General features: G+C 37.6%; 1 long non-coding RNA gene across 8 annotated transcripts; it reads right to left on the reverse strand.

The window, feature by feature from the left end:
- Positions 1 to 5778: 5778 nt before the first annotated feature.
- On the reverse strand, positions 5779 to 51817 carry LOC146763489 (uncharacterized). 8 transcript variants are annotated; one of them, XR_014952300.1, is made up of 5 exons: positions 51281 to 51817; positions 46632 to 46741; positions 41226 to 41369; positions 25122 to 25218; positions 5779 to 10589 (listed from the first exon to the last, which is right to left on the reverse strand). It is a non-coding gene; the product is annotated as an uncharacterized LOC146763489 (long non-coding RNA). The 8 variants fall into 8 exon arrangements; XR_014952299.1 differs by lacking the exon at positions 5779 to 10589 and adding an exon at positions 14120 to 23049 and having other exon boundaries at positions 51281 to 51815; XR_014952305.1 differs by lacking the exon at positions 25122 to 25218 and having other exon boundaries at positions 5779 to 10585; positions 51281 to 51804.
- Positions 51818 to 72089: the final 20272 nt, after the last annotated feature.

Consider the following 72089-nt stretch of genomic DNA (forward strand, 5'->3'; position numbering starts at 1 on the left):
TCCCTTGTCATCTGCTCACCTCAGAGAGAGCTAGGTCAATTTACAAGACCTATGTATCCTCTTTTATGCTCCCTCACAGAACTGATGCAGTGAGTTATCACTAATGAGAATACAGTTTATATTCCTGGCACTTGGGGGACTTTTCTTCACAGTTGTGAAACAGGAGTCAGCTATGAGCAAAAGTAAAGAGAAGTAACAAGAGTAAAAATTATTTGGAAGGGTGCTACTGCAGATGTAACTGAAACAACTGTGAACATCTGTACAGCTGCTATCAAACAGTATTTTAATCTGGTGGCACTGGCAAGAAGGTGGCAGATAGTGTTTGTCCTAGAAACACCTCAAAAACTACTAATTTCCTTTTCCTGAAACTCACTTTTAACTAAAAAACTCTGCAGAAATTTAATAAAATGCAAAATCAGCACATGGTGACTTCCTGTTGAAGCACAAAATTTGAGTTAGGGTAGGTTCTACAGGCTTCAACTTTACCTTGATGCTTTTGGAGAGGCTAGAAGTAAGACAATAAATACTAGTTTTAGCCTCAGAGATTTCTCCATGTAAAAGGTAATGCAATCCTTTAGAGACAGACCATTTCATATGTCATTTATAAATTATCCTACAATATCCAAATATTCTGATAATAACCTGCCATTTACCACCTTGTAGGGTATCCAGGGCATTAAAACTTCATGGTTCTTCTGGTTTATTTACTTCAGGGGAGAGCAAGGGTGACATCCAGTGGTGTATTCAGCATTCTGTGCAGATTAAGCCTTCAGTAAAGGAGATCTCTTTGAGGCCTTAGAGACAAAAGAATGTTACCTATTATAGCTTAGATCAACATGATACTGCATGGTTTTCCACATGGGTCCCAGACTACATCTTTTATAAATAATTTCCATTTTTCCATACATCTTATTTGGGAATTAGGAAGCAAAGAGCACTAGTAAACAATAGGACACCAAAGGATATTCTGTAAACTCTTTTGCTCAGAATATATGAACTTATGAAATAATAATAAAAAAATTCCTCTCCAAATTCAGCAGCTTGTATGGGGTAGATAGTCAACCCAGAAATGTCACTAATCAATGTTATCTGTGTATGTGCCAGTAATATTTGCATGGCTTCCCCTCCCCAGATTTACAAAGGGAAACAGTGAGAACAGCTCACTATTTTTTTGTTTCTTCACTTTTCTGCTGTTTTCAAGGATATCAGTATCAAGACAGGTATTATGTAGAGTATGAAGAAAGCAGTATTATTTCAGCTTAAATCACTTAAATCACAAACCATGTATTATAGAAAGCTACAGGCTCAGTCACTCCACATTCACAGAGCTACTAGAACTCAGGCCACTGTACTGACCAGAGGTAGGCAGTCAATATACTTCTGAAACTCACAGCAGTACTTATTCAGCATTTAATTTTGGGAACATAAGTAAGCACAATACTTCTCATCCACGTGCCTCTGAGCACTGTATGTGTCTCAGGGACAGCCTGCAGCAGGCCCCGGGCTGTTCAGATATAGATTACAGAACAGACAAATGCCACATGTGTGGTGCCTCATGTGCTCTCTAGCGCAACTCCTGCCTGTATGGCAGCTTGGCTTTGGGAATGTGCTCACTGAAGGTTGTGATGTACCACAAAAAAGACTGGATATCATACAAGGGAGGTAAGTTCCTCAGTGTTAGTTAACTTCCAAAAAATGAGGCCTTGGCATAAAATTTTAGGGTTATATAGTCCTGCCCACATTCCAACTCCTTAATGCGTTCTTGTTACCCCCTTGTTACCCCCTTGTTACCCCTTTGTTACCCGCTTGTTACCCTCTTGTTTGTTTCTTGTGAAAAAAAAAAAAAGTGGTTTTAAATATTAAACTGGTTTTGAAGAACTTACAGTGATGTGGCATTAGGGAGAGTTTTTAAAAAAGAAGTACATAGCTTTGCAAATAAATTAATTACTGGAGAAAAAAAGACAGAAATTTATCTGCCCATTCTAACATTTCTGTTTATTTCCTCAGTTCAGTTATGTCAGAATAAGAATTTCTATGACAAGTGGACAGACACCATCTATCTTTAATATACTTAGAAGTTAATTAATTGCTATAGATTTGACAGATGGCACATTCATTCACTAATCATCTGGACTGCAATCACTTTATCAAAATGTCTTTTCTGGTCATATGATATTGTGATAAAATTTCTGATGTCAGGGTTAACAAAACAAAATCTTAGTAGCATCTGTAAAATCAAACTTCTAATTAAAAAAGTAATTATGCATGCATCTTTGGGTACCATCTCTGCATGACAAAAAAGTATTATGATTCAGATCAACAAAACTACTTCTGTGTCCAAAAAAATCCCTGATTTGAGCAGGTAAAGTGAGGAGGGCCCAGGGAATGAAGTAACATTTTTATTAAATCAGCTGTTGAATTGATTGATGCTGTTAGAAGTAGATGAACCCATGAACTTTAGACTAAACTCAGTGTAAAGACTGAGGCACCCTATAAACAGTACCAGAAAACACCATGGGCTGAGTGGGGATGTGCCTGCACTATATATGCTCTATTGTATTATTTGAGTTTCTTCTGTGTGAGAAGGTATTACCTGGGGCTGACAGGATGTGCTGGCCTCAAGATGATGAGTTTGAGCATTGACCTTGATCTATGTCTGTCACACAAAGCCAAAGTGGAGGCAAGAGTGTGTCTCCTCCTTTGCACAATGAATCTATGGTTAGTGCTCTTGTCCAGCAGGAGGGATACCTGACCTATGCTTCTTTTTGGTGCCTGTGGACACCTGAAGGTCCATCTCAAAGGCCCCAAGTGGCTAATCCAGCAAAAATTATACTCTGAGTTACAAAAGAGAGACAAGGCTCCTGCTCTCACATATGTCTGAGTATTTCACATTTAGTGTTCAATAGGCCTTGTGCAGGAGTCAAGCCATCCCCATCCTTGTCCCCAGGCCATAGACACATGCTTTCTCTGCCCTAATAATTATTTAATTACTGCCGCATGAAAAAGTTTCAACAGATGGTCTGGAGCTGAAAAAATTCTATTCCTGCAGGCCACGGATTCAACAAAATTTGGACCCACACTCCAGTGAGCCCTCTAGCAGCTGAGCCTGTAGAGCTGGCAGTAAGCCCTGAACCTTTTACCAAATTATGTACTTTGTGGGTGTTTTCTTTCAGTGCCCAATGAGACTGTAGATAAAGGAGCACAGGGACATGGCAGCAGAGGAGAAAGGACTTTAAGGATATAAGTTTTAGAAACATATGACTGAGGCAGATCAGAGGTACCTTTATTGATCTACATGGAAACAGTTAAGGACTGGGCATATTTGTAGGGTGAGTCCAATTGGTAATGTTTAGGATAACTATTTTTTTTACCGATAAATATATAAAGCTCACACCATATCGAATCCTATTATTTACCTTTATTCTCCCACTTTCCCCTAGCCTTCCACACAGTTTTGCCCCCAGCCACTCACAGTCTTGCAGTCCCTCCTCTGAATCCTGGGTCTACAGCAATATTCTGCACTGGGGAATGATATTGTTCGCTGATCTATTTTTTTCTTTTCCTTTTTCTTTTCCTTTTTGTTTTCCTTTTTTTTATTTTTAACATTAGTATGCGAACAAAGAAGGATGCCAATTAATAGATTCTAAACTGAGAGGCATTATGATCAGCTGCTTCACACAGCTGTATAAAACATGCCAAGGAACCTCACCCAACCCTTTTCTACAAAGAAATGCACAGGCCAGAGATGGGCATATCACATAGTACAGATCAATCTTCAGCAGCAACATGGGAATGAATACCTCAGGACCTGACAGGATAAACAAGGCTGTGGGAGGGCAGCCCAAGCTGCCAGAATAATACTGTATGGTAGATGAAAGAGCAACATTTATTTTAGGACTGGCAGACATCTGAAAGAAACATCTATCACAGATCTCAAAAAAATATTATATTTGTCTTAAATGAAATTATAGTAACCATATCAAGAAAGATCAAGGGCCTATCGAAAGATCAAGCCCCTATTTTAATTGGGCTGTGATCTGGGGAAAGACAAGAGAGAAGGGCTTGATACAAATTCCGCTGGAAACACCTGTCAGCATATTCTGTCTCTGTTGGTGTCATCAAAGTTACACAAGATATAAGTGAATGCAACTCAGTGTCATCTAGAAAGCAGCACATAACTGCTACCCACTGAATTTGTGTAATATGTGCAAGGATAAAGCACATAAAGCTTATATTTGGTTGACCATGTGTAGCAAACAGATCTAGAAAATAAGACTACAATATGATAATACAGCATTACCCTGAAAAGAGAAATGCAGCAACTAAAAACAAGCAAACACTTAGTAAGTAATGAGAAAAAATTTTAGATTGACTACACAGAGCAGGTAACCTTGATGAATTCAAAGCAAGGAAGAGTTAAAAAGAAAATAATTCATAAAAATGAGCTTTGTATGCTGTGCCTGTATTTTTACAGATGATTTAAGAAGCACTTAGAGTGATTTCACACTATATCACCTTGAGAGTTTCACATCAAGTAGGATTGCTTTATGTTTTTTCTTCAAACCATTTTATTTCTGACTCCTTACATATGCTTTCACCATCCAGCCATGGATAAAGGTGAGGCATACTGCAAAACTTGTCCAAAGCTCTGTGCTTGGGCTGACTGAGTTCAATTGCATTTTCGATCAACTTAGAAAGATGTAGAGTTGATTTTTCCCACTGATTTGTTGAAAAAATTTTTCAGTCCACGACATGAAAATGTAGTGTTAAAGTGTCCCACCCGCCTCTATAGTAGGTGTGTACCTGATTCTCCAGTATACTCTGCTACAGCCCTTCCCAGAGCTAAAATACCTGGGTGGGATATTTGGCTCCATCAAAGAGATTTCTGCAAATGCCACTTCCGCAAGAGGTGAGGAGTTTCATAACCAGCAGAGGACAAGCACTTCCCTGCAGTAGGAAGGAGGAGAAGCCCCAGGTTTTTTTTTTCTCATCTGTGTTGCTTCACTAGCTTTTTCCTGGTAGATGTTGCTCAGTGTTTCACTGCATAACATAATTTAAAGTACAATGTCTGGGGCAGGTCTCTGTGCAGAAGCAAAGACATCTACCAAAGCCTGCTTTGTCCTGTGAGGTCTGGCCAGAAGGTGGGCTCCAGATGTAAGGCTGTGCCACCTCTTCCCTGGTCCCCATCACCCCATCCATCTCTAGGCTCCTGCAGAGGCCCACTGGTGACAAGGACATTGGACACAGTAAGGAGGGACTGCACAAAAAACTAACATTGCACTGAAAGGCTCATCTTTAAAAAAAACCAAACTCTTTCCACAGGAGGCAATTAAAAGAAAGAAAGTTTTCAGGGTGTATTATCAGTTAAAACATTTTAATTAATAAGAATCTTGGTTTTAGTTGTTGTTTCTATGCAAAGGACATTTTCCAAATAATCATAATTTAATGAAAGATAAACTATGCTTGTACAACTAAATAAAACAGAACAAACACTTTGGACTCAATAAGCGCTCTAACAATAAAAACAAAAGAAAAAAGTCAGCAGAGGAATTTAAGAATCATTGACAGTTTTTTAAAGAAAGGAAACAAATCTGATAGGGTCAGCCTGAAACATTTAAAATCTAAAGCAATCAACTGAAGTGTGCTTTTACATACTACAGAATTCACATCTTTCCGCATCCTGCTCAGAGCTACCTGCATAAGTAATGAGTGCATTAATTAGTTAGAAATAAATAATCACTGCTTTATATATATATATATATATATATATATATATATATATATAAATTTTATGTAAATTGTCTGTGGCATATAGCTTGACTCTTGTGCCTTTTATCTGCTGATAATCTTCAAGTGTGGATTCCGGCAGGCCAAATATTTTTTATCTCTGCTGGGACTATTTTTGGCAAGTTTTCCATCAGTAGGAAATGAGCTGGAAAACCCTGGTGAAACATCAAAGCAACAGCTTAAGGTGATCTTTCATTTCATGAATTTCAGACTGTCTGCTGTTTAACAATATACTGAGTTCTCTCTCACTAACACACTTTTAGATATTGTGAATAAGATGACTTTATAAAAATCATACATGAGAATCATGTGAGAGATCCTGTCACTTTGGAATACAGGGCATTTTTAAAATTATAGTTAATATGAGATATTGAAGCCTCAAGTGCTATCTTTTATTAGTGCATTCATTTGTACAAACAAATGGATTTAAATCCTTTTATGCCTGAGTAAAATTTGCTAGGATGAGAGATGTATTATTCATTTGTTTGACTAATTTCTACTTTGCCTCCCAATTTTATTATAAATATCTATTCTTCTCTATCCCACGTTTTACAATACAGAATTTATGAGCTCAAGTTTTGCCCTCAGGTATGTATCACATGTATTCAATAAATTAGGGACAAAGTGAAGCCTGCTGTAACTCATACTAGCAAGAGGGGCAATCTAGATAAAAAATCCAAAGGGCAAAAAAAGCAATCTTTTCCAGGGGCTAAATTCTAAGGTAAGGAAAGACACAAGTGGATATAATTAGATGGAGAATTAAAAGAAATCTCAGTAGTCATGTCTTCAAAAATATCATAATAGGTCATCTGGACTCAGAGGTAAATTATGTGCAAAGAGCATTTAATTGTGCCTGTTCTTGAAGCAACTGATCCAGTTATTAATTGTCCAGTCATTAACTAGGGCTGTGCAAATGGCTTAACAAGCCAAGCAAGGTCAGAATATATTTGACTTCTTGAACAGTATTCACAATTACATTTCTTCCACTTTTAGTGTAATCATTATTCTTAAAACAGTCTGCTTCCTTCTCAGAAGGCACTTCACAGCAAAAATTCTATCAAAAGTCACTGAAAAGAAGAAGGAAAAAAAAAAAAAACAACCACACCCACAACATTTATATAATTACTGCTCCAAGTCTGGGCCAAATACCTACAAAGAAACATGACAGGGTTTGAACCATTTGGTCGCCATATTGTATGCTTCTATGGTAAGAGAAAATAGAAACAAAAAAGCTTTAAAAGTAACCAGTTACAAAAAGAAATTGTATAAATGTGAACTGTTTCAATGTTTGTTCACTTGGTGATGGTTATCTTGAAGGAAAAACAAAGAGATGATGACGCTCTGAGAGGAATTTATTTTTTCAGAGCGCTGGAAGAACATGGGATCTATTGACCTGGAACAGCAGCAAGAACAAAAAAACAAGGCCAATGACAGTGCCTCTGGCAACAGTTAAAAGCTGATGTTTCAGGAAAGGGGGAGACCAGGAGTCAGCACACACAAATAGACTTGCCAGAGCCATAGCACAAACCAGTGACTAGCACAAATTTGGGTTTCATCTCAGATGCTGCCTTGCTTTATAGCCACTTCTGCTGTATCGTACAGCATGCCTTCTCTAGCCTGCATTTAATTGTGAGCCCTGCTTCTGCCTAGAGCCATCTGCAGACAGAGGAAGGATTTGCCCAGAGATGAGTTTACCTTGTTCTCAGTTCATAAAAGGCTGCATCAAAGCAATAAAGAGCAGGGAGGTGAGTAAGGCAGGTTAACTATGCTCTGATTAAAAGAGTTGTTGGCAAAGAAGAAAGAAAGGGCGGAGACAAATCAGGCACAAAGGCAGAATCTGCTTCTGCACCCACCAAATAAAGAATAGAGTGGGTATGTCACAGACACCACATCTGTAGGTATCTGGTTTGGTTTGAAAGCAAATATATGTGACAAAAAATTCTCCACTCAAAACAGGAACAGGTCCAACTGCTATTTGGCTAAAGGACCATTACAGATGGTTCTATTGAATTGTCAGCAGACCCAAAGAAAAGGACCCCAGACACCACTGGATGGAGAAATGGGCCTGGAATGTGACCTCAAGTCTATGACTGTGTATGGTCAGTAACTTAGACTCACTGACTTGGGTGAGAAGTGACACTAAGGGCAGATTAGTCAGCACTGGGACATGAGCAGTGGTTGGAAGTGGATGAAATTAGTACTCATCTTTACATCACTGTCACCACCATAACTGTACCACAAATGCTACTGAACTCACTCCAAGTCCTGAAGGCAGCACACATTGTCACACTCTCACAAACCTGGAGAATAAGCTGACCATCAGCTGATATAGCCAGACCTGTTGGCTCTGTATCAGAGATAGGACTGAATGTGAATGTCTGGATTTCCTTCAAAGAACTGCTTCTCAGCAGCAGCTCAGACATAGCATAGAGGAGAGGAAATTAGCTTCTATTTCTGTTACCAAAATGAATGCTTCCAAAAGATCAACTTCTTCTTTTAATAAATGCTTATCAGTAATGCTTCCATCATTTGAGGCTGCACAGAAGTAGGAACACCCAGAAAAAAAAAAAAATCCTGAAACTTAGTTGAGTGTGGTCAACAGCAAATTCAAATACCAGCCTTCTCTTAAGCCTGCACTAACAACTTCAAAAGAACCCCACACCATATTCCCTCTCCTTCCTATGCCTAGGATACAGCAAAAAGGTCTCATGGCGAGCTGCAGTGGCTCGCAACTAGGAACGACTGGGAGGCACTGCCTAGTCAGTTCACCAGGGGTTCCATTACAATATGTTTGTACAACAAATGTTGTAATTAAGGATAGGACAGGTGTACTCATCTCTTACTGCTCAGCCAGGAACACCAAATAAGTGAGTTTGCCCTCAGATGACTGAAACAAGGCATTTTTGCCTATGAATATAGTTTGCTATGCCTCCATGGCAAAAATAAAACAATCACAGAATGTCACATTAATTTAAAAATTTCATGACACAGTAATGTTTCTCCAAACTTGAAATCCTTCTAAAAGTGGCTTGGAGAAAAAATAAAAACAGCTTCCAGAGTGTTTCACTGGCACATTAAGTTCCACATTCTAAGTCCTGGAGGTGAAATGTTTTTAGCATTTATGAGAGCTCTGTGCTTCCAGTTCTCATGCTGAGACAGCTATTAATACATGACAGAAAGCATCTGTGATCTACTGCTTGCAGGGTTCAAACCCCAAAGCATCCAGAAAGTCTGTGCATAATCCTTCATTCACATGTCTGATTGACTGCACCACACATAAGTCAATGTGATGCATACACTCTGATGTGACAGGCTCAAAATAAAATGTACATTATAAATTATTTGATCTTTATTAGAACAAGAATCTTTTATAAGAATAAGATCCTTTATTAGAAGAATCTTTTACACAAATCAAACATTTGATTTTTTATTAAAACAAGAATCTTTTACACAGAAATTTTCTTTTAGAGAAAGGCATAGGGCACTGAGAGATATTAATGCCAGCATCAGCTCCCATAAAACAGAGACAATATCTATTCTAAGCCTTGCAGATTTAAAGTGTACATTAAAAATGGGATTATGCTACCTTGAATGGGAAAATGATTGCCATTCTAATTTCTCACTAAACCAGACTGGAGCATCCTGATGAACACAGCAGTCCTTTACAGGATTACAGCCCACTCTTCTGTTGGAAAATTCTTGATGCATTTCTTTGACATCCAGGCTTCTGTTAGACTGCGTGTGAGTGCACAGGAAAGTACACTGCAGCAGAACAGCAGAACCAGGGCCAAGCAGCTGCCCTGAAGTAAGGCTTTAACACACCTTTCTGAATCATACAGCCTTCATGACATTAATGTTTCTACCCTGCACTGTTTTTTTTTTAGTTTTGGTTGGTTTTTTTTTTTTGTTTTTGTTTGTTTGTTTGTTTGTTTGTTTGTTTGTTTTTGTTTTTTGTTGGTGGTGGTGGTGGTTTTTTTTTTTTGTTTGTTTTGTTTTTTTTTTACTGGAAGACTGGATCAAAGCTTTTTAACTGGCAAGAGAATTCAGTCACTTCAGTCAGTCTGGAAATATGTCTTGTTTAAACTTGAATTTCAAGGAGGGCATATTTTCACCACTTTAGTCTTCCTCAGTAATGTGATTACTTGTTTTCACCTGATGTGGCATTGGTGTCTGCTATCTAGCAGTTTTTCCCTGTTGGTGTAGTTTCTGCAATTAAGATGTCAAGCTGATCAGCAGGGAAATTATGTAAGTGGTGTCTATGGAAATTCTGACTTGATTAAAATAAAGGGAAAGAAAAAAGTTGCAAAGATAATACCTGGCAAAAGTATGCATCTTATAAGTAGAAAAGCATGCCTCTCTTTGCCAGCTTGTCTCAGAGACGGAAATGCATGGCAGAACAGCCCATGCTCTCCAATGCTCCGCCCAAGGAAAGCTCCAGGAAGATCAGCAGCACAGCCTGTGAAGTGGCTTGTCACACTCCTGCTGCAGGGATGAATTCATGTGGGGCTTCTTGCCCTTCTCAGGCACCTGTTTTCATTGCGGAGAGGGGAGCTTTCTTCTGTAGGTGCTCTGTATTGGGGAGCAGTGACTGCAAGTCTGAGCTGCTGAAAAACTTGTCTTGTTCATCTCTCTGAAGTCACACTATGGAAACATGGTTGTGAGACCTCATGATCTAGAGAATGATTTTCCCAGGGACTGTCTTTCCTTGCACTTCAGGGGTGCTGACTCCAATTTTCCCAAATGCAGGTAACTCAGCTGGCCTGAATTGCAGGAGGAGAGCGGGGAACCCATGCACAATCTTCCTGGAAAAGAGACAGCTCATGCGCACAGTCATCACATGCTCAGTTAAGTGTATTGCACAACTGCAACACCAATGCAGGAGGAGGTGTTTCCATAACCTCAGCTCACCTAGAAAATCTATGCATGTTCTTATGTCCTGGAAACACACAATCTGCAACACATGACAGTAAATCTGGGAACAGATCAGAACAGCAATTTCCCTTACTTGCTAGATTAACAATTATGGATAACAGACATTCATATCCCAGGATCTGTTGAGGATTCACAAGAGAATTGTGGTCAGTTTTGAATTTTGTCATGTTTGAGCTTGAATTCTCTAGTTTGTAGTCTTTTAAAATCACTTCATATGGAAGAGCCCTTGATTTGACTCTTTGCTTCCACAACAACACATCACAATTGTTTATTTTCACCAATTTCAGTTCACTTCAATGCACAGGCAGAACCTTTGGGTTGAGGCTTCATAGAAACTGCCCCACAAAAAGAAAAATTAAAAAATAAATATTACAATTTAAAAACATGCTGGATTCAAAAGGAAATTAGGAAAAAATTATAATTTGGGTTTGGAGGGCTCAGACTGAGAGTTGGGGTGCTACTACCCATATGTTCAGTATGGCCTCTGTGTGAGGCAGAGGCTGTGAGATTTGCAGAGAGAAATGCACATCGATTCCAAATAGTACATTAGATTATTTTAATGTCCACAGCTATAAATTGCAATGGGCTGCAACTTGTCCCTGTGACAATCCACGCATCCAGTACTGTCTGGGTATTTTAGTCTTGCAAATGCCTTTTTTGTCCAAGTGGGTTGCTCAGCAGTAATGATTATTCAGAAAAAAAGTGGCAGACAGGGTCAGACAGCAGTAGAATGAAAAGTGAAAACCTGAAAGATGCTAGATGAATATTTATGCAGAGCAATCTTCACTCTCGAATTATGGCACATAATGGGATCAGCAAAGCTAACGGAATTCACGCTGTGTGAACTTCCTCTGTGAGAACTTAAGTTTAATCTGCACATAAGACTGACAACCCGTGAACACAGAGAAAACATTCAATGGCATGTAAAAACTTCATTGAAATAATGTTTCTGACTATATCAATGTTCTGGTAATGACAGAATAAACAACATTTTTTTTTTTTCTGGCAGATTTTAAATCCACAAGCCACTTTTTTGAAATGGCATTCAAATATTGTCACGGCAGACTTTGTTCTTTTGTTTCATTGCTGATTTGGTATGTCCTACTGGCAACTGAAATGCATCCATGGGGATTGAGTAATGAAGACAAGGATTTCAGAGCAGCCTGGCACTGAACATCTCTTAAAGGCTGGTGATGACGAGGAGCAGCCAGCCAATGTTTAGCTCTGATATTACAAGATTTGTCGGGGAATACTTTCCATTACAAAAACAAATGGCAGTTGGCTGACTTTGAAGAATCCATCTTATTTTGCAAAATTTTGTTCTCAATGTGTCCAAAACTCAGTGCACATAGGCAATGAAATCCATCCCTATGCTCTAGGGTCAGCACAAGAGCTGCAGATCAGTTTACTCCTTTAGGGGGCTGCAGATTTAGTGCACAAATTAGGTCTGTATTTCATACATTCTGTATTTTTTGAGAGCAGGTCACTACAAAGCCCAAGAAGCTCTTATAATCCATCACTATGCGCAAATGCCAAAACAGCTGATCACCTGGGGGCTAAGTAACTCATATATTTAGACAGATAGCTAAACCTTTTATGTTTATTCAAGTGTCTTTAAAAACATGCTCAGCAAGACCAGTTTTTTCCTTGATATTTCTGCAATATGCTGACACTCTTGCTGGTTTAAGTCGTAATTTAAAGTATTAGAAAAATAGTTTTCCTTACAGGCCTTTAGTAATTTCTTTTCTGAACTAGAGGCCCTGCTTCATCCCTGTATCGAATGCTTCAGCACATGTCTAATCCTTCTGAATTCTAGGATATATTAAAAAGCTCTATTGAATCCAGAACTCTGTGAGAAACTGGGAAAGAATGCAGCTCCAGCTATTTGAGATATCTGAACTCTTCAAAATACCCACTATACGTATTATCTAAGTGTTGTCTGATCTTTTTTTCTCCTCGAGCATCTATTATCCAAACGTATCAGAAGCACATCAGTTAGCTGGCTACCTTACGTTTGAATTTAATTAAATGAGAATATACAAAATAAAAGATGCAGAGTTTAGCCCATCCAGTAATCCCACTTTTCCCTTCTGCTGCTAATACGCTCAAGAGGCCAAATCCTGCCTGGATCGGGGTCCGCGGTCCTGAGCGGACACACCAGCCGCTTTGCAAGAGGGCCATACATTTATTTTACTTTTTCTATTGATTTACTTATTTTACATAACACTTTTCACTGGGAATTTTCTGATTTCCCTTAGAACTGCCCGAGGCTGCGGGGCTCCGGGTCTGGTTTTCCCGTCTCCTCCCGGAGGGGAGGCGCACGGCAGCGCGCCCGCGGCGCCGCTTCCCGCGCCCGCGCTCCGGCCGCGGCACGGAGCGCGTCTGTTTGTGCCAGCTAAAAATAGACGGGAGCGCCTGACAACTGCCTCCTGATTGGCTGCCGCTGAGGCGCCGGCAGCCTATGGGCGCGCGGGGCCGGCGGCGCGGGGCATGCGGGCAGGGCTGAGGGAGCGCCGGGCAGGAGCCGGCGATGCCTGCCCGTCCCCGGCCGCGAGCGGAGCCTCTTTCTCTGGAGCCCCCCTCCTCTGGAGCCCCCCTCCTCTGGAGCCTTTCTCTGGAGCCCCCCTCCTCTGGAGCCTTTCTCTGGAGCCCTCCCTGCCTCCGTCCCTCCGTCCCGGGCCCCCCCGGCCTGCGGGGCCTGTGCCCGCCCGCGCCGGCAGGGAGCGCTCCTGGCTGCGGCAGAGCGTTGCCGTGCTCGCTTCTCGACGGAGGCAGTGCCCGGAAGGGTTAACCCCTTCACGGGAGGGTGCTGCCAGTCTGTTTTCCTCTATCTTCGTGCATCCTAAAGACGTTTCGTGCGCTTTCTCGTGTGAAGTAGTACCTGCAGTGGCACAGTAATAAACAGAAATCAAATAGAAACTTAATGGTTTTGTTTGTTTGTTTGTTTGTTTTTTTCCATGGAGGTACCAAAGAACAGTGTTGAACCAATTGCAATGGTGAGTTAGGAGAATGTCCTGAAATCTGTGTAATGAATTCATAAAATCTGTGCAATAAATGGATGAAATCAGTAATTTCACTGGAGAGAGGCATCATCCCATGGTTATACAGACAAAATAAAAACTAAAATTTGCTAATAATTAAAATATTAAGTGCCTTACAGTCCAAAGAGTATGCTGGGGGGACTTGAAAGGCAGAAACAGGAGCTGATTATCAGAGTGATACCTCCAAACTTATTCAAGCACTGGATAACACCTCTGGAACTGTTAAAATATCTCACTTCTTGAGAAGTAGTTTCACTCCTTCATATCTGTTTCTCCAGAGCCTCTTTTCTCATGGGCGCCACACATTCTGAGCATCACAGAGGTGCGAGTCCAAGTGGGGCAAAGGTAAAAACTGTAAAAAAGAAAAGGTGCAAGAAGACTTTCTTCTGAAGAAATTCGCACCTTATGATTTTTCACTGAGTTTGTGCCTTGGCTCACGCTGATAGAAGCAAGTAAACAGTTCTGTGTTCTGGTCCATTTTAAGTTAAATGATTTGAAACATCTAAAAATGATTCTTTTCTGTTGCTTTTACATTATGCACAGGTAGCCTTCCACTATGTGGGGATTATCTTCTCCATGTGAGCTGTTGGTGTCATCTTGTAATTTACATACTAATTGCTCACAATCTTTAGCAGTTGAAAAGTTAAGTGTCCACAATTCAAAGGATTTCTTAATTATGAAAGGAAAGTACTTCATGGCAAAGAGTGTAGCCAATAATTAGCTACTGCCAAGTGTCAAAACACATGTAAAATGAACGTTAACTGCTGGGAACAGAAGGAAGTTGATTTCTTCTGTGGCAGTTTGAGGCTTCTGGCATGAAAAAGAAGATAATGGTTCACATATTCTGTTAGTTTCAAACCTAACGGTATTTTCTGTGTGGTGATGGCACTCAGCACTAAGTACTGTAAAATCTCTGGTGCTGAAAATTCAGAGGTGAGCTAGGTTATACACAGAGATTATACCCCTTGTCCACGCCCATGGGTTCTGAGCACTTCTGAGGACTTGTACCACAGCTTGCAGCCAGTGGGACTTCAGCTTTGTGCACATATTCACCCTTCGTGGTTATGGGCAGCTGCAGAAATTTGGTGGGTTTTAACCAGTCCCACCACCTTATCATAGCCTCTCCTGTGCCATCATCTCACAAAGCCAGAATGAAAGGGTTAAACCTTTTTTAGCAGGGTAAATGTTCGTGTTTCTTTTGGATTTGACTGGAGGATTTTTCATGAAAGTCATAAATGTGAAACTTCTTTAAATTTGTCCTTGTGCTGGATAAGAGAGTCCAGCTGGTTTTGGTTTTACTGTGTGCAGCTGCAGATACTTCCAAAGTTTAGAAAAGCATAATAACTTGGAGATATATGCCTGAAAAAGTTTATACAGACATCTAATATGACATTTGCACACTTTTTATACCACAGCTTGAAGATCTATCAAAACATTAGAAATAAGTTTTTATATTAATCCTTCAATAAGAACATTTTCAGCTTTTGTTATTTTATATCCACTGGCTTAGCACTTTTAACTTTCTGTTTCCAGATTTATCTCACCCGTATTTTTAATTTTCTTCTTAATCTTTGTCATATATTTTATTTTCAGTATTATTTCTTGTAATTTGGTGTAACTTCAGTCTCTTACCTTTTATAACTTCTGAATAGTTATTTTGTGTGACATGTCTTGCTGCATGTGCACTGTTAATGTACATGTGATATTTTGTGTTGATTAAGGTATAAAGTTCTTGAGGGCATCTGTTCAGGTTTGCATATATAATTTCTTTTCCTACAATGTTTGACTTAGGCCTTTTCTGTATTATGTTTTCTTTACCTTTCTGTACAGTGAATCCGTCTGGGCTGCTTTTCTGAGACCTTTAATTATCATGCTGTCTCTAAGACAATTACATAATTAGGTGGTTTTCATTTTCATTTTAAATTTGCTAATTATTACAAAAACACTGAAAAGTGCATCAGCTGCAATTTGAAGAAACTCAATCAGTAAATGTACCTAGATGAGAAACGGTTGAGAAGATTCTACTAATGACAATAAATGAAATGAAAATTAAAAAGAAATGGAAACAATTGATCTTTCTGGACTCTTTGAGACTGTTACTTTAAATTATAAACTTTTTGTACCTTTGATGATTGCAAAAATGATGCAAAAGTGATACTCCTATGAAAATGTATAAATATAATTGCAGCAATTAAACATTCCTCCAAGTATGGTAGAATAAAGTACTGAAGGGACAGATGTTGTTTCATAATTTTCCATATTTAATATTTTAAAGATATATTATTTTCTTCTCTCCCTACTTCTAGCACTGCCTTAATCACGTGTGTGTACTTTTCATGCTTTATTGAAACAGATGGCATATCTCCTCTTTAAAGGCACAGACAAGGGGGGGTGTAGGAAATAGGGGAGGATTAAATTATTTTGAAACAAGAAGACATCTTTCTCATATCCTATTTCTCATACACCTGTTAGTCTTTCAAGCAAGCAGTGGCAGTAAACACTCAGAAAGAGGGAGTTGGTTTTGGTTGTGTTGTTCTGAGAACCCTGCCCTGTTCTTTGGTATTCAATTCCTATAACTACCTGTTTTTCAAAACCAGAAATCTTAAAGTTATCAGCTAAGCTTGACAAAGCTCAACGTAATACTCCTAGCAGGCACAAAGGGAGCAGATTAGGCATTTTTTCCAGCTCTATTAGAAAACCTCTCCGCTAAATCCACCAAAGTCACCCAAGGCTCAGTGCTTTTGAGAACCAGGTCATCTCTTAAAGCATATAAACATGAGTTCAGAAGCCTGATTTTCAGCTTTTCATTGTGAAGATGTTTGACAAGCTGAATTAGTACAGAAATACTACAAAGTCTTCAGTTTTCAGAATTTAATATATATATGCTCTGAGGAATGTCTGGAATGCTGTGAGTAAAATGCATTTTTTCTGGCCTCTGGATTCTATATTTTTCATACATTTATGTGTGAAACATCCAGTGACCGCACAGTGCAAGGCTTGTGAGTGGAACAGTAGTAGCAAGTCTGGAAATCCAGGTGAAAGAATGGCTTAAAGCAGCTAAGAGTTTCTGATTCAGTCCGAAGTTTCACATGCTGCCAACATCAGTGGGTGTTCAGGCAAGTATTTGTGCTGTTTAATGAATTTCCATTGGATCCTGAAGAAATGTCTGCTCAAATGCATGCCTGAGATGTTTCTGTCAGAGTAGTGGCTAGTGGCTATGAGGAGTTTTAATTTTAACATCTACTTTAACACTAACTAAATTAATACAATAGTTGCATAAAATGTGCAAGACATTTATTTGGGGGCTCAGTCCTCACTGACTGCTGGTAAAACAGATTTCCCAGAGCATGGGGAATTCTCTATTTGTGTCAGCATGCTTGTGCAAATAGCACAGAACATGATGACAGAGGAAACCTGGTCAGGCAATAATTTAAAATTACCCTCTTTCGTCATGTGAACATCAGTCATAAAATTGAGACCTTCAGGACATGTTTTGAAATATATATTAAGAATGCCTTGCTTCTAATTCAGTTCCAGATTAATGGCAAAAAAATTAAAAAATCATGTGCCTGCAACTTAGCATTTAAATCAACCTCTGAGTTACAGTGACATTCAGAGTGAAACCTATCCTGGTAGTCATGAGTGTCTAACTTCTTCATGTGACCAGGGGAGGGATTAAATGGGTCAGGGGTCTCAATCAGTAAAACAAATCCTGTTTTCCCAGAGGTTTCCAGAGACCTTCTTAGTGGATACTGGATTATTTTGAGATGCAAAGTATCAGAAATTTGAGCTGGCGTAATGAAATGTGTACAGTTCAGAGCTGTGCATCTCTTAACTCCATGGTTGTCAAATGGCTGTGATCTGTGGCTGTTAGCTAGTTGGTGGTGTTCTGTTTAACAACAAAAGTGGTACTGTTTTCAGTTTCAAGGCAGGTGAGCAATCCACGAGAAACTTGAAAACATTAATGGATACTTGGCTCCAGAACCTGGGAATTTGGTTTGAAGGACTAAGTTCTAGTGTGATTTTTTGGGGGGCCTAAACATGCATGTTCTCTAGTTTTCCCATAGCTACAGTTTATAGTTGTATCATAGTTTTTCTGGTAAAACACACTTCAGATATCAGATTTTTTACTCAACATTCACGAGCCCACATTTGCCACTCAGCTTTCAGTGAGCAGCCGCTGTTGGCAGAGTGTCAAGAAGGTGTCAGTACAAATTCACATTTGAGAAGACAGAAGATTGCATGGGCACGTTAAGATTCATTATTGATCAGAACTTTGTCTCCACAAATTCAGGTTATTATTTTCACTGGAGTCAGGAGTCATACTGCTTTGATGAAGAAGTAACTTGGACCTTATCCAGCTATTGCTATTTCTAAAGTGATGATCTGGCTCTAAATCTGGCCACAATGATGCATTGCCTCACCACACAGATTTTATTACGTGTGCCTGTCATTAGTAATGCTTCTAACTTTGACTTTTGAATGCCTCGAGCAGAGAGCCTAGTAGTTTTTGTTCTAATAGGTTCTGTGTGTAAGGCAATCCTTTTACTCTTGTATAGTGTTTCCACTGGATTGCTTACTACTGACAATCATGCGAAAAATTGCTGGATGTGCAAAATGTGCTGCTTAGGAGAACTTTGTAGTACTGGAATATTTTTATATAAACAGGTAACCTACACTGGTTTTCACCACAAAAGTTCTGAATTTAATATTAAATTCAAAATTATGTATCATTGTCTTAAAAAATCCTAATTTCTCATATTCTTTAATGTTTCTGTATTACTCAATATTATGATGGACTAGTAAAAATTTTTACCGCAGCACAGAAGATTCCAAAGCCAGTGATCCAGAGTTGCTCTTTTCTTTGTTAGAGCTTGTATGAGCTGATGAAAATGTCAGTGAGGTACAAATGGGTTATGTTTGGTTTGGCTGCCACTGAGTGTACCTCCCTCAGTTCACAGTGTGTGACAACACCTGTACCACTGCAGCAATACCTGTGTTCCTGCAGAGCTCTGGCAGAGCAGCCACTGCAAATCCACTCACGCCTCCTGTACTGAGATGCTGAAATACAACCCAAGCAAGGCCAAAGTGATGTTGCTTGGAGAACAGAGGTAGTCTGAAAGCCAAGGTCCCCTTTTTATGCAGTTCAGTGCTTCAGACTGCTTAGCCAGCCTAGATAATCAGAGGCCTGGTGATACTCATTTTGCAGGGCTGAGCAATATTTTAAGTAAACTATTGATGACTGGACTATGTGTGTTTGTCCCTTCAAGTGAAATTTTTCTCACTAAATTCAGATTCTGGGTTTACAGATGCCATCTTATTTTACTGTACATGTCTGTGTGTAGCATACTATTTTATGCTACATTATGCATGTGTACTACTGACAATGTCAGTGTTTACCATTGTAGATACTCATATTGACAGTTTGAATGCTGTATTTAAAGTTAATGTAAAATATGGCTGCATTCCACTTTGTATGTTGCTTGAATATGAGTACCTTTTTTTCTATTCCCATTAATCTATTTGTGGTGAACAAGCCTGTTCAAGAGCTTGATCCTCAAGCTCATTAGTAACAAGAGAAGTACATGGAATTCTAAAACTAATACTGTCTCAACATTTCTCCAGCTTAATTCACTTCCAGGGATGTTGTCAAAGCCTGATTTTGGAAAAAATCTTCTTGATGTCATATTAATTCCATTTGGGATATGTGTGATAATAATAAAAGGACATTTGTTAATATTTCATTACTTAAGGTTATATCCAGGCTTTCTACTGTGTATGTACCTCAAGATGTTTGAGTATTTTTCATTTGTCTATATATTTGTCTATATATTTCAGGCTCTTGCCTTTTGCCATTTGCCATTGTTCATGCATTTTTCATAAGTCAACTACCAGATTCATCACTGCAAATATAATAATTTTTGCTTTTTTATTTTATTTGCAATGACCAACAAAACCCCCAAACATAATTCTAGCTTTATATACCATCCTAAATACATTTTATGCATGGTATAGATTCAGTAAGCCCTGGTTGAAAGGATTTTCTTGTTTGTTTTTCTTTCATTTTTTTAAATAAAGATAAATTAACACAATTTAAAACTTTACACTAAAAATATTTATTAATCATTACTTGGGTGCATAATAACAAGAACACCCCCACTTTGGCTTTATTTTTATTTAAAAGTATTGAAATCTTATTTTGTTGAAACCTCAAGCAAACCAAATTATAGCAGTTCCTTGCCTCCCTGAGTCTTACATTTCACCCACCACAGAAATTAGAATATGGAAAAATAAAAAAATCTAATACCAATGAGATAAAACCAGCACAATGCAAAGGAAGATAATTACATTGCTCAGCTGTCACAAGGGCAGCATAAAAAAATTAAGTGACTCATCTCCCTTCACAGGCACAGCCTGCTCAAACATACATATATAATTATTTATTTGTATGGGTTTGATTCTTTAGCCAAATGTCTCTGCTTTATAATGTGGTTTAACCACGTGGGGATTTTTGTTCAAAGAGTTAATTTATATTTTTATCATTGAGCCACAAAAAACTGTTCTGGGCTCCAATGTAATTAAGTCGCATGCAAGTGCTATATATCATTAAATCTTACTCTGCATAAGTACATGAGTTCAAAGGCAGCTCTCCTGTAAAGATAAGATGCAATAAGCAGTGATCAAGGGTTGCTTTCTAGTGAAGTCATATTCTTTACTAAACAAGTGTGTCAGGCAGGAGTAAGCTCAAGACCTCAACATCAAAACATTTTCATATAGCATTATAATTTTGACTTTGGAGGTAAGTGAAAAATTGATTTAGACAATTTCTTAAAAGAAAGGGACTCATATTTGTAATTCAAAAGTGTATTTTTGAGAGTTTCATCTATGATGTTACAAGCAAAATCTATAAAAATTGCAATATGCAAAAATGTTGTACAGGAAGAACATTAGTATGGAATCTTTGAACAATAAGTGCCATTGAATTAAAAATTTTGACAAAATATGATACTCCCACGAGGTGGAGATTCTGAAATAAGAAAGAAAGATTTTCAGAGTTGTAGATAGACTTTTGTAGAGAACATTTATGCAATCATCAAGCTGAACTAAGTGTAACAGTTTTGCCTTATAAAACTTAATGTAAATTTTAAGGCTGAGCAAATTGTGTAAATGCTAATTTAGTGATTTTCTTTTTGTTTTCATTTCTTTAACCGGAAGTTATGCCTGTTTTTTGGAAAGTGTGTTAGTGGTTCATGTTTGCTGAAGTCACTTGGACAAATCTGAATTTTTGAATTTTCAGTCAGTGGGTTATTTACAAATTGTTTGCTTTGACTGTTCACCCTGTTCTATTGGTTCATTCTACTGAATCTAATTAATCAGTGTAATATTCAATATGTGCAATGCCTACCAGAGTAAATGAGAGGAGCCTTTTTACTTCTGTAACTGGCATCAGGAGGTACTTTGGCAAATGAAACTGCACTGGCATACTCCCGCATTTTGTCAAAACAAAAATTAGGAAAAAAGAGAAATCTAGTAAAACCAGACATTTTTTGTGATATTAGTATGAAACTCAGAAAGATACTGTTAAAATAGGAAACTTCCTCATCTCTGTGAAAGTCAAACCATTGCAGATAGAGAGATTACAGAGTGTAAACAAAAAACTTGCTGACCGCTGCCATTTTTTGTCAATCTCAGCAAATATCTACTCACAGACAAGCATCATATAGTGACCCACTTCCTCAAACTGATTTTCCCTTCTTTCATTTTTTGCAAATCTTCTGAAAAATTAGTTCAAAGGGAATAAAAAGGGTGACACTGGTTGAACTTTCTGTAATCTAATTTGGCTAAGGAAATGTGGCTCTTTGGTACAAGTTTCCTCCTCAGTTAAGGAGAGAAAGCAAGCCCTGTCAGAAATTAGTTCAGCCAGTGTAATAATAGTCTGTGTGATAGGTCCTTTGTGGTTACGAGTTTGTTTCTGCAAACTAGAGATGCAAGATGCGCTTACTTAGATGTAGATCCTCAGTATGGATATGAGATAGTGCCAATGCCAAAAGAGATTGGGAAACTGTCATGGGTTCAGTACAGACCCACTGATGCAGTTGGAGCAGCTGTGGGAAGAGGCTGAGCAGCTGGAGCTGACTCAGCTGGGAACAGAATTGTCTTTTGCGTAGGCATGTGAGGCAGCCTTGGGAAGATGGAATCAGACTCTACACAATGAGGTAACATCCACAGGTTGAAACAAGAGCAACTGAGTTGGAATATAGGGGCAAACTTTTCACAGTCAAGCAGTCCCTTTCAGTTGGAACTGTGATCCTGCTTTACTGGATGATGTTACTATCCAGGCCAAATATACTGTTGGGTGCATTGTTGGATCTCCACTGTTGGCTTCTATCTTATGAAATCATTAAAATTTTAGAAAAGGAAGGCACAATGCTGCTGTCAAAACCATTCACACACTCCACCGATGGAAGATGCTCTATAGCAATCTATCTGGTTGAGAGCTGTTGTAATCTCATTTCACATAATTACAAAGGTGTGACTTTACAACATTCCATTGTTTTTTTTTCTATATTTGGTGTGTTTAAATTAACATTTTAACAATATTCATCCAATTTCACTGTGACTTTTATGAGATTTCTAAGTAAAAATGCTGAGCCTGATCACTTTTTAGTCTTTACACCTATAGTACCATTATTTCTCTCAGGCCAACTGACATAGTGTTTGAACACAGGTATCTCAACATGTCTTGCTCTTTTCTGCTTTTCTGTTTCTCAGAATTCCCCTACTAATCTCTGTTCAGTATTGCTAAGATAATGAGTTTAGCACCAACCCTGAAATTGGTCACAAATAAAGCAAAGCAAAGCTCTTGTGGTCTCTATGAATCATATTCCCTTAACAAAAAATTCTACACCCAGAATTCTTTATTCCTCTCAATACAGAATTTAACCCATCATTGCTAAAAAAAATAAAGTTGATAAGTAAGAAAAGTATCCAGAGACTTAAACCTGTTGATTTTTCCAGCTAGTTAAATATGCCATCTTATTTTTATGGTTTCCCCTGGGTTTCCATGTGAGAAACAACTATGTGCAGTTTAGCATACAAAGATATTAAATCCAGAAGTTACAAATCTCAGACTTCAAAAGAAGGAACAGAAAATGCCCTTTCAAGATGAAAATCAAAGTGACAGCTTAGCCATTATTCCCACTTTTGGAAAGATGAGAAAGGAGAGGTACAGTGCACTCCAAGAGGATCAACTTCACATACTTTCTGACGGGTGTATGGCTGATGCGAGCTGGGGAAAAAGAGAAAAAAAAAAAAAATCTAAAGGTTTAATTCCACCTGTCAAGCAGAATGCAGTTCAAGTCTTCCTTCACCGAAGGAAGAACTTCTTGCATAATTTTTTCAAAGACCTGTGATGCCTGAGTTCTAGTACAACACAGTAGATGATGGATGATCTGTGGAGGTGAGGCTGAGTCCTGTATATTACACAGGGTAATTAGATGTTTTACTTTGCTGATTTTCTGTTGCCCCTCTTATAGTTTCCTTGTATATTTTTATAAGAATGCATGTAGGAAAGAGGTGGAGTCTGGAAGTATGTTTGTTGAGACCCTCAAAGATTCTCTAAAATTTTGAAATTCATATTCTGGCTCTTTAAAAAAACTAACTTCAGTGAGAAGGACAACCTGAATTCTACATGGCTTGTACCAGTTCTTGATTTGATTGTCTAGATTTCTAATCAGTGCAAACATGTTCCTGTCATAAACGATCTGTGCTAATTTCTATAACACTATAAAAAACCGAAACATTATGAAGAAAGACTCCAAAATAGTTAAAATATTTTTTGCATAATGGCTCAGCAGCTGCATTTTGCATAGTCAGTTTTCCATTCAGTCTCCCCTGGGAACTGTTGTGTTCACAGCACTATTTGCATGCTTTTCAGAAAGGCTTTTCAGAAAGCTGCCTGTGTTAAGTCTTTAGTGGTTTGCTTTGCTTTGTGAGGAGGGCACAGAAAACAACATTTGGAATAGAAGGTGAAGATTACTGACTCCATATGCAATACTGAAAGCAAGTACAGACTCAAACTATGCTTTCCCTTATCTTTTGTATCCTCTGTGTGTGTTCCAGTACCACCTGCTTTTTTGACCTATTTCATTCTTTTATTTCTCATTGCTGCTCTTACTGGGAGTGGCTTGCTGCAGCACCAGGGGCAACTGCACTTTCAGGAGAAACTCCTTCAATAAAGCAGCCAATGAAAGGTGGCTTTAAGCTGAAAGGAATATGTCTGGAGACTGAAGTGCTCGGTCCTGCATTAATATTTTGGAGGGCATACTATTGATATTACCAATACCTTTAGGCACAACATCTGCTGCTTTTTTTCCTCATTTGGAGGATTATCATCTGAAGTTACATGCTCTTTAACACATGTGATGAAGGTCAGAAATCTACCTCTGCTACAGCTTTTCTCTGTGATGCAATAGAGGTTTTTCCACAGAGCACCAGTCATGCAAAGTTAGCAGAGGAGAGTTTCTGGATGTCCTCTGGTCTCTGCTCTCCTCCAAAGATCTGTCTGACAGTAACATGGCTGGATGTGCTCTGTCAGACACTCTGGTTCCAGTGCCAGAGCTGTCCTTTGTGGCGGTGCACAGGGCAGCTGGCGTTCCTAAAGCCCTGTGGGGCTGTCAGTGGGCAGAAGTAATCGATGCTGGGGCTTTTTCTCTGAAAATTGATCCATTGCTGAGAGAGTCTAAGCCCTCACTTCTGGCAGAAAAAAAAACAATTTTCTGTCTCACAAAAAGAAAAAAAAAGAAGAAAAAAAGGTAACAAAAACTACTTTGAGCTGAGATAATGGATTGCATTTCTCTCACATCTGTGTAGCTCTTTTCCAGGGAAGGGCAGAGTCCATGACTATGAATCTTGATTTTGAGAAGAAAGAGGAATACCTCATGAATGTACTTATGTGCATGGTGAGGGAGTGATACAGAACACTGAGAGATAAGCTTAGAATTATAAATTATAGCTCTAAGATAAAACTGGAACTCATATTTTTAACTTACAACTTAAAACAAAATAATGGGTTTTTTAATGTTTTCTATTTTACTGAAAGAGAATATTATGTTTAGTTGCACTGGGCATTAGAAGTTAGGGTTTGCAAGAAGAATTATAAGAGAAAATGGAAGTTTTAGAAAAGCAAGTTGACACAAATAATTGCCATTTTCAATACACATTTCTAAAGGCAACCTGTAGCCAATAAAAAAAAAGGCATTTGAATCAAATAGCAAAAAATTTATTTTTTATTAGACTCTCCTCTGGTCTCCTTGTGCCACCTATGATTTTTTATTGTATTCTTAAAATCTCTTCAGTTACCTTTCTGTAATGAAGAATTTGAGGGCATGGTATAGCCTTTACATCTGCCTTGTTCTTTAAATCTGTTCCAAAGTCCAATTTAATGTCTATAGAGTTTCTGAAAAAAAAAGATAAATAGGGAGACAAGAGAAAAAACACCAGCCTTAATTGAAATAAGGTGCAGAATTACTATATGGGGCAACATGAGTGCACAATTCAATCAGGAAACTCCAGAGATCCAGAGAAAGATCACAGAGAATGATCCATGTTTATTGCATACAGAAGGTTTTCCTAGCATAACCAACACTTATTTTTTTAAACAGCCAAGTGCTTGACATTACAAAATGCACTATTCAGCATTTGGAATTTGCCAGGCAAACTGAGTTTTCTTATGCTAGGTGTCTGCCACAGTCTGGGGATTTTCTTTGTCTTCATATGGTTTAGCTGGTTTTGTAAATGTTGTTCTCTTTGCCTACTGTTTAAGAATCTATCCATGCTTGAACATGCTATAAACCAGGTAAAATTGTTTACTTGAGCCCTGCCAGACATTAAGGTACCATGGTGAATAGGGAAAGCGTGGGGAGGGGGGAAGGAGGGGGTGAAATCAGTCTCGTCTTTTTAAAAATTTTTCTTGTACTCTATTATGCATGTGGGAAGAAAGCCATTCAAGTTGAATGCCAATGGCACAGAGATGTGAGCTAAATAAGTGGGGCAAAAAAGATGAGATAGAGAAATTGAGACTAGACATTGCTGTGGCAGCAAAAACAAAAGGCTACTTCTGAATGCTAGCACTTGCTGGGAAGGGAAAAACAGACAAGTAATTTGGAAGGAAAGCGAAGTGATACTGGGAATTGGTGATGACGAGAGATACCATAAAGATGAGTACTTGGTGGAAAACAAACGTGAATACATGTTTAAAATTGGTGAAATAATGCTTGATCATATGGAATTATGGTGTCTCGTTATATTTCTTTAACACTTGTGACTTAAAATCATACAGCTAATTGTCTTTTAAAGGCAGTTAAGTGCAACCTCTCCATACATGGCACTTTAAAAGACTGCCTTTTGTGGGGTTTTACCCATATGTGTATGAATTGTGTCCTGTCTGTCCATTTCCATAATCTGAGTTGTAATATCTTGAGGGATATTCTCTACCTCATCAGAGCTGAGAGTAAAGAAAGTATTCCAAAGTGTTGGCAGTGGTAAGAGCACTACAGAAAAGTCCTTTAACACAACAATTTCTATAGAAAACTGATACTCCCTCCAATATTTTAATATAATAAAAAACCTACAATAAAATAATTAAATAATTAACAGTACATTTTGGAAAGAAACCTAAATTTTTTTAAAGGATGGAAGAAATATCATCTCAAATAAAATACAGTGACTAACAGATAAAAATGTCACAAACTTTTCTGACTACAGAAATTCATAAGAAATGCAGAAACAGTTGATGTAATTTGTTTAATTCGTTCATCTTAATAAAGGCCTCATTTGTTTCACTATTAAGAATTTTTTAATTGGCTCATATATGCCTTTTGTTTTGACTTTGATTCACATGCTTAACTACCAAAGGGTGTCTCAAAGTTCCATTGTTTCAGAGAGAAGAAAAAGCCTTTAGAAATAACTTCTCAGTCCTTTCAATGGCAGTATTTGAAAAATCTGGGTACAACGGGACAGGAAATTTGAAAATCCAAGACCTCATTATGCTTCTTTCACCCAGATTCAGTCATCTTGTCATATCTGAGGAGGAATTCCTGAATTCACCAAATCAAAAAAAAGGTCATTTTAGAAACTCTGGCTTATTGGTGTACTTTCAGATATCTTCTGAAAAATAGCTTTAATCCATTTGTATAGTGCATTATCCTTAAATAAAGAGCTGAAGAATAAGTAATCCATTTCTGTACAAAAAACCTTGATGTATTCACAACTTTTCCTGCAATGCTCAATCAGTTTAAGCTTTTGCTACTGTTTCCTTGTATTTATTTCAGAGTTTAATTCAGATATTGCTGCAGGATACAGAGTTCACCAATAAAACCTTTCTTTGAAGAAGCACATTTTTCTGTGCTGGATACTCACAACACTGAATATCCTCTGTGGTTTCCAGGTGGACTCATTAATGAACTTCTTCCACTGATTTTCCAAAGTTCTTCAGTTGAACTTTGGGCCTTTTCTAGCCCAAACCTTGAACAGCTTCTTACAAAACCACTGGTGACCAAGTGGTTAGCAAACACAGGGCTAGCAAACTCTACCTGGTTTATGGCAACTGCCTTACTAGTGCTTACTTTTCCTGGTGACATCACTGATAAAGAATTTCCACTTGTTCTAAGCCAGGTACAAGAACACTTTTATAAAAGTAATCCACATTCTCCGTTTAAATCTCCTGTGTAGCAGGCAGGAATCATCTTCAGGCCCCACTTCCAGCTCTGCTGTGGGATTCCTGATGCCTCTGAGTTGAGCCCTTTGCATTGTTTAATGCTCACATTTTTGCGTGGACAATGGAAAAGGTAACTCATCTTTCCCCTGTTGTCTTATACTGAGGGCTCATTGTAGAAGGGATCACCTGTAAAAGATGTCTGGGACCACTTCTTGTAAATCACACCGATTTTATCTCTGGTCTCTGTTGTGACTTTAGCTATTCAGGGATAGAAATGTCATCTTTATTTTTTTTTTAATAAAACATGCTTCTGTGCTGAGCTCAGAAGTACTAGATATTATTATTACTAAGAAAATACTTCCATTATTACTAAGAAAATATTTCCAGATATCCAATGGTTCAGTTACTCTGAGGTAAAAGTACTGTGAGGTATTGTACAACATATCCTCTCCTTCTCTTTAAATCAATATGTCTGTACTTCCTTGACCCAATGACATTTTTTTTGTTTTTTCATATTAAGCCTTGAGTATACATACAGAGACAAAAACCATAGCATTCACAGCAGCTATAGCTTGTTATTGTGAGGGGAAAATCTGTATAGTTCCAGCTGCCAACACTAACACAAGAAAATAAGAGAAAAGCAATGTTTTGTATTAATCTTATTAAACTGCAAATTGCTTTCTCAGCAATCAGAGCTGTACACCGATGCAAATCAGATGCTTACGTAATGCTTTATGCAAGGATGGTGACAAGAACTGCAGTGATAAAAATACTCTTGCTGTGTTCAGACTGTTGCCCTTTCACTTCAAAAAAACCCACCAGCAAATAAACTGCTTGAAATTGATAATTCTGAAGTGTCCCAAGAGTCAAACACATCTCTGTACTCGGCTGACTTTTCACCTAATTATTTTTTGTTGGATTTATTGTTTTGTTTTTTTGGTTTTTTTTTTGTTTTGGTTTTGGTTTTGTTTTGTTTTTTGTTTTGTTTTCCCAAGGTGCTTCATTGGGCACACCAAGATGAACATCTCCTTTTCCATGCCACTCCTTGGAACAGCTCTCATACTAGACCCACATGCATGCATTCTGCAGAGTGCCACATGGCTAAGATTAGGATGTGGTCTTTAGCTGGCATGCTGATGAAAAAGCAACTCCTAATCTAAGACACATGCTCCTGCATCACTATGCATCCTGACTTAATACAAATTATAGCATTTATGTCTGGCCATGCAGTAGCTCTTTTTCAACATAGCCATGTCAGGAATTGGATTAGAATCTAATCTTGATTCTTTTTAGTTAGTTAGTATCAAATTAAGCATATGTATACTAAACATATCTAATACCAGTTTAAATCTCTAAAGAGATTTTTTTCCTCCTGTTTTCCTTCTCCCTTATTCCTTTGGAAAGGTCTAGTCTCTGGCACATTAATCAAATATTAAAGACTTTGATGAAAATTAATTTATTTAGAACTAATAAGTGTGATATCCTAATAGAAACTGTATTAGAATAATTTTGTGTCCAACAACATTGTAAAAATCTAGTGTGAGCTTTTACATTTCAGATATTCAGTGGTATTAATGACAGAGATGGTAGAACTACAGTAACCAACTGATTAGAGATATAAAGATATATCAGAGTAACTCTTTTTTCATTGCTAGATGACATGCATAAGCATCAAAACTGGCTCAAACAGCCTTAATCATTTTGAACTGATTATTTTGTACATATTTCTTCACTTAATCTTACCACAGTATAAGGCAAGCAAAGTTTAATGCAGAGTGAATTCAGTCAAAGTTAGTAGCAAATTGAAATAAAAGCTTATTTAAAGCTTTGTGGTTATAGCAGAAACAAAACAGAATATATTGAGTTTAGGGAAAAAAACACGGAGTATATTTTTATACTAAAAAGAATGTTTATAAGAATAGTAAACTGTAGAATCTTTTCAAGTCTCTGTAGCATATTCCTTTTCAATAAAATATTTTTAGAGCAATATGAAATTGCTGTGTAAATAGTATAGCTAAGGCCAAGTTGTGAGCAGGGAAGAATGTGAGATGGTGAAGAAATCATATCAGTAATTTTGATGATCTCTTCCTTTCCCCATATTTCTTTTGGAGTCACCAAAAGCAAGAGCACAGATTTCTTTGGATGCAAAGAGTGATAAATAAAGCACCAATAGATGCACCAAGCTAGGAAAGGAAACAGGAGAAAGAGGACAAAAGAGAAAACAATGTCTGAAAAGGTACCAGATATATTTGTCCAAAAGTTTATACTATCCATATGTCTATGGCACAGTATTGTGAATATTTGCATCATACTGAGATCATGCTGTGTTGGCTACTTTTAAAGTACATAGAAATGAGAATTTGTATCTAAAATATTCTGAGCATTTGAGATAAAGAAGGTTTGGAAGAAAAGCAAGTGTCCAACATACCTTAGATTCTGGGCTTGATTATGGTACTAATCTGGTTTAGATTGTGGTCTGAATGATGGCCAGAAACAATGTATTTTAAATGTCTATTTATATGTGAAATGGTTCACCCTATGTCAGAACTCTGGTTAGTGGCAGAGCCAGGAATAGACCCAGGTTACCTGGGAAACTAGTTCATTTCCTTATCCTGAGGTTAACTTATATATTGTCATCATAAATTAATTGAATGAAATCCTCTTCTACCTCCCTTCATTTTAGATATTTGGGGGCATTAACTATATTTCCACATTATCTAACTTCTCATAGTTGTTCCAGTATCTTAACACTCTCATAGTTGTTCCAGTATCTTAACACTCTCATCAGATAATTTAATCTCTTCCCCATGGGAGAGCTCTGTGTAAAATATTGAAAAACAACCTAAAAAGAAATGGCAAGCAAAAATTTAGTAACAGCTGTCATATCTTATGTCAAACTCAACCTCTAACTCATGCCATAAATAAAATGAAAATGTTGATGAGAATTATATTATGTCTTTCCAGACTGCTTCTGTTATAGGTGAACATTACATGGAAGACAGTCAAAAACTAAAGGAGTAAAGACATAACAATATTTTCTGAGCTTCCACTACAATCACAGATTCAACAGATGGGACACTTTAATGTAGCATTTGTCTCTTTAATAAAATATGAAAAATAGATTTGCTTTCTTACATGAAATATATTCAATAGTGGTATGCATCTTACATAAGGTACCATTGTGTATAGCTGTTCTTTTTGGTATGCTATTGCTCAGTCCATGACTACCTGGAATATATTGGAAAAGGAGTAGACACAAAAGATTTCTTTATTCATATGTGGAAATGAGAAGTAATTAAGTACCAAAGGCATGGAAAAAATGCTGGTTTTGCATTATTTTGTAAGGCTGCTTTTTTTCTGGTAGGGGAAAAAGAGGTTATCCCAAGAGGAGCCCAGCCTCAAAAACTGGGGTTTAGCTCTGCTGCCTTACAGAGCCAGATGAGTTAAAGTACAACTTGAGCTCCTGCTTCAGAAACAAGAAAGGGTATTTTGGAGGCTGATTGACATCAGCATTAATTCCTATCTGTAGTCACATATTCCAGCTGGGTATCTGAGGTGGAGCTGAGATGTGGCCAGGAGAGGAGATATCATAATTTAATTTTGTCCTTTGTTATAAGGATTTCTCCAGTACTGTTTTTACTTCCTGTTTGGAAAAATCAAGATGCAATATTTTGCTAGGGACAAATTTCACATTGCCAAGTCAAAACTTTTTCTTTTAACCCTGCTGCTTCAACACTTGATTTTGCAAGTCAGGGGGTTACTGTGCACACTGGGATCAAAGATGTTTTGCACTGATTTCTGGAGTGATTCTTCGTGAATTTATTAGTTTGCAGATGAAACCCTGTCATATGTGCATTTGTCATGACACGGCTGTCAGTGATAGAACATTGATTGGCAAGAGGTTTCTCATATTTTTCAGGAAAATTTTGACCCTTAAAAGGATTAACTTTATTTCTAGCTTCCTCACAGCTTCAAGAATTTAATAAAATGGATTCTATTTTTTAATGTGCTTTTCTGTTCTTATTATTCCCTCTGTCCCCAGAATGAGTCTATAATGAGAGCCACTACTGTTGTGCTGTGGTATAACTCATTATCCACAGACAGAAATGAGAACTGACCATGGCACAAGATTAATCCATTCCCATTCCAGCATCTTTAACTTAACATGAATGGAAGACAGCAGCATGTTTGCTTGTTCAGGCAGTGATAGGAATAAAAAATTGGACAAGGAGGCTCAGTTTCCTTCTAGGGATATGTTTTGAAATATTTAAAGTCATGAAAATCTCAATATATTTATATGATAATTAATTAACTATCATATAAATAAATTAATTAATTAATATGATAATATTTATATTTTTAGATTTTAGATAAAATTTATGTATTTTTTTCTAATTTACCATCTTTTAAAACTAAATATTAACCAGGGGAAAACTAAATACACTTTTCACAGCATCATGATCCTACAAGGAGCTGGTAAACTGCTTGTGAAAACAGTAAAGATGACAGCATACAGAAAGGCACTCAGCACATGGGAGTCATTCACACACAATCCGTAAATTTTTCTCTTCTGCAATATAATGTCGGCAAAGAAGCATGTTGGTGTTGTTTATGCTAACAATTGTCAAAGCTGGAATTGAAAAAAAGCTCATTGTGTGAACTTGGTTGAATATGTGAGCATAAGTGTAAGGATTTTTGTATGTCTGCACCATCTCCAGACCATTACATCCCAGTTTGAAAATTTCCCTGAGAGGGAAAAATTATGTTCCTAATTTATAGTTGCTGATACTTCAGAAGTGTTGTCCTAGATTTCTGGTTCCTTGGCCATCATCATGGCATATGCCCATATTTGGTGACAGTCTAATCCACATAGTTCAGCTATGTTCCCTTCACATACTGCATGTTTCTGTGGTGTTCTTTCAAGAGCATTACATAAAATGAGCTGATAGAAAGACATATGATAATAAGCATACATGCCTCAGGCTTTGTGGTTGTAAAATGTCATGCTTACACAGAGAGCATTGTTTGTTTGAAGTCAGCACTCTCAATAACCCATTATAGCTTTGTTTACTCAGGGGCACACAATAAGCCAGAGTTTCAACTCCCAGCCAAACACTTCTCTGCTGAAACTCACAGTTCCCCATCTCACACCCAGGCTGCCATTTACCTCACAGGCACTATTTCAGCACGTATTTTTCATAATATAAAATTGCCAGCCCAAAGCCATTTTATGACTCAAGGGCACAATTATTTCATTACTTTCATCTTGGGTTAAGTACCCTTGAATTACTGTGTTTCTATTGCTCTGGATTGAGAGAGCACAGTAGGTGCAGGACTTTGCCATGTGGAAAGGAACTGTGAGACTCTGCAGAGTCTCATCCCAGCCATATCCCAGAACTGCAGAGGCTGAAAGACAGGAGAACTTCTTAAATTGTTGTGGGAAGGGTGTGGAATAATTTTGATAAAGGACTTATGCAAGATATTCTCTCATATGGAAGGGGGGAGGAAGGAAGAATAGAAATCAAGCAATAAAGCTCCTTGTTTCTTCATCCTTCCTATTTTCAGCATAAAATACAGACAGCAGTAAAAAGACAGGTGAGAAAAGGTGCATTTTTGTGCTGCTTTACACTCTGAATTCCAGTCCACATATGTCTTTACCCTGCTTGTGCTAGTAATTGTTTCAGTTGAATTAGAAGTCAGCCACAGTTTCAAAAGTTTTGGTCAAAAACATTCTCATAACTGCACTGATAGGGATTTCGGGACATTTGTGGCCCTCCAACCTCTAATTCCAGGAACTGAATGTTTAATTTCATGTGGCAATTAAAACATTAGCTGAATTATCTCAACCTCAGCTGATGTTAAGTGTGGGTTCAGACCAAGTTTCAGGCAAAGGTACTATTCTTATTTAGTAAGAGTTGGTTTTATTCTCCCTGTAATTTGGACATTGTCTGGAGCTGTTTTTCATTAGCAATGTGCTATATGTTAAATTAATATAATTCAGATTATGAATTTTTACAACCTTGATCTTGTCTTATGTTTGAAGGTAATTTGTAGTCTCTTCATTTTCATAATAAAATTTTAATTCTGTTCTAGAGGAAATACTTAGATGTGTAAGCTTAGGGGTTTGGGTTTTTTAATTTTATTTAGCTGCAAAATGAATTATTCTCCTTCCCTCTAAGACAATTGGAAATGATGGGAGAAAACCCTCTTCTCATACTCAGCTGGATTCTATTATGAGAGAAGCAGTTGTGGGACTGACTGTGGTGCTCCCTGAGGACATGGCAGCTGGTCACTTAAATCATGGATGACCTCTTTCTTGGGAATGCTTCACAATTATGTTATAGGAGTACGTTTGTCTGCAGTTGTGTTTTCACATCTTGTCTCTTTTGGAAAGCTTCTCAGTTTCTTGTTTCTGTTTTTATCTCTAGTACAAGTTGTCCCTCCTAGTGGCTTCTTTTCAGTGTTCAGCATAACAGAGAATCTTGTAAAGCTTTTGCCATTTTCAAGCAAACTGGAATTAAGCAGGTAATAGGAAACCCTATGGCAAAGCAATTTCCCTGGGCAGTAGTGAGTGGCACTGTGATCACCTTTCCTCTTAACCACTGGGCATGCAGTAATTTCTCCTGTTGCATAGTCTGCATCTTTCATCATGTTCCCTCTTTATTTTCTCTGAAAGACAGTTATTTGCCTCTTTTATTCATGCTCTTCTCCTGACCTCTTTTTCTGGGCCATTATTGAAGCTGAGCCACATTTAGTGAGCCAGTAATTTTCCTACACACTTTTTTTCATTAGAGGTCATGGTCTTGGTTCTGCTGCTTGCTTAGTGTCATTGCCATTTCTGTATTCTTTTCTCCAACATTTTGTCTTCTTCACTTGTGTTATCACTAGAAGTTCCAGGTAATACTGGGGTTTCTGTGTAGTTATGTGGGTCTTTAATATCCAGTTTTAGTGGGACTCTTCCACACTGAACATAGAATTTAATGCTTATTTTTTAATGCTGTTGAGTTTGGCTTTGTGCACATAGATGAACATAGCAAGAGACATGGCCTGCCCAAGAAGAAGTAGAAGGAGATGTATAGAGCAGACAAAACTCAGAAAGAGATAAGCAAAGGAAGTAGCTCACTTCATTGCAAAAAAAGCAATGAAGTAGCATTTATTCTTTAATTTTTCTATTTTGAGATATTTCCATTTAATTCTTTCTTTGACTGTCATAAAATGTTTGGAGTCTGCATCAGAGAATATGAACTGTAGGATAGAAAGCATTTGAAATGTAAGGATTATTTGAAATTATGCCATAGACACATATGGCTCAGAAGAGGTCTTCTGTTGCCATCAAGACATTTTAAATGGCAAAGTAGTCCAAAAAGTATTTTTTTAATATAAAAATAAAAAGCTTCTCCAGGCTGGGAAATCAAAAAAAATATATTTCCAATCTACTGGAGAAGCTCTTCCTTTTTATAAATGGGTGTGTCCTACTGAATAAAACCAAAAGCCAAGGCAATATAATAGCCTGACAGTGATGGAGCCCAGAGCAGCTGCCTGCAGAACGAGCCAAGGGAAGATTTACTCTCTGCTGTGGAGTGCTCTGCCAGCCCCCAGTGGTCTGTGGCCCAAGAACTTTCTCTGTCTTTGTATTCCCATGACTTACCACTGCTAGCTAAATGACCAGACATTTCTGGGCTGGATTTAGATCCAGAGCAGCCCAGAGAGTGGGGAATGCTGAGGAAAGTGCACCTCATTCCTTTGCCATCAGCAAGAGATGAATTTTCTTGCTCACTTTGGGCATGGAAGGTGACCTCAGAGTTCTTCAGTTCCTTCTTAAGCTAAATGTTTTATGAGCATGGCAGACCACTGATGCAGTGCCCTACACATCAGAGTATGAAAATAAACACTACTTGGTAGGGCATGTGTTTAATGCATGCTATAGTTCACCATCTTTTGGAAAGTTATTTCTTTGATTACTGAGCTGCCAGCAGGTAAAATGTAAATTTTCCTGTTTCTGGAAAGTACTAGGGACAAGAAGAGTTATTTAAAAATAACTAAATCAACATGATGCTGGGATGATATTGAATCTTTCTGTAAAACATTAACCTAATTCCTCTTTCTGTTAGGGGAACCAAAGCTTGGATGTGTGTCCCGGCTCATTGGGTGTGACTTTCCAAAAAAAGCATCCGCTCCACTCCTCTTTTTAAAAAACAATTTGCACTTTATTTCTGTGGCACCAAGAGATCACACATCAGCCAACACAGACAGGTAGCCAGAATGAATCAATGACTGGCTTATCTCCCAAGGTCTGTCACCTGCTTTTATTACTGCTGACAGTGGAGCCACCAGTTAAAGGGCAGCTTGAGATGATCAATTTGTAGATAACACTAGATTTTGCACACTAGCTGAGCCTACTGGGGCACAGTTTCCTTTAGAGTAATGATAGTATCAAAGAACCTCCAGCATAAGCTTGCAAAGAAGCTTCCCAGTTTTATCTGCCACATGAAACCTGAGGAATGCTTTCCTAAATAGCTGGATAAAAGACAGCATCAATATGAGTAACAAAACCAATAGGTATATACAAGAAACAGTGTCTCAAAACCACATGCTTTTTAGCAAATAGAAGCAAAAACCCAACATGAACACATAAAGTGGGTATAAGGCATGTGGTAGTAGAATATAGTATCACATTTTCCGTTCTCTTTAGGGAAGGCCACACATACTGTCTATGAATGGGAAGCATTTGGGAAGTAATCTTTATCAGCCTCAAACATACACTAGCAATCTTCAGAGTAAGCTATATTTTGCAAATTACTCTACTTGAACTGCCAAGTGGAAAGATATTTAATGTGAAGAGTTCAATAATGACAGGATTTTAAGATAAAAATAAAAGTTCCATCTTAACTCTGATATGGGAACATGAATACTTGCTAAGGATAGTTGAAGACTACCCCTACTTAAAAAAAATGCAGTTCAGTGGCCTTATATGGTTCGGTTGAAAACAACATTAAATCCCATGTTGTGTTTCTGCATAATCTTCCATTGATTCCTTTGAGTGTGAAATTCTGTCAGAACTTCTGTTATTTCAGCCATTTTTTACATAATTTACTGCATTTTGTAACTCTCTATGACTTGTACTAAGCTTTGTTTCCCACTTGTTCTCTAGGTCTCATGATGTGTTTGCTTCTAAAGATTTTAAATTATTCTAGAGTTCTAATCCTGAGAATTAGTGGGGAAAGAAATTTCTTTAAAATATTAGTACAAACTTATTCAGACCTCTTGCTGGCTGTGACTTGAGAGCTCATTTTAGTCCTACATGTTTTCGATGGATGAATGTTGTGTGTGCGTGTGAATTAACAGCACTTTAGTGTTGACTGTTAGACATCAAATGAAGAATGTTCAGCCAAGGATAAGTAAAAAAAAAAAAAGATCCTACAAAATCATTCAGCTTTTTAATAACACCTTGGACAATATGCTGTATTTTTAAGAGACTGTACTTTGATGTGAGTTGCATCATTTCAAGTTCAAGGAGAAACATGTCTGCATGGCAGTGCAGCTGTTTTTCCTAAATATGGAAATTTGAAGGATCTAAGGTGAAAGTGTCTATCCCTCTTCAATCCACAAGCCCATTAGTTGTTTATCTTACCCTGGCTTTAGCAAGAATGGCTTTAAAATAATACTTGCAAACAGAAATAAAGAGTGGCTGTGCCTGCAGTTGGCAGAGCCTTTGGATTATTTGTCAAAGAGGGATAGAGACAAGCTTTGTGCCTTGCCTTTGGTGTTACCCAAAGCTGCACAATCTGAAGGGTATGAGGAATAGTGATGGGCAGGGGACAGAGCCTGGGAGCACATCAGTCCAGCACTGATAGATACCACAATATTCAATGGAAAATGTGTCATCATCCTCTGCCAACTTTGTGCTTCTGATTTTGCACAGTATGTTTTCCTTCCCTTTTTCTTTCACCTATAATTATTGTCATTACCTGTCTTCTGCCTTCCATACAGCTAGCTTTGGACTTGAGAGGAAACTTCCTTTGATAGCTGAATTTGAGTCAGAATCTATCCAAAACCACAGTTTATGTACCATATTGATAGCCTTGGGCTTTTGCAGCGTTCTTACTACCCATGGTATAGAACCAATTTTAAAGCACAGTGCTTCTTTAAATGAATTTTAGAACTATAATCTGTGCCAGCTTTCTCAATGAAGGGCAGATAACAGGTTTGCTCATTTCCTAGTGAAAATTCATTTTTACTGCTTGACTTAATGATTTGAAAAGGAAAATAATTTAAAATAGCAATAGTGGAGATAATTATGCAGTTTGAGTTCAGGAGCAGGCTCTCAGCATTAGACAGAGAGTTGTTGAAATGCTATAGGTGACAATGATTAAGGCAAATAATTTATATCCTCTTTAGAGTTTTGCATTTGTTGCCCTGCATTCTCCTCATCTACTGTCAGGTGCATACTAATGAGGAATTGTTAATAACTGATGGCAATTTTGAATATATGGAGCTGTGAAGGCAGAACTAGGTACAAAAAATATTTTTGAGCAGTCCATATGTGTTTTGAAGCATCAGATTTTTTGTTTTATAAAAACTGTAATTTCCTGGGTACCGCTGGGTACCTATTTATAATTTTGCATCATTTTGATGAATGGTCAGATTCTCAGGCTTCTTTTGTTTTTTGGCATTTGTGTAATATTCAACATCTGGAGGCATGTAGATCATAGATACTTAAACTTTTGCGAGATCAATCTCACCCAGACCGTCTTGGCATGTTGGCATATCCCAGAGCCTCAGTAACACTTGTAAATATATTCAAGAGGAGTTTTGGGATACCAGCACTGATGACAATGATATGCTGAGGAACTAAGCTAATAAAGTTGTTAACAGCCTTATGAAAGTAATTAATTAATGATTACCTTGAAATTAGTACTCTAAATATATATTCAACTTATAGCATAGCCTAAAACATATGAATTGAAAGGTCAAGATTCTTGTTTTCAGTTACTTTCTCATATGAGAACACTGAGGGGATGAGGAAAACTAACAAAATTTTTTGGTGTTGATGAAATTGGAAACTGAAAAATGGAGAAGTAGCGAAAAATGACACCTCAGCTTTCACAAATTTTTTTCACCATGTTTGAATTCATTGTGATATGGTAAATATTTTGAAGTGTTAAGAAAAATTATAAAGGAGAACAACTGAACAACTGTCTTTGGCTACAAAACTAAGGGGGTTTTCCATTTATATCTATAAGGTCTATTTTTGCAGGTAAAATTACTATAAAGGTGTCTCTGTTCTTTGGAGTGCTCTCTGTAAAAATGTGTAAATTTAATCTGTACCTTTGACAGGAATGTCACCAGCCTTTTAAATTTTGATTCTTGGATTTTATCTTTTAATGTTGAATCACCATATTGACAGAAAAAGACAAATTCAAGGTGAAAAATAAGCCAGAAGGCCTCACCTAAAGTGATTATTTCACTAAACTAAAACAAAACTGACACTGCCTCCCACTCTCAAACCATCATGAATTACAAACACAAGTTTGACTTTCCTGACTCAGCTTGGCTTAATTTCGTGTCTTCATATTTCCTTAGGCTTTATATAGTTTGATTTACTTTCTTTGGTCTAGAAAGAGAAAGAATCATGTTTCCACATAAATTCTTTTCTGGATTCTGCAAAGTGAGATTTGTTTAATTACATAAACAGATACTCAAAGAATATCTTGTCCACAGTTTTTTGGCCTGAACTACTGACAATTTTGTTTTTTTCTTGATCTTTCTCCTTGAAAAATGTTGGATTTTTAGTTTCACAGAACTAAAAATCTAAAGAACTATTGGCACATGCCCAATAACTCCATTAGTAACAGGGAATAGTTTATTTTTTGGTTTGAGACCTCAGGATCTCATTGGGAGTTTCAGTTCTGTGAGGACCCAAGCTACGTCCTCCTCCCTGTGGCATGCCTGCAGTGCTGTCATGCCACCCCTGGCACAGGTGGCATGACAGCAGTGCAGACACAGCCCAGGAGGGAGCTGCCAGCACAGCCCTGCTCACCTCTGAGAGGACAGTGGTTAGGATCATGAGGACATTAGGGTTGTGGTGTAAAGCACACCTTACCCACAGTCTAGATTTTGCCCTGTGGGGTCTTTTACTTTATGAGTGTAAGTGATGTTTTGGATCACACTGAAGATCTCTGCATAGAGGATACAGAACCACAGAAGATGCTCTTCTTTTGTGTGAGATGATGGTTAGCCAAAGCTATAACTCAACTCTGCAGTGTGAACAGATAGCAAGCTACAATGAATCTCGTACCTCTCAGAGATATTTTTTGGTTGTAAAACGATATATCAGACACTGGTGAGTAAAATTAGTGGCCTGTAAATCTCACACTATAAATCAGTCATGGTAAGCGTTAAAACATATAGCTGGAAATATCAGTATTTCATCTGAGGTAATTTAATTAGTTAATAAATAAAAGAAATATGTGTGACCCTTATTGAATTTTTTTCCTCTTTGGATATAATGGCTACAGAAGTGAAGGAGAGAGGGGAGGACAGGAGAGAGAGAGAAAAAAAAGGGAGAGAAAGAGGGAGAGGGAGAGGTTTTATGCAAACTCCAAGTGGGAGCACCTCACAAGGGCAGCAGCGAGGAACAAGATCCTTATGACCTAAACAACATATAGGCAGTTAAAGAATTTGGTCACAAGTCTTCTGAGTCTGTAGCAAGGTAGTCCCAGCGTAAAGCCACAAGAGTTCTGGTTTTAGGTAATCATCACTTGTGAATTCATCCTGTTTCATTTACAGCATACTTAATTGGCTGATACTGGTTGTGTCTGTGCTGCAAGTGGGTACACTTGGGGCTGTGCCATGCAGTCCTGTTTGCTAACTGAAATCTCTTGGAGTAGATCAAAGTCCCATGGGCATCCAAATTTCCCACTAGAGGACACTGGCATACATGGAGATATACTGTAGCTAGAATTCACCAAGAGAATTCAAGCACAGAGATCCACACATTATCCCATGGCATAAGCCAAGCTACTATATAATGTGAAATCATTTTCATTATTCTTTTGCTCCTTCTTCCAACATTTTAGATACAATTTATATATCACATGTGTATACTCAGTAATGAGAGAAACTTAAAATGCTGCAATTATTTTTGGAAGACAGTCCATTCTCCAACTGGAGTTTGGAGAAATATGCATGTTTGTGGGCATATTCAAAATAGAATATGATCCAAACTGTTGTAAGTTAAGTTGATATGACAACCTATCATGTTGGAAATAGTCAGTAATCTGCATTATATTTTGTTAAAAGAAAAACAGACAATTTAATTCATTTCTCTTGTACAAGGGATTTTCTGACTAGCAGGCTGAATGTGAGTGGCAAATCCCATCTTCCTCCTACTAATAGATGTTCTCTGCATTCCAACTGAAGTAATTAAAACTTAGATTAGTAAAAAAAATGCAGTTTGTGGTACAGATTTGATAAGGGCTATACACTGCACTGATCAATTCCAAAAAATATTTTTAAAAATTCCTCTTTTTTCTGGTTTCTTCTCACCTTCCTGTTTATCCCATTATCATTTAAACTGTTTTTTCATATGGGATTCACCTAACTTTAGCCATCTAGAAGTTAAAAATCTAGTCTAAGTGAGAATCAATGAAAAGTAACAAAAACTTCCTGAGGGTGATAACAGTTTATCCTAAAAAAGGTGTTTTAGCCAGATTGGAATTCATTGCTTTCTGGAAGTGGGCACGTACCTGTTACAGGAAATGCAGTTGTCAAATTTGGTGTAGAAGCCACCCAGCTACTATATAGTTAAATATTAAGTCTGTGGAGTAGAAACTGTTTGGGGAAGAAATTCTTGGCCACAAATTAACACTTCCAGATATTCCTGCATATACCTGTGGGATTTAAGAGAAATAAAACAACAAACCAACAACAAAACAAAAACTCCAAACAAATAAAGAAACAAAACCCCCAACAAAAAACAGAAGCTGACACAAAAAAACCATTCCAAACAAATACACCTAATGAAATGATACAAACGTGTCTGGATTCTACCAGAAATTTTCTGTTGACATATTTTTGAGTAATCTTGAGAATCTTGGAAAGGCTGTCCCTTTATATCTAGATGGTTGAATAAGGCATCAAGATATTTGGCCTGCTTGAGACCTGTTTGAGCTACTGAGAATCCAAACATTAAACTTCCAATGTATTGCACAGCCCTTGTGAGCTAGAGCTCTTTTTATGTTGCCCTACTGAAATTCATAGTGTGCATACCTGATTTTTTAATCTGTAATTATTTTTACTAAAGAGTAAAAGGAGAGATTTTTGCATTGTTACTTAAAGTGGCTGGTTCTTTCAAGAAAAAATGTTTTCATTTAAAGGAAAAAGCAATATTCTTTTTTCTTCTCTGTGGCCTATACATGACATATTTTAAATACATTTGCTTGAAGAACACTAATCTTCAAGAAGTACCTTGAACTTTTATCTTTTTTGTAGCAAGCTTTCTGAATTTATCAGCATGTTTATCAGCTGTGTTAGCCAAGCTGCTTTAGCCATCATTGGCTGAACACTTTGACTTCACTAATCATCAAGCAGCCATGAAGGTTCCTTCTGGAACTGATTTTTTCCACTGACTCTGTTGAAGTCACTTTTCCCTGCCTCAAAGATCTGAAAGAGTTGGCAAGAAACCAGGAATCTTAATCCAAAACATAATGTCTGCAAGAATGATAGTGAAAAATTGTGGTTTATCTGTGATTATTTTAAAGAAATGTTTCCTTAATCCCTTAAGTTGTTCTGTAGCATTGTTAAAACTGATGTTTATTAATTATTCTTTCAGGACTGATTCATTATAGATTCTGAAAATAATAATTTGTAACCAAAAACCTATATTTTAAAACAATCCTGATTTTGTGCGTTTAAATGTCTGCTTTGATCCTCAAAAATAAAAGAAATGTCACTTAGCTCATTCTTCATTTTGTAGAGAACATAATTTAATTCTTCATTAAATAGGAAACTCTGCTGGAGCAAGAAACAGCTACTGAAGCCAAGAATAGATAATAATAAACATGTTTTTGTCAGTCGTGATGAACCAGTACAAGCCACCAACATGTTTGCTACGCATGGCTCAGAGGCAGCCAGGGGCTCTGTGCAGGGCTCCCACGCAGCTCCCACACAGCTCCTCCAGGATCTGACGCAGGGTTGGCTGCAGGAGCACGCTCACCCCTCTGTGCAGAGCTGGGGACAATGTGCTGTGCCTTCCAAACCTGTGGTCTTTTTGAAAGACTTCATTAAGGCTCTTAAATACCAAAATCACCTTTGAATATTACAACTCCAGACCACTTACTTGTGGGAGGGGACTTGGGAGATAGTCCCCCTGAGTTGCTGTGGCAGGTGACCAAGGTGTAGCTTCCCGCCTCCCCTGTTGTCAATCTTTTGTTGTACCTTCCCCTCGTTCCTGTCCATCATTATGTAAGCCATCCCCCAGTCTGGAAAGTTCTTTGCTCTCTGTACCCCCATTGGTTCCTTCCCTGTAACCACTCCTTCCCCTTGTCCCCATTGGTTGTCAGCCCATCACTCACCCTCTACTCCACCATTGAACCCTTCCCTCATTGGATGTTTCCTACCCTGACCCTCCTTCCCTGCCACAGTTATATTCCTCACCCCGCCCTCAGCTTGGGGCTCTCAGCGTGAGCTCCCTTCCAGAGAGGTCGTCTTCCCTTGCTCCCCGATCTGCCTTTCCCTACAATAAACCCTCTTGGAAACAACGCCACCTGAGTGTCATCCCGCCATCGAGAGGAAGCTTTACTAGTGCTATCCGGCTCCTGAGGACCTGACCCTGTGGCGTGCCTCACTTACTCAGCTGTTTTTTACTTTTGTGCTTCCTGGTAGCTAAAATTCTGTTTTCCATGGGACCATGAGCATTCCAGTTGGATCTTTCAGCATCTGTCTTCAATTCAAACTTGAAGCGAGTCTAGCAACATGACACTTCTCAATGGGAATCCCCTCGAGCAAGTGATCTGCTAACTATCCTCACAACATGTGCAAAGTAAATCAACAAGATGTGACTCTCAGAAAGGTAGTTGCAATAGCTTATCACTACAAATTACTTCTAATGCTACAGCATAGTGGCAAGGGCACTTTTCCTAGGATGTGTAGGATTCCTGGCCTGGACATCTCCTTCATGTAAAAAAGTTCAAAGGCAGAGTTCTCACTTCTGAAATTGTTGTCTTTGCCATCAGGCTATATGAATTTTTGGATAGGGCCAGCTCTCCACAACTCCTTCTGAAGATATTCCACCCAAGACTCCAGAAAAGGATAAATAAACAATACAGAGAAGCAAAATTTTCACTTTGGATATTGATTTTTTTTTTCTTTAACTGAGGCAGCCTGTGATCCTCACATTTTAAAGTCAAAGGTCATTGTTTAAATAGAAGAGAGAAAAAAATGATCCTGGGATCAAAACCTAGCACCTGTCAGAACCACAGGCATTATTCAGGTCAATTTACCATATCAGCTTTTGTTCCATCTCTCTTTATTCCTCTATCTTCTTCCAGCCTTGGGACTTCAGAGACTAGATTTAGAAACATGGTGACACCTTTTCCCAATGCACATTTACAATGTTTTCTGTAATTACAGTGGGAAAATGCTTAAGGAAAGGAAGAAGAATATTTTTAGAGAGGAGAAAACATTTTATCAAATCTGAATGCTGTAGAAATAAAAACCCAGCTTGACTGCAAACAAAATTAAGTGGATGAAGTTGGGAGGTGGAAAAGCTGTATTTCCCAAATCTCTCACTCAGAAGTCCTGACAGAAAGAAACATTGAAAGGAACAGTTTTTTAGTGCTGAAGCTGGCTTCTGAGAGAGCTCTGGTATGTTCTAAATGTAGGAAGGATATGTTTTAGTTTGGGATTTTTAAAATATAAAAGCTATTAATAGACTCATACAACATTGCATACGTGATATATTGACACTAAAACTCCTGAACAATAAATCTAAACTCAAAATATTGGACCATTCTGAGGCACCTGGGTCCCGTGACCACCGGGCACGCCACAGGATCAGGTCCTCAGGAGCCGGATAGCACTAGTAAAGCTTCCTCTCGATGGCGGGATGACACTCAGGTGGCGTTGTTTCCAAGAGGGTTTATTGTAGGGAAAGGCAGATCGGGGAGCAAGGGAAGACGACCTCTCTGGAAGGGAGCTCACGCTGAGAGCCCCAAGCTGAGGGCGGGGTGAGGAATATAACTGTGGCAGGGAAGGAGGGTCAGGGTAGGAAACATCCAATGAGGGAAGGGTTCAATGGTGGAGTAGAGGGTGAGTGATGGGCTGACAACCAATGGGGACAAGGGGAAGGAGTGGTTACAGGGAAGGAACCAATGGGGGTACAGAGAACAAAGAACTTTCCAGACTGGGGGATGGCTTACATAATGATGGACAGGAACGAGGGGAAGGTACAACAAAAGATTGACAACAGGGGAGGCGGGAAGCTACACCTTGGTCACCTGCCACAGCAACTCAGGGGGACTATCTCCTAAGTCCCCTCCCACACCATTCCTTGGTCTTAATTCTGTATTATTTCATTCACTGCATAATTAAGATTGACTTACCGAGAAAAACCTACACCTTATGAGTAACATATTTACATGAGTCCTTTAGATCAATTAGATGATCCCATACACCACATATTCATCTGGTTTTTAGACAGATGTGTGTTTAGTAGCACTTCTGAGCAGAATTTCTACTTTTGAATTTGAGGGGTTTTGAAGCAATTTCTGAAATGTGATCTTCGCATCCCTGGATGGGCCAGTGGAGACAGACATTTTAAAGCAATACTGTTTAAAAGCAGAGCAGTAAAATAGTAAAAACATTTGTCAGGTTAGAGGTTCATACAAATAAATATAGTGCTGTTCAGACACAAATGACTGGATAATATAGAAAGACTATGATTTATGAAAATATGATCTGCAAATATTATCTGTACTGGACTTCTGCTGGAAATCCTAAGATTGTTTACTTCTTCTAACCCTGTGGTGTATTTAGGGCTTTTCCCCTATTTTGCTTACTGTCACACACATTGTGTCTTACAGAATCATTCGTCCTCAGAATGTCATCTGTCCTGTTTCCCACAATCACATTTGTCTGTGCTAAATGGCCCACAGAAAATCACCCCAACATCCTTCTTTCATACAAGTGCCATAACACTTTCACATAGGGTAAAGCACAAACACATGCTGCCAATGGAGGGACTTTTATACCAAGTAACACCTAAAACTAATTTTTTCCTTTAGCTGATGCTAAATAATTGACTTCAGCTATGCAGACCTTCAATTTCTATTTGCTCAAAGCAGTTACAGGCTTGAGATCTTAGATACATTTCGCATACACCAAAAACAATTGTGTGTACTCTTGTAGAGTGGCACAAAGATTACTATAAATAAATTTGTGAGGCTTTTGAGGAAGACCTGATTTTTTTTTAAATTGCTGGTTTCTGCTGGTGAACAATGTCTCCTTTTTCAGCAGTTAGCTAAAATGCTCTCAGGTAAAATCCTTCAAGAATCCCATAGCTAATACTTAATAAGATTTAATTATTTTATAACTTATCTCTTTCACATTAGTGGTCCCCCTGAATCTGCCACATCCAAAGGAGCAATACAAGTGCTGAATTATGAAAAACAATTCCAGTGTAGAAATATGGGTAATAACATACAAGGTCAAAAAACAGGCAAGAGTAATTTGCAGCAACTAAATTGCTTGATGTAATACTTTGGCTTGATAGTCTTTAAGAGGAGGCTTTACATAAGTCAAAGGTCTTTGGAGTAATATGCAAATCAAAATCCTACCACTCTCCTAAATCCTTTTAATCCAGTCGTTAATCTCAATAATGACCTAGTTTTTGGGACCTTTACTGTGTTCAGCCACTTAATCACATTACCTAGTTTGCCCTTTGCAAACTTTTAGAGGAGAAATAAATGTACATATATAGCATCCTACTCTAATATAGCTGAAGCCCTCCTGAACAAGTGCAGCTTTACAGCAGAAAATGCTGCAGCACCTGCTAAAGTTTCATGTAGCCTCTCTGTATAACCATAACTCTTAGATTTTTAGAGCTTTGCATAAAACAGAGGGAGAAAAGGTGGGTACCAGATTCGTATCCTTACCTGACAGTCACTGGAGAAACATCAACATGAAGAATGAGAAGCCATTATATACTCTGGCTCTTTTTTCTCCAGTTGCTGTGCATTGTATGATCACTGACATACCTGATTTGCTGTAAAAATAAATAATAGAGAATATCACTGGATTCATATGAATTTTGAAACTGTGAAAGAAGAAAATTATCAACCATGGAAACACACACAGTAACATTTGTTCATACTGCTTTTACAGAGAGTAAGAACTGGTTTACATTTAATGACAGACACAATTGATGTCAGAATTCCACAAAAAAGAAAGGCACAGACTGGCTAAACCACAGCATGTACAGCACTCAAATACTCTCCAATACCAAGCACATTGTAGCCTGAAGTTCACTTAAAGCAATTGATTGGCTGGTAAATAGGTTCAGTGCTTTGCGTCTGGAGAAGCAAGTCAGAAGAGTTTTACACAACAGCATAATTCACCTCCTATGTAAATCCACACATGAGATAATCACATATCTACCTGATTGTCAAATATCTATCAGACAGGCTAAGCACACTTTCAGGTGATCCTGTAGAAAAAGATGGGTGGATTTTATTATTTTATTTTATTTTATTTTATTTTATTTTATTTTATTTTATTTTATTTTATTTTATTTTATTTTATTTTATTTTATTTTTGAGAGAATATACTTATACTAATAATATTTTTAAAAACCCTAGCTCTTTCATCTCTGATCTTTCATAGCTATCCTGCACTTGACTTGAAGTTAAATAGTGTTTTTAGCAGTTATGCCTCAGAGAGAATACCAGAGAGTAAAAAAAAGAACTGCATTTCCATGAAGTGTGTATAAAACCAGACAGTAATGTATGCACTCACCATAAGGAGTCACAAAGGCTAAAAGCATTTGCTAGTTCTCTGAAGTCTAAAAGACCATGACAGATAGAATGCATGCTCTAGTAACTAGATACAACCACTCTGAATCGAGTTTATCATTGTTGTGAGTTTCATTTTTTATACCACTTTTATACCATTTTTTATACCAGTGAAAGCAGAAGAAAGCCAAAAGTACCAATAACAATAAAGAATGTTAATACTACTGTTGAGGATCTGAATGGTGTGAGGAAGCCAAGCATCTGCTATTAGAAGGAGTACAGCTTTACAAAAATTATACTAGAAAACTTTCTATTTTAATAGAACATTGAAATCTTTGCCTAGATTTTCTGAGGTATCCTAGTCTTATATCTGTGGAAGTGATATAATTTTCCATGATATTGCATGGCCTGGTGTAAAACTTTTTCAGGAGCGTAGCATTTTCCATCACATTAGTGCATTTGCCAGGAGTTTTGTCTGAAGGACAATTACTTTAGCTCCTAAATCCCACTATTACTTTGTCTTTTTAGCCTTTATATTATTTCAAAATAATAGAATCATAAAATCATAGAAAGGTTCCAGTTCAAAGGGACCTTTAAAGATTATCTAGTCCTTTAAAGATTATCTACCCCTGCAAGGACAAGGGATACCTTCCACTAGTCGGGTTGCTAAAAGCTCCATTCAAGCTGGACTTGAACATTTCCAGGGATGGGAAGCCACAGATTCTCTGGGCAATCAGTTCTGGTGCCTCACTACTCTCACAGTAAAGAATTTTTCAACAACCTGCTGGTGCTACCTTTAGTGTCACCATCCAGATCAATAAAGAGGAGTTTCACCAGTATTGCCCCAGTATCAACCCCCAAGGTGCACCACTGGTGACTGGCTTCCAGCTGGCCCTTATCCTGTTAAACCTGGCCTCTCAGCCAGTCCACTGCCCTCTTATCTGGCCTGTACTAAAGCTTATAAGGAGTCCCAATTTCTCTGCCTTCCCGTTCTTCTGAATAAAAAATGAGTATGCACCAAAGGTAAAATTAGGCATACATATATAGATACATTTTTATGAGAAGTGCATGTAGAGTCTCTTTATGTTTAGCATTCACAAAATTGCATGTGTTTGCCTTCATATAGCTGAAAATATCCTTTGTACTGAATTTATGAAACTAAAGTATATTTAGCTTGGTCCTGCAAAGCTCTGCAGATTTTGTCAGGGGCTGTATAGGTTTTTATCATCTCTGATAAAAATTTTCCATAACATTTAACATCAACAATGCATCTTTGATCATTTGAATAACAGCACTAAATATAATTTGCATGGATTGAAGTGTAGGAGAGGGCAATGCTAGTATATAAAAATTACTTCAAGGTAATATTTCATTCTCTATAATGACAATCAGAAAAGAGAACAACAGACTTCTGGCATTTTAAGGTGACTTTTTCCAGCCCTAGTGACATCTTTGAGGCAGTCTCTGAACATTGACAGATACTGCTCAAACAGTTACCCTCCTTTTTCACAAATTACAAGCCACTCCTGAGGCATTAAAAAAAAATGTATTTTCTTCAGTAATTTTCAAGATATTTTCTTAATGAGCATAGGAAAAGATCATGAATAATTTTATTTCTGCTTCAGTGGCCACTGCAAAACAGAAATCAGTTACAAATATAAGGGATGTAGCAGTATGCAAACATAGAAATTGAAATGGAAATTGGCAAAACCAAAATTTTAAAACTCTTGAAACTTTTGCAGAGATGGGAAAGGTGGGATAGGGAAAATACTGTACTAATATCCACATATATATACATCCCTGTTCCATAAAGATGCTTAGTTTTATCCATTCAAATACTCATAGCAAGATCAGTGACCAAGAAAACCCAAAAATATCTCCAGGTTCAGTACTACTGTAAAAGCAGGAAGATTTTGGATGAGGGGTGGAGGGGGAGTACCTAAGTTAACAGTAAACTGAACCTTAGAAAGGCTGAGGTTGGGTTTTAGTTGGATTCTCCAGTTTGACCTCTAGGCTGAGCTGAAACAGACCACAGAGTCATTTTTGTCTTTCCAAACATCCACTGTCAAAAGTGACTCAATAATGTCTGTGTCAGTTCTGAAGGACATTAGAGACATTTTTTTTCTTTTACAAACAAGCATTCAAACAATGGGAGCACCGAATTCCCCACAGCACAGCAGCATCTCCATTTGATATTTGTGAATGAAGTTGTCTCTGGAAGAAGAAATGTCTGATTAGCAGTGGAGTAAGTCTTCTGCTAATTGATAACCTGAAGTCCACTGATATATGACTCTAATGCAATCTGGAAGATCAAGAAAACTGTGCTGTCTTGTAATTCAAAAATATATTATTCAGATTTGGAGGGAAAAGAAAAGAAAGGGAGAGGGAATCAATATTGGGAAATCTCATCTATAGCTGCCATCTGAAACCTAAAAAGATTGACCACTCTGTAACTTGAGATATTAATCTGGATGATCTGTAGAGGTTGGCAAGATGGGATCACCAGATAACAGAAAGAAACCTCTTAACACTTTATTTAGGCCCAGTTTTCACTGTCAAACACATAAGAATTGAAAGAGCAAGCATACGGATCTGCAGCCTTTCAACACATGAGGCATTCAAAGTATGCTTGCAGTGCTTTGGTAAATTATTTCACTTGATCAGCAAAATAATGGTCAAGGGAACCTGAAAGGATAAAACAGTTATCAGATGGATCTTTATGAAAAGTCCAATGTGAAGACATTGGTGATTCTATCATCATCAAGAAAATGGACACAACAGTTCAATTTTGATTGCACCAGAGTTGTTCGGGCTTTATGTACAAAATTCTCATCTTTTGAGTAGTATTCCTCTGTCCTCTGCATATCAGCTATAAATCACAGAATAATCATGACAAACTTGGTTTTGTTTAAGTGCTTATTATAATTCCATTTTGTCTCATTTAAACCCTAATCAAATAAGTCCTACAAAAGAGTTAGCCAAGGGACAGAGCTAAAGGAAATTACAGTAAATCAAGAACTTATTGTGATGACATGTAAAGTTTTAACCATTGTTAAAGGACATATATTTAGTTTGTAATGAAGAAGTGCAAAAAGGTTGAGCTGTCTGAACCACTTTGAGGCTGAAAGTAGTTCTTCTGTTGCCTTCAGAATCCATCATCAGCTCAGGACATCGGCTTACACATTGCAAATATGAAAGGGCATGGCTTATTAGGGCTTACAGGGCCAGATAGTTTCATAGGAATAAAATATTTTTGTTCCATTGTAAGTCCCATTCTTCAGTTGCAATGACTGTGCTGCTGGAGGTATAAAATTGCAAATACAAATAAGTGCCTTGAGGTTCTCACAAGAGCACAGACTAGCCCTCTAGTTTTTGAAGGCAACACCTTCAAAACAACAAAAGCTAAACCTGTAGCCATGACCTTGAAGTTGCCCATGGGATCATTTCATGTACCTAATTGCCCATCCATGCATGAGTAAGCAAGCAAGAGCGGGTTGCATTCCCCAAAAGACTTAAAGTACTCAGATAAAAATTTACCATAATAAATTAAACTTCAAATTAATAAGATCTTTACAGGTTTACTTTTTTTTTTTTTTAACTCAGAAAAGTGTCTTAATCACAGAGGTTAATGTTAAGATATTAAAATATCACTGAGCATTAGGGCTGGATAGTTCTGCAAGTGGAAAATATCCTGAGGTAAGGATATTTTCCCAGGATTCCTGGGAGGTAGATGTCACACAATATTAATGAAGCCTTAAAGCAGACTCCATTGTGCCAGGCACTATGCAACATACCTGCCTGGAAGTGTCCATGTGAGAAACCATGTTGACTCCTTGTCCCAGAATAGATAGAGGTACAAAAGGATATTTGGGATGAGGTTTGACTTAACTTCAGACCTCTACAGTGCAGATGCCATGTTTTAGCCATGTGGGAGGCTTTGGCTGCTCAGCAGAGGCAGCTTGGAGCCTGGAAACTTGATGCAGCTCTTCTGGCCTCCCTGCGCTGTCAGGGTAGTTGTGTCTTTTAGCAGCTGACACTGGTCTCTCAGCACCATGTACTTGCCTTTCTTGAAATATCTTGTTTCACACAGGGAAGGGAATAAAACATGATTTAACAGTACCTTCTGCTCTTTTCAAGCCAAGATACTTATATATGATCACATAAAATGCCCACTGTATTTGTATTTATTATATGCAACATACAAGAAAAGAAAACTCATTCAGATCAGCTGTATGGAGGGTGTTTACATATTTTAAGACGAAATTCCAAAATCAGATTTTAGCCAAATGTAACTTTTCACCCTCTACCAGTCTCTTCATAGTTTTTTGGCTTTAGTTTTGTCAACAAAACAAGTAATTTTCATAGCCTTGTTCCTGTGCCACCATGCACTATCCCAAACATGTTACTTCAGAAGTTTTAAAAAAAGACCAGTCTTGCTTAACACTATCAGGCTCTATTGCAATGTGTAGGGGAAAAGAAAATAAGTACAGAATAAAATTGCCATTACTGTAAGTAGTATTTCTCAGTGTGCCAGTGATTTCTTTGACCTTTCTGGATATGTTATGATGTCACAACTCTGCAGCTTCGGCCTATTTTTGCATAGCCTTCACTGGGCTAGACTTGATGGAAATAAACATCTTACATAACAGTCCGGCTGTGCACTCAGCTCTTTTCCCTTCTCTATTTTTTTTTCCTGAAGGAGATTTTCCCAGCATGAATTCTGTATGTACAATTAACATTTGCCAGATTTCATCTTCAAAATCTGTTAGGGTTTATAAGAAGATTAAGAGACAGAGCTGATGTGTTTCATCACTCTTCCTCTGTAATCACCCAGCTTAACGCTAGGAAAGAGACCAAGAGGCAGGTTAAAAATGCAGTAATTCCCTTGGAAGTAGAACTAAAATAGAAGGCTCTGAATGTGAGATTTTGTCCTACTGGGGTTATTTAAAACAAACCCTTTCAGGAAAGAGCAAAGATCAGATACAGATTACCCTCATAGACATAAAAAATACCCTGACCTGGTAGCTTTTGCTGTTATGTTAATAGCAAAAAGAATGAACAGTATTGCAGTGCAGAATCTTAACTCTTTCCTTTTCTTTTGCTTATATATTTTTGGTTGTATTTGTAGCAGGCATGTATACAGACAGACTGGACAGGAAATCTTCCTAAAGAATAAAGGATGAAATATGTATGTAGAAATAAATTTACCTAAAGTGAATACAGAAATAGGTGCATATATACCAAGAAAAAAAAAAATGTGCCAGAATATGTACCATAGATTGGCATTAACCAAGTTGCACATGAAGGTTTTTAAAGTATGGAAAGTCTGCAGGCAAAATTTTGCAAAGCTCTCAGAGTTACTTTCTTTCTAAAGTAAAGTCTCAGGACGTACCATCAGCCTCTACTTTCAAAATGACTGAACAGTTTAAAAATAATGACAAAACATATTATTTTGGACCTGATGAAGTAAACAGAATCCTAAATGACCAGGTCTACAATTACCAAATCAGTAGTGTTAAACCCACTGTATTAGAAAAAAATATTTGATATGTCAACAGTGGACATGAACTAGCTTTTCATTTTTAATAGTTAAGTATTACCTGTGTCCTTTAATTAGCTTAGACACTCCTGTGTTCCATACATACTTCCATAGCTAATTTAGTAAAGTAAACCTTCCCCTTCATCTTGTCTATGTACAGCAATTTTGTGATTTTCATCAGTATAATCAATGATAAAAAAATCTGTCAGGCTTAGCAGTGTTGAGTTTCTAACAAAATGAATAAACAGATGCAAGTTGTGATTTATTCATGGTCAAGCAGGTTTTAAAATTTGCTCTTAGCTTAGTAAAAGTAACAGCAAAAAAATAAGTGGAAACTGTATGCCCACATTATTTCAAGCCAGGTTTCCAAAAGAATTTATGGGCTTCATGGAATTCATAAATCATGAACATCCATGCCTTTTTCACTTAGAACTGTTACATTCTGTGTATGATTTATGAGCAACATTGGTTAAAAGTTGTATGCCAATTGAATATGTTCCTTAAGCCAATTTTATGTACATCTGTAAGATTGACAGATACAAGACACAATGTCAAAACAGAAAGGATAAACCAACTAAAAGTATTAACAGGATTTAATGCATCACCTCCCACTTCTTCAACTACTGTTCAAGAGAGGAGAGACACTGAGGATGGGGGAGGGTCTCAGATCTCAAATTTTAACAGTACTCACTTTCTGTTACAGATTTGGAATATATAATCATGATGGGAAAACAGAAAAAACATCTGCTTGTAAAGTATCATCATTTAAGATGCTCCCAGATTAGCTATTACTTAGCTATTGCTAAGTTACATAAACCCTCGTGTTCCACGAGGATTGTCAGATGGATCTGTCACTGAAGTGTGCAGACTGTCACACTCAATGACTTGGAGCAATAAATAAACAATAAGAGTCCTCAGACATAATTTACAAGGTTTTCCAGACCTAAAAGATATCCTTCTTTACCTCACACTACTCAGTGGAACAAAATGTCACCCAGTTCTGCATCTCTAACTGCATCCTTTGCTGTACATACACCTGCCATTTCCAGGGCCTAAAAGAACTGCTCCAGACTGAAAAATTTCCTTCTTCCTGTGGCTCTTAAACCAGAGGAATTATCCTCCCATGAAAGCAGAGTTTTAGCAATTCCTTCATAACACTTTCTGCTGCCTCATCCCTTTTATATGACATGAAGTGGAGGGTCTAACATGAGGATCTGACAATAAATCTTCAACAACATTTTGAGCAACATTCTGATTTGTTTTCTATCCTGTTATTCATGGTCTTCCTTCCTTTTTATGCCTAGATCTAAGATAACTAGCTCCAAGGTAGTTAGAAAGAAATCATTGAATTAAATGAATCCCATGCTTGAACTCTAAAAAATATTTTATTGATTTGAATTGCAATTGCTGGCTTTTTTCTTCCAAAAAAAACTTGCTTTTTTTTTTTCCTTCCTTTCATTCTGAGTGACAGTCAAAACAGATATATATCCTAACCACATATATATTTTTGTCTTATTCATTCCAAAGAAGTTGAAGTAAAAGACTTCTAACTGAAAAGCAATCAAAAATGATAACTGCAAATAGTATTTACCTGCTTTGATTTGAGCCCAGATTCAACTGTTAGAAATATATAGAAATTGAATATTCTTGAGTGAAGAAGTGATACTACTCATTATAATATATATGATTAATGTGTGATTCTTTTGAAAAGAAAATATCTTGTAATACCAGGGTATTTTATTCAGGCTCATTGTCAGGCAAATTCTTAAAGCTATTATTTGAAGTTTCCCACAGTCATCACTAAAAGCTCTATTCAGTACCAAATACCAGCACATGCCGGAACAATCTACACATAAATGTTCATTCCCACAATCCATCCTCTGGTATTTCAAACCGGATTGCTACTTACATCAATCTGTAAGTAAAGCTACTAGTGTCCTATCTCACAGAAATCTAGCAAATTGTCCTACTGCATAATGTAAATGTATGCAGGCCAGACACAGTGATTCGTGTCTTGTGCAAGTACAATTTTTATGTACAAAATAAACATTGTGTTTATATACAAAATATATGCACTGGTTTGGACACAACTCTTTCATTTCCATAGAAACAGAAGTCAGAATTAGCATGGTGGGGTCTTGAGGGTGAAAGAGGCGGATCTCTGGGGTTTATGGACTCCTCCCTGCATATCCATGGTCACATCCTATGTTGTAAGTGGTACTGAGAAGATCTGGCTCCACAACCTTGGGCAAGATGCTCAGGGCCAGCTCTAATAAAGAACATTATTGCCTAAAACAAAAGAGCTAAACCCCAAACTTGTATCCTTCAAAATAAACCTCACAGCTGCTGCCTAAACCCGGATGTGCCTGAGCCTGCTCTTTCCTGCATTGGGAAGGTCTCCACGTGCAGAAAAGGGCCCATACCCGGCACCTACAGGGACGGGGGCAGGAGAAGTGGTGAGCATGAGAATGAGGATGGCACTCGCTGTGCACACAAGGCTTCCTGCCCTCTGGGTCTGGGAAGGTGTCTGCTGGGTAGCTGGATCCTGAGGCAGCCCCCAGTCAGCCTGCCAGCCTGAGGCAGCTCCTCCTCACAGGCGTTTAGCATTCCCATGGTGCAATCACAGGAATTTAAAAATACTTAAAAATACCAAGTTTTACCTCTGCTCTAAATATTCAGATCCCTTTCCACCAGCACCCTCACATAGTGAATATTGACCTACTCCTGCTTGCCCCTTTTTACCTGTTATGAGAGAAGCATCAGCATGGGTCTGATCTGTTTTCTAAGACAGAATCAAAACTGGAAGCTGTGTGTAGTTAAAAATTATATATCATCAGTAGTTTCCTTCCCATGTACACAACTAAAATAAAATAATTTAGTCAGACATCTGTGTACCTATAAGAATATTGTCATTTTTTCTGTTCTTCATGTAAAAAGAGGGGATTGTTGTACTTTCTCCTGATTCTCCTGTATATCTGGGTGCCTTCTATCTGGGTGCCTGTATATATCCCTTTCTTTAATTGATATTTTATACAAAATCTTTATAAATCTTCCTGTTATGCTTCAATGAAATTTCAGACAAAATAGTAAGTAATAATCCACATCACTCTGAGTCTTATCTAGGTGTGTTTTCTCAGAAGCATTGGTATTTTCAACTTCTGGGACATTTAGGTACATTCCTTAGATGAAGATTATTCGGTAAAATATTTACAATAAAACCCAACCCCTCTATTCTCACAAAATTATTTTCTTGTTTTCAAGATGCTGGTTTGGATTTCCGTCCTTTGTATGGGATATATTTTCTCAGCCTTGCATTTTGCATTCTGGACCATAAAGCCAATCTTTATTAGGACACCTGAAAGATTTAGGTCCTCTTCATTAGCAGTGTGATGCTTAGCAGTAAATTTCCACAACCTTCTGGATAAAATACATTCACCAAAGAAAAATGGTTTTAGAGTTGTGCTCTTTTTAACACAACAGTGACACCTCTCAGATGCTGCAGCAATAGAAATAAAACCAGTAGTCTTTCTTTTGCCAAGATTATACTGAAGTCTTAGAAGGGACTTTTTTTCTTTTGACAAAATATTTTATAAATATATAAACATCTACTTGCTTAAAATATTTTTGGTTTATCCCTTGGCTTCTTATGTTCCTGCTTGGCTTTTAATTTTCTAGCTTTTCAAGGTTAGCATTGAAAATGTAATGCTTGAAATTGTTTGTTGGCACATGCTAAATCCACACATCTTGGAAGTGTAGTTTTGGCAAGGCAGTCTCCTTTGCTATATAGTAAAATTCAAGCTTAAGGAACCTTAAACCATGCTTGATAAATTAACAATTGCTTAAATACATCTATTCTGCTTACAATAGGAATTCAACACAGTGAAACTGTATTTAGTAGGAGGACACTTTATTGTTGTTAAGAGTATTGGTGGTATCCTCACAACCTGATTCTAAACATCTAAGCAGGTACCCCAAGTCTGAACCTGACACTGACCTCTGTGCTGCTACTGAGGCAACACATCACCTTGTATTTCATGTTTCATATCCTTGGAGAATATGAAAATTAGAGTTTCATGAATGAGCAAATATTAAAAATTAATAAATAAAGAAATGAAAGCAGATTACATTTTCATGGCTCTAGGCCAAAATGGTCTTTTGGAGGATATTCAAGATTAGAAAAACACACTTTTTGGTGCAGTCCTGTTTCAGAATTAAGTACTCTAAATTATGTACTATAAGATAACAACCCAAATCTACTATGTTGATTCATGTCATTAATTCATGCTTTTTATATCAGAACTATGGTTTTTCAACAGATTTCCCAGTCATCTCATCTAAATATGCTTTGGTCTGCATATTGTTGTCATCTCAGAGCACCTAAATTAGAATTCTTTAGGATGAAACTAAACCAGTAGCACTCAGCACTCTGCTGAACACCAGCCCTCCAGCAGCAGCAGGGAAGAACTGACCCCAAAGCAAAGCCCCTGCATCACACACAGCAGGAGCTTGGGTCCCTCTGTGTCCGTGCTTCTCGGTGGCTGCAGAGCCGTGTGCCTCCCACGTCATGCCCAGGTGGCCTCTGTCACAGAAAGAGCACGGGCCTGAATCTCAGCTGCTGCTCAGGGTAGGTACTTTCTTTAGCATCACTGAAGTGGCACTGATTAATATGACTTCAGGAACAAGGTCAAGTTTTTAAAATGGTTTTGAAATGTTTTTTAATTGAATACATGGCAGAGAAAAGATGTTACAGACATTTCTCTGGCCATTTCTTTTTCTTTTTCTTTTTTTTTTTTTTTTGAGACATTTCTTACTCTTCAGATGGCTAAAAAGTAATTCCAATGAAAAACATAAAGCATAAAACTGCTCTGCTCAAAACCCTTCACTGTGCTTCAGTAATTGCAGGGCTACTCGCTAATCTACAGCTGTGGTCCTTAAGAACTTAAATTATGAAGGTAATAAAATCAAACAGATCAAAGCCTGGTACAGATAATGGGAAAAAAATCATGTCTAAAAAATTTACTTTACAATATAGAGCAATGCCTTGGCCATGCCAAAAGACCTTGGACTCCTAAATGCCTGAGTTAAGCTTGCTTTCCTTTTATCATCAGACTCATCAAATAAGGAATCCTAGAAGGTGTCTGTTTGCATAGTTTTAATTTAAACCCTATTCAAAATGCATTTAATGTAACCACCAAATTGTGTACAGAACCCCTGTTGAATTTCTAAGAATGAAATGAAAGAAAATCAAATATATTTCACTTGTTTCTGGTGTTATTCATTACTGTGATTATTAGTGAGTGGCTTGACATCATAGATTGAATGCAAAAGGATTCATATTCTGCTCAATAGAGGTAAATAACTGTTAAGTAGGAAGCTTTTAGAGTCTTTACACTGTTTGTTTCACATTTGCTTCCTAAGCAAGCAGGACTTGGATCCTCCTGAGCCCCAGACATTTTGTTTTGCAGATCAAACTGGGTGATTGCAGTGCACCTTCTGGATTTAACATGTTACTTGTTTGTATTACAACACTATCAGAACAAAATCCACTGTGCCAGGCCCAGTAAAAGACATGAGCAGAGACAGACTTTGCCCCTGAAAGATTCAGCACCTAAATAAATAAAATAATTTTGTGCTGTGGAAATCAGCAGAGAATTCCTCTCAGGCTAAGCACAAAATATTCTAAAATATAATTATTGTGAATTGTTACATAAAACAGCACAGGATGAATGTGAAATGTCAACGTGTTTCAGGTATGTTCTGTAAGGCTTTTTTTTAAATTGTCTGTTCTTGTACACCACAGACATTTTCTAAGCCATTAAAATACCCCTGGCATAGCCCATTAGTGTTCCAAAATAAAACGTGCATCTTCTCTTCAGCATCATTCTTTTACATAAATGGGTTTTCTATCAGCTATGTGACCTGGATATACATACTAACAAATTTTCCCCTATACCTCCTAATTTGGAACCTGAAGTGATTAGGTTTTTGTCAATCAATGTGATGGAGTTGTATAACTAAAGTGTTAGAAAGGTCTTTGAAATGGGTAAACAAGCAGAATATGTGACTCTAAAACTGATGGTGTCCAACAAATTTTCCAGTAAGGCATTTTTTCCATGTATTAGACTAATTTATTGACCTTTCATGCTGTGTATGCCATGCTCCTGCCAACTAATGCTAGCCAAAATTTTCAATTAGAAATGTAGACCATCTGAAGAAAAGGCTGTTTCTTTTCATTTTCATTTCTTCCTCATTTATTTTTGTATTTATTCAAGTCTCTAGAGAACTGTAAAGACTACATTATGTCCAGTTCATTTACAGCCGTCATTTTTATTGGGTTGCTGTGAATTCCAGTTTTTAAATCAGCATTGCTATGCCACAAAAAGACATGTGTGTACATCTTGTATGCAGGGCTAATTTTTTATGAAACAAGTGCTAGGATGAGGTGCTAGAATGCTAATAGCATATTTGTGAATTTCATAGCAGCAGAGCTGACAGGCAAACAGATTCTGGCATGTCATTTCAGACTATTTTGTCACATAATTAGCTTTGTTAAAATGTTTCTTAGCACTTTCAATTTTTTGTTTTGGTTTTCATCTTTTCTATTTTTTGATGTCTTCTAAATTGCAATTAATTATGTTAAAGTTTCAAGTTCTAATGAATCCAAATAATTTTTTCCTAGTTTACTATTTACAAATGTTTCCTAAGTGAAGAACTTAGGAGGCCAAGATCAAATTCACATTACAAGATATTTGATGCTTTCATTTGTTAATTACTTGTCCCTTATTTCTGCTTTGATTTTTTTCTGGCTTCAGACTCCAGACACAATTTTTTTCCCTTTCTCTTTGCAAAGTTCCATTACCTTCTTCCTATGCAGTGCATGATGACTAGTTTTGGAAATTACAGTTTTTGTTCAGTTATCAACTTTTTGGCTATTAAAAAGTCCCACCCAGAGTCACAATGTATCAGGTAAAATATGTTTTGTCAGAAAAAAGACAGGCACTTCACAGATATATTAGCCTGAGCCTGGATGAGCACAAAAGCAGCAAAAAATCCAGCCACCTCAGCTATTTTGTGAATCTCACTAGCATCACTGAGGAGTTGTATCCATACTATTTTCTGAAAAGCTGTAAATAAAGACACAAAGTTCTGTTGCACAGCAAGGAGCAGAACCTGGTGTGATGTGTCTATTCTCTTGCAGATAAAGGGGAACCTCATGTTGGCTTCAAGAGGACTCTGCTGTCTTCCTAGGTCACCTATTTCTCTTTCCATTGCATTCTTCCCTTTCACTGACCATTCTACTTCATCCAAAATTCATTCATGGGATCGCTTTAATTTGTACCAACAAACTTGATTTTAATCAGGTCTGGGGAGAGGATTCAGGGTTGGTTGATTTCTTTACACTTTATCATTTTATTTAACACTGGTCAAGCACAAAAATAAAAATTAAATAGCTGTCATATAGCCCTTGTTCTTCCAAGCCATTGATTACCACAGTATTACCAAAGCTGTCTGAAATCATTTTTCAGGGGAAGACAGGTTCCAGCAGCAAAGCTGGCTTAGGAAACTTCATTACTCTCGCTCACCTCATTAGTGCTATTGAAGGAGTAGTTTACGGGCCCACACTGCATGTCACAGGAATAGTTAAAAGAAAAGGCCTCTCCAAAATAACCTTTCATTTCAGTGCACAGGTGCTGCTGAGCCAGTGGAAAAACAAACCATGTATTTGTGGTTATGGTAACCAGCAGCTGAGGGAGGCAAACCAGACAACAACTTCTTAAAAAGGCTTCTCTTCCCTCATCCATGTGCCATAGATTAGCCCTTGCATCAGAGCTGTGCCTACGGAAAGAAACTAGTATTAGTGCATAAAAAAATGAATAGCAATTCTAGGGATTACCAATGAGATATTAAAATAAGAAAAAAGAATTTTACAATGGTTTCATAGAAGAAAATATTGCATAGGAACAAGGTCTGACCTCTTCAGGGCATATTATCAATATTTCATGAGCCTGTGAGGAAAGGAAGCATTTAGCAATGCAGCATTAAATTTCCATCTGAAAATTTCCATGTCTGTGGCAGGCAGCAAAAAAAGTAGCTTGTATGCTGAATCTGTGGAGTTTTTAAGGACTGCAGAAATTACCTGTGCAAAACTTGCATAAAATTGAGTCAGGAAAAATAGTGATTAAAGTTACTAAGTGGAGTTTTACTAAGTGAAAATTCTTCAGTAATTTTTTTTTTTTTTTTTTTAATTCATTTAAATAGGTTTCTGACAAGGAATGTACGCAATGTACTAAGACATATTTTAAGTATCTCCAAGTTTAACCAAATGAAATGTGTCTGGGACATGAGAATTTCCCTCCAGGAAGAAAGGATGGAGAATTATGCTTTCAGGTTTAACGAAATACTGAAGAGAGGTGATTAAAACATGAGGGAAAATGTTTCTCTTGGAAAACACATTTTTATTGAAATTGAAACATTTTGAATGAATAAATCATATCTAATGAAATCTTCTGTAAATCTTGGCAAGGAGATTATCTGATAAGATAAAAAAAAAACCCTTTATTTTTTACTTCTGATTCCTTTGTTTAGACTTTTCAGTCATTTTAACAAATCAGCCTCTATTCAATATATCACAATATATCATGTACTATTTAAATTAGGAAGACTGCTTTTTCCTGGAAAATAAATGCTTCAGTAATAGTTTGTCTGTATTTATTTTTAAACTTCATATTCTTCTGAAAGTTTCTGGTGAGAAGTAAGACATATATTAAAGATTTAAAATTTCCCAGAGGATTTTTATTTCATGACTCCCACCATCGTTGATTCCACATCAGTCCTTCCCCAGTACTCTGAGTGATATGCTGTCCAGGACAAAGCCTGCTGAATTTTGTAGTGAATGTTTCTTTGAAGACACCTAGCCACATTTAGGGGCTTCCATCACTAATAAATGGGAGTGGATGGGGGGTGAGATGGCAGAAGGAGAACTCAGCCAACCGAGATTTTTATTTGCCTGGGTATATAATTAAGTAAACATATTGCTCATGATAATGAATGGATTAAATTTTATTTCCCTGAATGTTCACATACTGGTATTTTTATTGATTTAGTGTTACTAGGATGGTCACATAAATATGCCCACTATAGTTTATTCTCCTAGCAGAGGAATTTATCTTAGTGATAAGTATCTAAGCACACATATAATTATGTTCCTTCAGCACTACCATAACCCTGTCCAGGCTGGAAAGGGCTGCTGTGTTACCTCAATTCAGTCAGTGCACTGTCATTTGTATCCTCTCTGGTTGTTTCTGTAAGAAAATGGTGAGAAGAATGAGAAAATGTCAGTAACTTAAACTGCTGTCTAATAGACCAAATTGAGACCAATGTGTTCATGATTAATAAATGGTGACTGATAATAGATGAGTAGATTCAATCTATGCCTTTGGCAGATACATTAATCCATGCGTGTTCTCCATATGTGGGGAGGGAGATGTGGCCATTCCCCAGAACTCCAGCCAGGAGCAGCAAGCCATCATAGCGATATTTCCACCGGAGAGGACAAACATGCACGTAAGGAATAATTGTTTTGTGCTTGTGGTCAGTGGCTCGTGCAGGGCTGGCCAGGAGCTGCCATAGTGCAGGCAGAGGGCTGTGCAGAGCCAGCTGTGCTGGCAGGGCACAGGTCCTGCCCTCCGTGTGCAGGATGCACTGCCTCATTTCCCTCCCGCCGTGCTCTGCTGAGGCAGGTGCATAGGAAGTCCATAACAAATTTGCCGATAACTAAACTTGTCTTCCATTTTGCTGCTCAGAAGATGTGTCCTGTTGAAGAGAAAAAGAGGGAAGAGAAATCTTTCCTGGTCTATTAAATTAGGGATTTTTCATTTTAAGCAGTGAGAATAACATACTTTCGTTTCCTTGGCTAGAAAGTGTCAACATGTACTTACTGAAGAGTGAAGTAGGTATGCAGGAGAAATATAGCTGGAAAGTAGTGAGATTTTTCAGAGTAATTCCTCTTAAATATACATTTCTCACCATATTCATATTTGTTTAGCAACATGAATTATGCTAACTACTTATATCAAATGACTTCATCCGAAAGCACTACCTTGTGCATAAAGCCCTTAAGCTCTGATTGTGCAAAGATTTATGTATGTATTTAGATTAATGTATCCTGGGCCTTTCCTAGCTAAACTGAGGCCTTTTTACATTGTTGTAATGAATGTAAGTGTATTTGATGACTGCTTTCCAACCAATCTCGTTAGACGAGTTTTAGAGAAACCAGAGTAAATAAATTATAGACTCCGTGAGCAGGCCAATTGATTTCAGTTATGCCATTCACGATGGGTTGTGTGTGTCTGTGTGCATGTATTTATCCATATGCATCTCTGAAGAATCAGGTTAATCTTATATGTCTGACCTCTATTATTGATTGAAACTAAGTGAGAACTTTTAGCAATTATATCTTCTAATGCTTCATATTAAGCATTGTATAATGAGTTGTTGCTCCCTGTCCTTAGTAATTAGGGATTGTTGTGTCTGGGTTGCATGATGAGACAATTGGTTTTTATTTTGAAATCTGTTATGTGTGGTCATTACATGTAGTATGAGAAGCGCTGGTAGTCTGCCACTGAGTATGGATTATCTCCTTCTGTGCCTGGATAACTACAAAGGTTGAAGGCAATGTTTCCCATCTGTGACTCTGCAAAACACTGAATACACATTTTCATCTGCATTTCCAGTACAGTTAATCACATTGCAAAAGAGATTACACTAAATATATTATCAAGACCAAATCACTAACCAAATGTCACTCAGATCTGTCAGTTAACAAAGAGTGGAATCCAGAATGATGTGTTTAACAGACCTTGAGATTTCAAGTCAATAGTTATTCTGATTCTTCCATCCATCAATATGGGCAAATATGTATTTCCAAGCAAAGCTGAGATCTGACAACTCAATATTTGTATGTGATGAGAATTGTAATTATTTTAATTTGAATGTTAATTCATTTATTTGATAACTGCCTATTGGGCTTGTGCTCCATCTGGCCCAGTTTCATGTGTCTTGATAATATTTATTTGTGATCTGATGATGAACACCAGGTGTGTTTATATGCTTTGAATTAATGATGGGAAATATCATTCTTCAGAATTCCTGAGGTGGGTATTTAATTGTGAATATATTAATTTCATCTTCTGAATCTGTATTTCTGTTAGTCTTTGCATATACATTGAAAATCTGAGTCAAGAAGCTTTCCCATATATGCTAGCACAGACATTGCTTAAAAGCATCATGGTTAGACTCAGATTATTACATTATACCATTTCCACAGTCATTTGGAGAAAGCAAGGCATATGTATTTGTTTAGTTAGATAAAATTCAGTACAAATGCAATGGGCTTCTGGGAGGAACAATCTAAACTACTCACACATGACTGACTTTTAAATTAATGGCAAGCACTTGGGAGAAGTTCTGGAGTCATTGTGGACAGCTCAATAGAAACATCTGCTCAGCACAGCACTGGCAAAATAACGAACAAATAACCATTCAAGCCAGCTCCCCAGCTTTCTGGAGTTGCAGAATTGAAATGGGACTCAGCTCACTAACCTCAGCAATTTAAAAGTTAGACATCCAGTGTAAAGTAGTTACTGAATCTCTTTTTGTGGTCAGTGGAGGGAGACTAACTTCTGGAGGACAATCCAGCTTGCTATGTATTCAGCTTACTTCAGTATGACTGAAGTAAGCAGAATTAAATGTCCTTTTGAGGTGCCATTTTTCTACCAGCTGTAGAAAAGTACACCAATTGTTTTAAAGTCCAGGAGTAGATTTTAAATAGATAAAGCTGTGGAGTATGTTGACATCTCCATGCCTTGCTCTCAGCCCTTATTGCATTTATTTTGCTGAGAAATTGTGGAGCTTGGTTAGTTCTTGACAAGAACCTTGATAAGGTTCTTGTCAGGTCCAAACAGGACCACTTATCTTATGGATACTGCACTGACCAGACTTTCCATGCTGGGAATTTCAATGGAGACTTTCCAAGCTGTCTTCAGAAACTCTCCAAGAAGTCAAGACGCTGTTGTGGACAGCCCCATAAGCTTAAACTCTCCTGGCTGAGATGTGTGTGGCTGCAGTATACTTTCCTCTGTCACCTCATATTTCTATTTTGTCCATATTTTCATAGTTTAATCAGTGGAAAACCTGAGGACTGACTTGTTTTTATGTTGTTGTTTGGCATAGTTCACTTCCAGCCACCTCATCTGATCTGATGTCCAAACCCAGTAGCAATTCAGGAAGAGTATGCAATTTCGCAAGCAGGGGAAAAGAGTGCTATTGGCGTAGGACTATTTTAAGACAGAAACTTCCTATTGCAAAATCTAATAATAATATAGATCATGGATCAAGTCTTCTATATTCCATTCCTAGATAAATGTTTTCTTCAGGATCAGTGTTAGCTGCTTCCCCCAGTGATGAAGTTTTCTCAGTAGCTCCCTAACAGTGAATGCAGAGTTTAGGATGCACCTGTTTTCATTTTGAATATATGCTATTTAGGAGAAGCTCTGTAAAACTTTGAAGCAGGTATCTGGAGAAACTCATCCAGGAAGTGAACTTCTTGGTTTCTGGCTTGCCCATTCCCAATATGGATAAAAAGATTTACAAGGTTCACAGGAAATGAGATTAATATTTTTTTTTTTAGCTCTTAGATATCTTTAGCTGTTAACAAATGGGACTTAAAGCTCCTTACTTTTAACATGATGTGTGAATATACAGTAACTCTGTAACAAGTGACTCACCTTGTGAATTTTTAAACCTAATACAAAAAAAACCCAGTGCACTGGTAATATTGACAAAGATAGAATTTCCATACCTAAGGATCAGACTGTTTTTTCTAGTTCAGGTGTAAAAACTATTTCACAGTATAGCCATTAAAATAATTATTCCAGCTGCTAGAGGTTGGTTTGTCTACAAAGTGTTCTGAGAGTAGTGTGTTAGAATTGATAAATGCACAACTTAGCAAAATTCCGTCTGGATATCTTCAATAAATTGGAGGGCAAATGCAAACAGGAATGTGAATTTCAAGTTATTGTGCCTCACAATGTCCTCTACAAAGGAACACCAGATTGTCCATTTGCATATCATTTTCATTTACAGGCCTTATAAGTACCCACACACTTCCTTTAAAGTTACAGTGTAATGCAAAAAAAACTAAACACCAAACTCAAAAAAAAAAACAACAACAAAACACAACCTGCCCACCAAAAAACCAAAAAACCCCAAAAACAAAACCTCAAGGAAGAGAGACAAATTCCATTTAGTTATGGGCCTACAGTCAATTTAAGACAAATGTAGGTATGAATCTGATACAGGGAGAGGAAACTCATGAAATGTGTACAATTCCACCCCCACAACACTAGAATGCATACTGCACAATGATGCTGCTCAGCTACATGGGACAAACACATAGAAATGTCTTATCAGATGAATTCTAATATTATCTGAAAAATCATATAGGACGGCAGCACTACAGAGTTTCATAGCTAAAAATGGACTTATTTTTTTCCCTGCAATGGAATTTCTTTGCTGTCTTCAGAGAGCAACTCAATCAGCTCTGAAGCAGCTACAAAATAGCCTCATAGCAAAATTAAAAGAGGTTAAAGTAGAACTAGGTTTCACAATGGAATCTGTAGTTGAATACTTAGAAATAAAGTAAACAAGAAGGACATCTAAAAGGCTCTGCTGTCATACTGCTTTTCAGTACTTTTTTGTAGGATGGCAAAAAAACTTATATACTTTCATCCCATGCAGAAGACCATGGAAATTGTTCTACTATTCATTGTTCTACTAAATTCATGGAAATTGTCTACTATTCTTTTAAAGACCAGAGTTAGTAAATGTGAATACAAAAAAACCCCCAATTCTTCTTTAAACACAAAGGTAGACTAATTTTGGAAAACCCAAATAAGCTTTATGGTTAGCACATTCCTCTTTGCACTGATGACTGTCATTTTATATAATGTTTGAAGGAAGAGTGCTCTGCCATATCAGGACTGTGGGTAGTACAAGATAATCCTCAGTTTTTCCTGCCCAGCATATATTCAATGTTTGGCTCAAGGAAGTTGATAGCGATGGTCCTAACTCCAGAAGTGGAGGTGTCTCTTGCATTGCACTTGTTTCATAATAAGAGATGTTTAAACCTCTGGTCTTCAGCAAGTGATTAGTTAATTCTCTAGAATTAACACTAGAAAATAATATGGGAATTTTTAGCAGTGTATGTGGTAGCCTTGAAACGTTATTTTACTGAACAGATATACAGTTTCATACAAGGACTTATCTCCAATGGGCAGTATTCATTGTTCAACACCTGTATGGGTTCTCTCACAATTGGTAATATCAGTTTGTCATGAGACAGAGGTAACATCACATAACAGGAGATGACATATTGTACATGATGAATAACCATAGCAAAGTGACAGTAATTTAGCCCAAAATTGTAGTTCACAAGTGTGTCACTAGTTCAGATTTGGTCACAGATTTGACAGGTGTGTCACTAGTTCAGATTTAGTCACAAGTCAACTGCTTGCCAAAGAGTTGTTCATTTTTTCTTGTTTTACTTGCTCAGATGTGATTTGAACTGCTGAAGATCTGCAGTCTAACAAGAGAGTATTTGTGATGAATAATTCAGCTGTCTAATGTACCAGTTGAATGGCTAATGTACCAGTTGAAATAAATGGAGATTTTTTTGCATCTGTTGACAGGTGTTATGTGCAAGTTTAAAAAACTGAGGCGATATCATGGTTGTGACTTATCTAGGCTCCAAGAGTATAATTATCATATCCTACAAAAAGTTTAAGACCATATCTGTTGAATTTATTAATTCTCATCTGAGTATCATTCCTCTCATAAACTCCACATGGGCAAGAAAAGATCCAGATGTCACTGTGCTGCTGGTGTCTCTCCACTCTGCTGCAAGCTCTTAAACAATTAGCTTAATTTTTTTTAGTTTTGATGTAGGGTCTAGGGTCTTTAGAATATTAGGAACTGTTTCAATAGACATCCATAAAAGGGGTTAGCAGCATTATAGCTGGAACACATTACTTAATTATTTTTCTCTCAGAACACCTGGAATCAATATTATCAGCCAGAAACAAGTTGTGTCCTGTATTTTTTCCATTATCACTAAATGGTGCTTTATGAACCCTGGATAGTATAATGATGAATATTGTGACAGGAAAAAGGATTTTCTACATTGATGTGACACTACACAGTAATACAACTCTTGTGTGAAGCTGGGATCTATTAATTATTCATTTATATATGTCTTTTATTGAATCTGTATGCACTGTAGTGATATTGCATTAAACTTTATCCCCTAGTGAATATTATTTTGACAACCATTTCTAATCCATGGAAATAAATTGGACCAAAAGCCTGTGTACTAGAAACAGAAAGTGTATCACACCAAAGCTGGACTCTTCAGTCACAGAGAAAAAGAACAGAACAATTTCTGAATTGCTGGATTAATGTACTAGCACATTGATAATTTACTCAAGATGGTGCACAGCTGGGCAAAAATCACAGCTGCCTTCACATGAACTGTGGCTGGGTCAGCAGATATCAGCCTTCAGTTTATGGCACTGGCCCAAAATGAAGAGGTGTTGGTGTTGTATGTAGGACAGATCAGTATCCAAAAACACCTGGTGGTTCCAAGCCTAGACGAGGTATTCAAATGGTTGAACTATTACACTAGCTGAATGAATGAAATATGTCAAAATATTTGAAAAAAGACCAAATATTTAATTTAATTTCTCATATCTTTCTACCACACAAATAATTTTCCCAAAAAAAGTAGGTGAAACTGGAAAGTGAGCAATTTCTTTCCCAATGCTGTAATTTCAAATCTGTAAATGTGAGAAAATCTCCAGGCTTTTAAAATACAAAGGCTTTCTGGACATCTCAACACAATAGCTTGTAGAAAAAAATCAAAACAAATACACCTTATTTGAACTCAATTAACAGCAAGATCTGAAAACATTCAACATCATTTAAATATTAATTACTAAGTCTACAGTAGACTAATTAGTACTGCAGAAACACTGCAATGGACTTAGTTCACTTGTCTGTCTCAATCAGCAGCCAGTCTCCATTAAGCTCTTTGGATTCATTAGTCATAGCAATGATAACTAATGCTGTAGAGAAACCCAGGATTTGGAATGCTTTGGAAGGTATTTGATGAATAAACACATTTTTTAAAAATTGTGGATGTTTACATTGAGCCCACCTACCTTTTAAAGAGCTCTAACAATATTACTTTTTTGAAATGAAAGCCATCTGTTTTCTGAAGCTACAGGTTGATTTTTTAGTCCATAATAATGGTTATATCAAGCCTGTTTAATTAAGTTTTGAATGTGAAAACATATTTACAGACAAAAAGTCTTCTTATGTGTTTTTCCAATGCTCTAATACGTCAAACATGCTTACCTGAATACTTAATATGAACCATATGAAGGGTAACGTGTGCCTGTTCTGCAGTTAGCAAACATTTTAAGCATAACTGCTTTATTTCTAAATAAAGCTGCCCTAGTTGTGGTTTTCAGAGGGAGAGAACCACCCCATCCATATGAGCACTGTACAGCCTCAGTGCTGCAGCCACCGCAGGGCAGGGAGGACCATGAGTGCTCTCCATGGTGCAAGCCCACTGACATCTCTCAGGGCTGTAATCTCATGTGGGTACTAGCTCCAACACATGCCTGCCTGTCAGTTCTCAGAGCCCTGATAAGAAGACTGAAGGCTCCTGGTGCTCATATCAGCCTTGTTGTGTCTTGCTGGTAGCCCAAGTTTGCCTGTCGGCCTCCATGTCAACAGTGGGCTCTTATTTTCCAGGTACAAGTTTCAGGAGTCTGTTCATTCAGCTTTTCTTCAGGGGTTGGTATGAGATACAGAGCAGTAGTTCCTCCTTTTTTAAGCCCAGTCTGTGTCAGAAATCAGTATCACCCTGCAGGTATTTTGTGTGCCATACCCGTATGGGAATAAATGAACAGTTCAGTACTCAAGAACTCAAGTAAAGCACCTTCTGTCACTCCCCAGCTTGTCACTGCCCATGACATTCCAGTTACCATCACTGGGTTCTGGGAGAGTGAGGTGTCCAGCTGTATTGAAATTGTTAATGGAGTTTTGCACAGTTCCAGGGATTATTGCAGCTGTAAAAGTGCTCTTCCACTTCAGGCACATGAGCCTCAGCTTCAGTGAATATGCATTATACAGCCTCAGTGAATATATGCATTATACACACCTCACAGCTGGGATCTACCAGTTCTCTTGTGGAAAGTGGAGCAACCATTCCACCATTCTTCTCCTGGTGATATATGTTAATATCTTGTGGGGATGGCCTGACAAGCATGGAGCCACTGTACTCATATATCCTCCAAGCTGTCTGTGACGGGCACTGCCCATCAGAGCAGTGGAGAACTGAATGTGGTGACCTTCACAGTCTGCATTACAGAGAAAGTCTCCCTGAAGGACCCCGTGCACCCTCCCTCACACACCTCAGGCAGCATCTTTGTGGTCTTTTGTGTCCAAGACATTTACCACTTATCAGAGACACATTCTCAGTGGTGGTTTCCCAGCCCTAGCTCAGATTCTGTGCAATGGAAGCATTTTCACACAGTGCCCCATCAGCCAGCTGTGGTTCAGATATGCAGATTGAGCTACCTGTGACTTTTCAAGTCTCCCTCTGTGTCTGAACCTGGCTTTGACCATTCTACCATCATAACCACATATCATTGTCAACATAAGTCGGAGTTTATATTTACTTCCAACAAATACTTACAAAAGTCTTAAATGTCTTCTGAGTCTCAAGTAGCTCCCCTATGGAGAAATGACACAATAGAGAAATCAGCCATTAAGTATAATTACCTTCTCTTGCAGTTCCCAGAACAAAGATTTTCTGGGGAACCAGCCAAAGGACAGAAAAGGAGAGTGGGCAACAAGCTGTAATCTCTCAAGCCCAGACCATGGGACAGTCACTGACAAGTATGCAAAATGAAGTTTAGAGGAGACTTTTGTCAGAAACGGGCTCATCCTGACCTTTCCATTTAGTTTCTGAATAGCCTAATGAAGAAGAAATCAGCAAAATGCCATAAGGTAATAGTGGAGAATAAAACTGTGACAAAATAACATGAATGACTCACAGACTGCAGTAGGAGTTTTGTGTTTTTTTCCTGGGCTGTTGCATTCAGGCTCTGAATACTGCAGAACAGTCTAAAGGAGCAGTGAAATACAGTGGGTATTGAAGGTTTTGCAGCTCACTACTAAACAGCTCCTTCAAAAGCCTTCTTGCTGTTAAAAGCAGTGTTGCAGAATTGCTACATAAATGATATACTGTAGAAATAAGTCAGGCTCTAAGAAACCAGGTCAAAACTTTAGATTCCAGAAACAAAAGGATAGATCACAATGAGTAGCTAACATGCTCAAAGAAATAATAATAAAAAAAAAAAAACCTTTATGTATTCTTCACCTACATTTAAGTAAAATGGTACTTTTCAACTGCTCTTAAATCTTTTTTAGCCTTATTCTAGAAAGGTTATTGTAATTTGTGAGAAGATTGACTGCTGGAGCACATCTGCTGCTTTAGTTTTAAAAGGGTTTGATTGCAGAATCCTAGATACCTGAGAGAAATTTCTGTCTTAAATGGTAAAAATATTCTTAATCTAAAGGACATAAATATTTGCTTCAGTCCTAGAAAACCTGATAGAGGAATTATTTGCATTTAATATCAAGTATCTCTCTTGACACCTTACAGTACATTTTTTGCTTTTCCTTTTCTGATCAGTTGGGTACTGTTCCTTTTTTCTCTCCTGTTGTCTTTATTGGGCCTTTTTCCAGCTTTAATATCTTTAGTCCAGGATTCTGGAAATAAAATGGCACAAATTTACCTGTAAATTAAAAAATACCAATTAGCAGAAATTCCTTTTCTGGATTTTTAGGTTGAATTTGAATGAGTTATTTTCTCTGATGTTGAGATTTCTGTCTCATTCACTCTTTTTTTTTTTTTTTTTTATTTGCTTGATATGACT

The sequence above is a fragment of the Lonchura striata genome, chromosome 1A (assembly GCF_050655825.1).
Source record: "Lonchura striata isolate lonStrDom1 chromosome 1A, ASM5065582v1, whole genome shotgun sequence".
Taxonomy (NCBI): domain Eukaryota; kingdom Metazoa; phylum Chordata; class Aves; order Passeriformes; family Estrildidae; genus Lonchura; species Lonchura striata.